Here is a 59,969-nt window from a genome sequence, read left to right on the forward strand (position 1 = left end):
AGAACATATGTTTGGAATATAGGTCCATATCTGGACACACTGGGTGGGCTGGTGGGAGGTGTCCTGCCCATGGCAGGGGGGTTAGAACCAGGTGGTCTTTGAGGTTCTTTCCAACCCAAGCCATTCTATGCTTCTCCATGGATCTATTTATTCTATGATAAAATCACTCAGTTGTGAAGATTTATGTCCAAATATGCTTTTCTGGCTGCCTGGCCACCTTACTACTGTGAGGTGATCTCACATGAATGGAGGCAACTACTGATGTCGGGTTGCTTTCCTGCTTTGCTGATGGCTCAACTCTGTGCTTCACTGCAGGTACAGTCAGCCTTTCTGCAGTAGAGTCCTTGGCTTGGCCCTGTTGTGACTTCAGGCTGCATGACAAACTTCACACCACAGGGCATGGGAGCTGAGACTGCACCCAGCTCAGTCAGATTCAGAGTCCACATCCAGAAGTCAAGGTCCCTAACAGCCCCACCAAGACCCTCTACCTCCTCGCTGCTCATTTCTGGTACTTAATTTCACTCTGCAGTGCCCTTGAACACATTTTGCCACAGTGTTTGCTTCCTACAGCCTTTTTTTTTTTTTTTTTCCTTTATAGTTTCAAATATTTCAAATGTAGGCAGCGAGCCTGGTTTCATCTGTCCTTGACTTGGTGTTTATTGGTTACTGCTCTGCAGATCAACCACCAAGTTTGTATGGATGCAAGGATCCAGCCAGCATTGAAAATATTTAGGTAGCAATTCCCCATCTTCTGAGAAGAGCCTATGACTACGACTCCTCAAAGAGACCTGAAGCTAGCTTTCTGTGAGCCATCCATGTGACTTGGCTTTTTATCATATGGCAAATGTTACCCCCCAGGGAGGAAAATATGCCCCACAGCAGCTTCTCTTCACACTCAGCTGTGCTCTTCAGTAGCATGAAGACCACAATGCCAGCAGTATAAGCAGGAGCAGGAGACGAAGATGTTGAAATCATAATATATTTATTACATAGATGAGATATAAAAACAAATTACCAAAATAGTATCATTTTTTTTTGTGAGTCCACAGGACCTTGAAAGAAAAATACATACGTAAAGCAGATTGGTAGGCTTGTAACTTTTATGATGTTTTAAGTCTGCCTTTTCTTTCCTCTCATACTCCTGAACAAAATACACTCTATGCAAGGTGGTTTAAAGATGCTTTACAGAAAAGATATACTTTAGTGCTGAAAACTGCAGTAAACTGTGCTATATTCCATACTGGTGTTAATGAGGAAGTATAATGGCCGTATATATTGCAAACAATAACACAGAAGAAAACAACTCAAACATTCAGTTTTAAATACTAACATAAAAATAAAATAAACTCCAGGCCCATCGTGAATCACTGGGTAGGGATATGTGAACGGGAGTCCTTTCCATTCTCCGGATCCACTCCTTCTCCTGCAGGCAGAGTTTCCTCCTCTGGCAATTGCATTTTTATTCCAAAGTCTCTTCTTTTCGTACTGCTTGCCAAGTCTTGCTGGAGTCCTGCCCATGGAGTCCGAGCGCTGGTCTGAAGCTGGGACTTCAGTGCAAATGCTTACTATCTTTCAGACTGCACCCTGGGATGCTGTGAGCGGCCCGTGCCAGGCTGGCTGTTCCCTTTATGCCGTCAACACTGTCCAGCTGGGGCGTCTTCAGGAGTGCTTCTGTTTCAAGAAGGTTTTCTCAAGTGCCACCTTCAGCCTCTTCGTTCCCCAACACAATCCGGCCTTCCACACCGTGAAGTGGCAGGTAGTAAAGTGCTTTATACAATGAAATATTTACAAGGGGCTGGGTTCATATTTTAACACTTCAAGGACAAGTGCTCAGAGACGCCGTGCCCTGCGGAGCCGGCTCTTCTCCGCAGCGAAGGCAGAGAGCCAGCACCCGCCCTGCTTCACACGTGCACGAGGGCAGAGGAATTCACGCCACCTGGCACGTCTGCCTGCACGAGCACGAGCAGGGGGTTGAGCCCCTGCAGCCTCCAGTGGGATGGCGAGGTGAGGAGCAGGCAGCACCCAGCCCTCTGCCACGGGCGCCTGCTGCCAGCCCTGCCCGCCCTGCAGCTGCCTCTGGGAGTGACTCCAGATCCATGCTAGTGGTACTGGCAGCACTTCCCAGCTGCAGATCATGGGCAGGCTTTCCCCCTGGCAGGTGGAAAAATAGGTCGGGGTGATGGGTGGCTTTGTGGGTGTTGCTCTGGCGCTGCCCTGGAGCCAGACCAGAGGCCCCCCTCCCTTCTGTTTCCCTCAAAGAGCCAGGCTCAGGGAGCGCCTGGCAAGAAAGCTACAGGCGAGTAAATGGGCATTGACCAGGAAGGGTTAAATTAGACAGCGCCTACAAATCATAACGCCTCGCTACGCGTTTTGGCACTATTTTCTTACGTTCCAGTTTTCATCCTAGAGATCTTCCCTCTGTGAAGGCTTTTGCATTTTGTGCATGAAGAAATGCCCTAGTGGTCGCGCACATCTAGTTGCAGTCTCTCTTTAAAATCTCCAGGACCTTTCTTCCAAGAGCTGACTTCCACTGGTGGACAAAGCTTTTCATGTTGACGATGAGCCTGCCCGTCCGCACATCCTCGTGTCCTGCCACCAGGTACTCCAAGCCTGCAAACCAGCAAAGTGGTCAGGGACTGCACAGCGCTGTGCTCATGAGGGCTCTAATTGTGGCAAACAGCCCGAACTATCTAGTCCTGAGTAAAAAAGCACTTACACAGAGAAATATTGGCATTTATGACTTTCAACTATGTCTGCATATCTACACCTCCATCTGTATCTATGCAAAAATGATCCCAGAAGTGCAGCTGTCACAGAGATGCTATAAGCAAGCTTTGATTTTGCTTATTTAGAATATAAATTGAATTTGAGGTCTTGGGGTTGGCAGGACAAGTTTCTGTACCTTGTTTACAAACTGATGCTGCACTCATTTGGCAGCCACCTGCCTCAGGCCTCCCTTAATACCTGGAAATTGGTCAGCTGAGCTCATTCCAGCAGTGACCGTGCAGGATGGCCCCGTGCTTGTGTACTGCTCAAAATCCTCCTGATGCTGTGGGGTAAATGAAACATAGAGGGGAGAAAAACTTTCCTTTGAACCTCCTTGTAAAAGTGCATTGCATTTTCTCAGAAATGACATTCCCGGTGATTTCCACAGTGGTTGTTTGGAGCATTCATGTGCCTGTGTATATATGAGTGGCATGCGAGCATCCTCCCTGTACCCTGGCACTGCCAGGATGTCATGCACCAGCCCAGTTTTCCAGCTGGATGCTGGTGGGAGGGTGGAGAGGTGCTCCTGGCTCTGGGGCATGGCTCACAGGGCACTTGGAGCCACGCAGAGGTTGCCTGGGGGGAGGACGGGGTGAGGCTGCCCCAGGGCAGGTGGGGGCCCAGGGCCCTTCCAGTCACCCAGCTTCAGCCTGGCGCAGCAGGCAGTCAGCTCGTGTTTCCTTGGGTTTTTGTTTTGCTGCTCATAAGGGAACGCTGTGGCAGGGGGACAGTGTCCTCTCTTTAAAGGTCAAGCATGTTTTCTTTAATTCAATACAATTTGTTATCTACTCCATCTGAGCTTCTGGGCACACACATCCTCTCTTCTGCCAAGTAAACACAGGATATGTGCCTGGCAGGAATAGCCTTTGTGAGACCTTCAGTTTGGCCATGTCAATCCTGCTGCTGTAAACATCACTTTTCAAGGGCTCCTAAATCTACTCCCTTGAGAGAAAAATGTGGCACACGCTCTCCGAGAGAAAGCTAATATTGCTTTGGCTGCTGATTCTCTTTCTGTAGGAAGATTCAGCCTCCTAGATCGTCAATTTGACTTTACAGAAGTGTAAAACCAAAACAAAATGAACTACCGAGGTGCCACAAGCCAGCACTAGAGGCTGTGAGCTTTGCCTGTGTTGCTAGCAGGGAGTGCTCTGCTTGTGCATGTGTGTGTGGCAGAGCTGAGATTCGGACGGGCTCCTGCTCCACGCAGACAGCCAAGATGTTGGCATCTTTCTCTGTCCTCCCAAAAACCCAGCCTGCCCCAGTGAGCCTGTGTGCGAGGGAAGGTGTGCCAGTGTGGGGAACACCCTCTCTCAGGAACCTCAGCACATTTATCATCTGGAAACAGCCTGTGGAGATCTGATAAATGCAGGGAGGTTTTATTTCGTGTCAGAACATTTAAGAGCCTACCCTCCATTTGGTATCACATCAGCACTGTGAAACACAACAAAAATTTGTTTTTCTTTCTTCTGCTTTTATATAGTTTTTAAAATCTCCTCTATGTTTTTAGGAGATGTGATCTTCATTACAGCTAGATGTCAGGAAATTGCTTTATGTCAGCTTGGATTTTTATCCTGCTGGTGGTGGTGGTTTACTCATCTGGAGGTCACAAGCTCTACTCCGAGAGAGGGTTAAGTCTGCTAATATGGTATTGCCAACCACCCAGAAATGAATGTGGTAGCTGAAGGAAATAATGAGACAGTAAAAAATATTTGGGATCCCCCTTTTTTTCTTCATTTTGAAGTGTTTGATTGATTGGTTCTTTAAGGTGCACTCAGCTGATGTTTTCAAGTTTCCCACCAGGACCAAGAGATATTCCGAACTCCAGCAGCTGCATTTCAAGAAAACATCAAGCTTTGTGAGGTAAGTCATAAGAGCTGGCAACACTGCAGACACAGGAATGGGCTCCCTGTATGGGATGGGACCCAAGCGCACGCACCACTGCCCTGAACCAGCTGCTGCGACTCCTTCTGCAGCTGGCTGGGAGAAACAGGCTCCTCTGCAGCACCACGGGGAGAAGCTGGGCTGCTAAGATGTAATGGCCTGCAGTGGAGAGAGCTCAGTAGACACTTTGCAGAAGCCTAAAATATCATGGAGGTGATGGTCGTGTGGTGTGGCAGTGATGTTGTGAGTGGCCAAGAAGGGGATAACTCCCAATGTGTCAGACACCTAAAGACAGTCGCAGCCCCACTCCTCCGCTGATGTCTAAGCAGCAGCAATCTTAATGGACTATGTTCGCTGCTCTCTTCTCTGCTGGGGGAAATCAGGGAAGCTCCCTGAAGCTTACAGACTCACAAAGCTGGGTGTCAGGTGTGGGGCTGCCCCGTGCAGTCAGTGTCTGAAAGCTTATGTTGCTTTCCTCCAGGTTTGTATTAAGGCAGAGTATGCACCTGGGCTTTCTGGCTTGTGTTTGCATTGCATACAGAAAATTAAAACATCTGTATCTATTTCATTACAGATTTATGGTGTTTTACCACTACCCAAAGTCTTGCTGTGCTTAAACAGTGAAGTCCTGCCTCATGCTGCTGATCCATCTGACCCTTGCACCTGACCAACTGCAGCCATGCTATCAGGGCAGGCTGCCTTCAAAGCCAAATACTCCGGTGGACATGAAAGAAGACTGCAAATGCCTCATCAATGAGTAACCTTTCTGTATGATACAGCCTTGCAGACAGCACCGTCCCCTTAAGGAAGCTCCTAATGCTGCACATGTAGAAGAAATCTCAGTACTGAAGTCAACACTTTGATCAGTGATTGCCAGGCAGTGTATGCACTTTAGAGAAAGAAAAGTCCTTTATCTGAGTTAGTAACTCTTGGTTTATCTTGGAGTTGTAAAGAAAGCTGTGTCAACCGTATCTTGGTTTTGCTCTGTTGAAGAAAACCCTGACTATGCATTTCCCCTCCTAAGGGGACTACATGCACAGTTTAACCAGAACTGATTATACTTCATTTCAGTGAAAGATGAGAAAAAACTATGAAGCCAAAGCTTCCCTTGCACTGCATAAGAGAGGCTCTTATGAGAGCCATAAGAGAGGCTCTGAACCTTGCAGATGCTAATTAATGTTAGTTTGAAAGAGACATCTTCTCTTGAGATTAGACTCTATCTTCAGTACAATATAATGACACAGATTAGATTTAAATGTGCTTTTATGGATTCCAATTAGCATTAGTTTTGGAAAGATCTGACATATAGTCATGGTGCAACATCCATCTACCTCCCTGTGGGAACACACTGAGACTGGTACAGCTGTAATGCTGTTACTACGCTCCAGGAAGAGCAATTGTACTTGCAAAAGTCTGCAGAATGAACCAAGGTTTTCTCTACAAAATTCAAATTTGACAGAGATTGCTGTTGGAACCCAAATGATTTAGAAGCCAATACTTTAATGAGCACTGGGTTGCAGTTTTAAACTCATTGGCATGAGGGGACTGAGGACTGAGGATGAAATCTGTGTGAATACGGTGGGGATGTATTTCCTGGGGATTCAAACCTACCAGGATTGAGGATTGGACAAGTGCAGCCTCTGTTAGTCCAGGACTCAGGGTAGAGCGTCCTCTTGCCCCGCAGGATCTTCAGCTTTGTAGATTTCAAGACTTTCTTGATCTTCACATTGACTTCAGCATGGGAGCCCTTGTCATGCGCTGACAAGATCTTTGTCTTTATCACTGAGAAGATAGGAATTAAATACAGCAATATATAAATAATTTACAGTGGTCTTTTTTGTGTCTAGTGCAGGTCTGGGTGAAACGGTGAGATAAATGACTGTGCTACACTGGTGTTAGCCAGATGCTCCTTGCTGGGGAGCACAGCTGCAGGGGGAATGCCCTTGTCCCCACACCTGTGGGCAGGGACACCACCAGATGGTCTGGCCACAGCCCCTGAACTTGCCACGCAGGCAGTGGGAGAGGCCCTATGACCTCATTTTCAAAACTTGTGAGGGCCAAGATTTTCCCCAGAGAGAGCCTTGGTTTTAGGGATGGGCCTTGAGGCTTGCAGGGCTCTGGCCAGGCAGACGAGGCAGCAGGCAGGGATGTGAAGGGCTGTCCCCATCCTGCCTGGGACCTGCTTTGAAGAACCGCCGCATCCAAACGCAGAGACTGAGACGTTGGTGGGGACTGAGGCAAATCATGGAGCGTTTTTGCTCACAGGCACACCCCAATCACCTGGTATCCCCTGTGGGATGGGGTTAGAAGGAGGATACCCCATGACTGCCAGCAGAACCCATGTGGTGGAGGCTCAGGGCCCAGGTTCCACACACCAGCCAGCCCTGGACCACACTGATGCCTCCAGCGGTGCTTTATTCAGCACTGCATGTTATGAACCACGGGGAAACCTTTCCTCTGATGGTATGGCCTCCTGAAACTCATGATGAGCCCCATAACTCATCTGTCTCTCCAGCTGAGCTGACACCTTTGCATGTTGAGTGATGAAAGGGTGGGAAGCCTGAGTGCACTTTAGATAAGATTTATGAACTTGGGTTTTTCGTGCCTTTTTTTTCATTTCTTATCTTTTGCAAGATTAAACACAGTCACTATCGCAGCCAGGAAGCAAAGCAAAGCAAAATCAGATTTTTTCTAATATCACTAAGCCAGAGCTATATTTCAACAACTCGCGGCCCCTTGAACTTCTCTTTGTGGACTGCTCCACAGCCTGCAGAGGTGTGGATTATCTCCCTGCACATTTTCAACTTTAGCGCAAGACGAAACAGGTGCAAGAAACCTCTGGAAGGCTTTGACGGGAGGGAGTGCTGCACAAAGCATTCCTTGCTCTGCAGCAGTATGAGGGAGGTGGTTCACTGGCACAGACCAGAGAGGTCTTGGGGAATAAAGTGCCTCCTCTCGTTCATTCAGATCCAATGTGCAATGCCCACATCACCCCACTGCATCAGCTGAGCTCTGCCGACAGGGTGAAGTGGCTGCCAGAGCTGTCTTCTCTGTGTGTTGTCTTCTGTGGTGATCCCTGTCTCTCCTTCCACTCAGTGTAAGTCAGATTTAGTGATTCTAGACCACATGTGGGGCACCTGGTCTATAGAGAGATTTTCAGTGACTCATTTTTTGTAACAGTTCTCAGGGCCCTTCCAGCTCTTGCCTTCCCATGATTTCGGCACAAGGGTAATTTGGTAGCAAGAGGGGCACCTAACAGCAAGATGCTTCACCCAGCTTGACTAGGCACCATGGGATCTATATTCCTTGGGAAGTGCAAAGATCTGTCCTGAGACCAAGTAGCCCATGGGTCTGCAGGGCTGACACACTGCATTACTGAGTGCATGCAGAGGTGTTAGGGGACACAGGGGCTTGGGACACTGCCTCCCTTATCCCCTGCACAGTGATTGAATGTCAGGCTGTGTCTGTGTGCTGGAGTTTGCTCTCAGGGGATGCTGCTCCCCTCTTCAGAGAGAGGTTTGGTCCAATACCATATTTCTGTAGGACCTCCTTGTAGGCCCCCACCACCTCACCGCAACTCACCGTAGGTGTACTTCATCCCACAGAAGACCTTGGGATTGCCCAAAACTTGCTCTTTACACTCACATTTACCTGTGGGAAGAAAGCAAAGTGAATGTGAATCATTCCTCCCAGCAGGGAGCTTTGCAGGGGTCAATGGCGAGTTACGTGGGCCTGGCTGGGGAGAAAAGGAGGTGTTGGAGGTGGTCGCTGTGATGGGCAGGATCATGGTCCCAGCCCTTGTGCTACAGAAGGGGCTTGGCCACATCACCAGGACCTACAGTCCACAAGCCCCTGCAAAAAGTCCTGTTTTCAGATCCAGGCTGAACACACAGCCTTAGTCCAAGGGCAATCATTCCTTGTTTACAATTTGAAGAGAAGGGAAACAAAGGCCTTATTATGTGGCCTCAGGATGCAAATAACATGCATGTCTTTCCCTTTGGTATTTTCCACACTGTAATGTACCAGACACGATTCTAGAAGGAAACGTCGCAGAGGTTAAGGCAGATTAATGACTTCCGTGCTCTTAGAACAAAGAATAACACGATATACTAATTTATGCTCCAAATTAAGTTGCCCGGACAAATGATGGAGCTCTCTCCTCAATTAACTCAATTATCATATCTGTAAGATTTTATCGTGCCGCTCTGTGCAAACGCAGGCAATTACACCTGCCTGCCTGGTTGTTTCGCGGGAGGCCGAGGCCGTCAGCAGCCACCAGGCCATGGCACCGCCTCGTCCAGCCCGGCGGGGCAGGGGGCAGGAGCCTCCCCAGCTGGATCTGCAGCCGAATACCAGGCCAGGGCGACTCGCCCCCTCAGCACAACCCGTGCCAGAGCAGGGCCTAGCGGGGCGCTGGGCACAGCTGGCTGCTGGCTGTGGGATGTGGCGGGGGCACATGGGGCCCTGGTCCTACCGGAGTGCCGCAGCGCCGAGAAGCCCTGCTCGTCCTCCCAGCCCCAGGCGGGCTCGCTCTCGTTGAACGCCGGTGGGAAGGGAAGAGCTTCCTGCTGCCAGCTGGGGTCTGCGCTGCTGGGGGAAAGCAGAGGGTCAGCCAGACATCCTCCTGCCGCTGGCAGAAAGCAGCGTAACTAACAGCCCGTGCCGCTCTGCCACACGCCTTGGTGGTGATAAATGCACACAAGTGAAAGAGGTGACCGAGGGTTTTCAGCCTGGGCCATTAACCCAGTTTTGGTTTAAAATCTGCTACAGGAACTTCTGTGCTATAAATGTCACTGGTATGGTAGAAAAGCATGCTATGAGATCCAGACAGTGGGCTATTATCCAAACATGCTGCCTTCTAGAAATCAGAGCTCAACCACCCAGCACAGTCGATGCAAACTGAGCTGCAACAGCAACTATATCGAGCCTTTGGTCTCCGCATGCTCAGGTCTCCCCGAAGCTCATGGAGAGGAAAAAACTGTGAAGGGTATGGAGATCGCCCACTACATTCACACCAGCACCAAGCGCCAGCAACACCACCGCAGCAGTGCCCACCACCCAGAAGAACCACGGCATCAATGCCCCTTCCACCCAAAACCCCAGACAGCTCCAGATGTGGTTATTTCGCAGTTATTTCACACATGAGAGCCAGGCAGGAGCCTGCCCTATGCCGGGGGGCAGCCGGGACCCCCACTCACCTGCTGCTGTGGCAGTCGCCGGTGTGCGGGTGGCAGCTGCGGGCGCAGTCGCAGGGCCGGCAGCCGTCGGCACCGAAGCCCCAGTACCCGGGCAGGCAGCGGTCGCAGCGGGGCCCCGCCACGCCGGGCTTGCAGGGGCAGTCACCGGTGCTGGGGTCGCAGAAGGTGCGGGGACCCAGGGGCAGCGTGGCCGATCCCAGTGGGTGGCAGGAGCAGGCTGCGGGGACACCGCGGGGGGAGTCAGTCGTGGAGTACTGGCAGCTCTCTGGCTGCCAGGAGGTTAGGAAACCCATGCCCAACTGTCATTTTAATTAAAGTCTGATTTTCTATAAAAGCCATCATTTCAAAATATTAAAGAAAGAAGGATGAGGACACTGGCAGCCCAGAGAGGCACTTTTCTGCATGCTCTGAGGCATGGGGCATGGGTCCACAGAGCCCATGTGAGTAGTGACTCCTCCAGAACAGTGCCCAGTGCTCTCCTGTCCTCCCCGGCACCCTGAACACAGGGAGATGAACTGGGAGTGCACTGGGATGTGCTGGAAGAAATGACCACACTCACCAGTCAGAAATAATACCCTAAGATAGGTGGTTTGAAATTTTCCTTGCCTGATTCTCTCTCTCTTTTTTTTTAATTTTTTTTTTTTTTTAGCAGAAGCATAATTCATACCCATTGCAAAACTAGGACTGTTTTCCCTTCTAGGATATTAATCTTTTTAAAAATCAGAAATATGGTTATCAAAAGTTCAAGCCCAACACGGGGAGGCTCATGGCATTACCCTGCACCCGGGCTGGGTCTCTGACCACAGCACCCCGTGTCACCCCGGTCAGCCCCGTGTGTGATGGCAAAGAGCCCAGCTGGAAAAACCCCTCTCTGAGCAGGGGAGCAGCCGCTCAGAGCATGGCCATGAAACCTATGGCATTGCTTTGTGTTCATAAATCATTCAACTTTAGCAACCCAAAAGATGAAATAAAAATAAAGATCCCCTGTGGAATACTAGAATATTTTTGTCTAAATCTCTGTTTATATATAAAAAAATGGATTTCCTGAGGAAATTTCATTTGGAGGGAAAATTTTCACCAAATTCTAAAAATATTTTTATTTTGCAACTGTGAAGGCAATAAAACAGAAAGGCCACTGAGTGTGACACAACCCCTCTTTCTTTTAAAATCCTTACTGCTGTGCACATTTATCTAGTTTTGATCTGATGACAGGTCTGTGGTTTCAGGGCTCTGACATATCTGGAGTGCAGTTTCAAAATATTAAAGGATGAGTTAATATTGTCAGTCAACTTAGAGGAGACTGCGATTCCAAAATCTTTGCCAAAGTAATCCCCAACTTTTCCCCACCCTTTCCATTCCCAAACAAATATAATTATATAAAATTAAAAGATTAGAAAGCCTCTCTACAAACTGCATAACTAGCTGCAGGCAGTGAACTCTGGTACCTTTAATAGCATAGTTTTCAACAGCACTCAGCTCGAGTCGCATACCTTTCTCCTGAAGTCTGTGAAGTTTCTTACACCTGACACATGTATCCAAATGCTCTATTTTCCTCCTAGATGCAGTGGGTATTTATGGCATTCCTCAGCCCCTCCGGGGGAAATACTGAGCCTTGACACTCTCCTGTCCCCATGCAGCCAGTGCTTGGAGAGAGGGAGCCCAGTCCCGTCTCAGCTGAGTTTCAGCGGAGTTTCACTCCCCGCCCTATTAGTGTTGGGGCTTTTTATGTTTTAGGCAATGCTTTTTCATATACTTTTTCTTCCCTAATGGAAAATTTAATGGCAATGACAACACTGTGGCGAGGAAAGAACATAAAATTTACAAAAGTCCTTATGAAAAATGCAGTCCTTATGGAAAATGCACCCGCTGTTTGTGGGCTGCTGGGAGCTACGGCTTTTTGGTCCTGAAGACACTGAGAGGATGCACGGGCAGAGAGCACGGGTGCCAGCACGAGGCTTGGGGACAGCGCCCACATGCACACTGCTGGCACCCCTCCGGGCTGGGCACCGCTGGGCTGGGACTAGGGAAAACCTGCCACAAGCTCCACCTGGTTGCCTTCCTTTCCATTCCTCAGCAGCAGCAGCATTAAGATGGCACTTTTCCCCACTGCAATACATGGTTGCATGTGGCACGAGACCTCCACGCCCATATAAACGGAAAGCTGCCCATCCCTGCTCCCCAACGGGGACTGAGAGGCGGTGAGAGGGATTCCTGAAGGGTGGATTTCACCCCCCGACTGCTGGTACTGGTGTGGTTTCTTGAGCTGACAGCTTGCCTTTGGAAATGACAAATATTTACCCTCAAAAACCTACAGTTTAAAAGCAAAAATAAACTCGGCAGCTATAAAGGCTGATTTATTGTCTGTAATCATACTGTAGCTGAGGCTTAAAAATTCATGGGGGACATAAAGAAAAGGACCGATAGGTATGGCAGGGGGAAAGAGTCATCAGATTGCTCTTTTAAACAGCAGAACGTCTTGTTCTATCTGGTACACACCTACTCCTGAGCAAATATTATATATGCTCTTCGCCTACAAGAATCTTTAAAGTATCCTTAGAGATTATGGCTTAACAACTCCTTTATTTACTTTGACCTTGGTATTTTAAAATTTTCATCACGGCTCTGTTATTGAGCAATAACAGGGGTTTGAGCCAGAAGCAAGTAAGCAACGCTGTGGCCTTCCCTGAAAGAATAACTGGGCATCTCCCTTGTCCCTTGTTATTGCAAACCACGGCACGGTCCTTGGAAATGTTCCAGCTGAGGGCTGTAATCAGTCATATAATTTAATTTAACAGTCATTAGTCATTCGCTGTTCAGCTGGAGCTACGGTACATAGCCCTAACCTGCTGTAGGGCTTGGAAAACTTTGTGGTGGGAGAAAAAAACACCACAGCCTGGCCAGGGCAGCCCAAGGAGTGAGAGGGCTCGCGGGCAGCACCTGGCATGCACCAGGGTGGCTGCAGCAGGACCCTCCTGGCAGCCCTAAATCAGCCAGTGGGAGCCCAGGAGGGAAACTGCAAAGGGTCTTAGGGAGGAGAACATCTGTGAGGGGTTCAGGAGCCCAGGGAGAAATGATCTGTGTGTTTGTAGCAATATGATCTTTGAAGGGACAGCATGCAGATATTCCCTGCATTTTCATGGAAGCAGTTTGTGCTGGGGAAAGTTGTCTCCCTGAAATGCTTGAGTACTTTATGCTCTGTAATTTGTCAAAAAAAAAAAAAAAGGTAGATGTACTTGACAAAATCCCTCAAGCTTTGAGTGTAAGTGTAAGATTTAAATGTGTTTTTTACTAATGAGATTCCAAAATAGAAATACTTTGATTAAGTTCTGACAATAATTGCTGAGGGAAAGTTGCTGATGTTTCAGATAAGGAGACGTGGGACTTCAGTGTACACAAGTAGGTAAAGAGACTTGAAAAAGTGATGACCTTCACTGTCTAAAACCCGAATTTGTGTACATAATACAGCAGTAAAATAATTATTTACACAGGTAATGAAGATGTGATTCCTTCTGCAACGCCCCTTTGCCTGTGTTCCCATGTCCCCCCCATACCCACCTGCTGCTGCGTGGGCGATGCTACTCGCCAGCTGCACCCCGCGTCTGGGGTCACAGCACCACCAAACAAGGAGGCATGCAAACATGATGCAGCTCTTGCTCTCCAGAATTAGCAGGAGAGCCAATGAATCATCTTTCTTCCCTCCACCCCCAAGCTACAGGGATCCTCTGGAGAGATTTGTCAATAGCCTCTGCAGACTTTTGTCCTGCAAACTTCTCCGTTGCTTTTTGCGGACATCATCAAAAAGGAATTCAGATCCTGAGAGCTCCCCATCCCTCATGAAAACAAGAAGGCTGCTCCAAGCGGGAGCAGGAGGATCTCACCTTTCCTCTGACACCCTACTCAGCGGGAGCAATTCACTGCCGAGAGGTTGCTGACTTACGTTTGCAGGCGTCGGGGGCGGAGAAGGGCTTTCGCAGGTCCCGGTAGAAGCCCGGCTTGCAGCGCTGGCAGTGCTGCCCTGCCGTGTTGTGCTGACAGTTGTCGCAGACACCGCCACTGCGGTTGCCTGATGCCAGCCAGGCATCCATGTCAAAGTGGCAGGTATCGGCATGCCCGTTACACTTGCACGCTGGGACAAAGTCAAAGGGAACAGCAAGGCTTGTTAAGGCAGTGAGGGGTGTTGGTTTGTGGAAGAGAGAGGCAAAAACCTGAACCAGGTTTTGGAATGGCAGCTCTGGCCTAGGAACCTGTTGGAGTCCGGGTGGGACATATTGCAACCCCCGGCACCAGATGCTGCCGGTGGAAGTAAGGGCTGCGCTGCCACTGCCCTGGGGAACCCCAGCGAGGTGGGACTGCAGCCCAGCACCAGGAGGCCATACCTCCCCAAAATGTGCCTGACACAATGCTGGCTCCCCATGGGCACCCACCCCACAAATGCATGGTGGCATGGGCTCTCCCCCTGCCCCTTCTCATCTGCTCTCTGGGAAACATGTAAGGAAGCACAGGAGGAAGCATAAGCTTCCCTCCTGCAGAAGCTCAGGGACGCTGCTCCCGGCCGGGCACTTACACTGGCACTCCCTGGGGGCTCCGGTTTTGCCGTCGGCAGCCTGCCAAGGGCGGTCGTTGTAGAGCGGGGCACAGAGCTGGCAGTGCGGCCCCGCCGTGTTGTGCTTGCACATGCACTTCCCGTGGACCTGGGGGGGAAACAGAGCGAGGTCAGATCACCCGCGACAGCGCCCGGCACGTCCTTGGGCACCGGGACAGGGCGAGCACAGAGCCTGTCCTGGTGCCCAGAGGCAGTTCTGCAGTTACACGTTCAGTTAGACTGGTACTTGTGGGTTTGCATGTCGTACTATCATGTAATCCTTTTTCCTTGTTGAGATCTAAAAGGATCACCAGCAGAGTTTCCAGCTGCAGTATGGATTTCCAGGAGAGATTAAAGGCAGCCACGGTCCAAAGCGTCCTTGGGAAATACTGTCAAACCTTTCTCTTTTTCTCCCTCCCAGACAGTGAGACATCTATGCCATGCCGCAGCAGCAGCGCTCACCATCTCAATGCCAAGTGCCAACACCAGCGAGCACAAGAAAAAAGAAATGAACCCCCCAGGAACATAGATACCTAACTTGTCCTTGACTTGCAAGGGAAAAACTGGAGACAGCACAAAGACGGTGAGGGACTATACTCAGATACCTTCACGACAGACAGGGAACTGACCAGCTAGAGAGCACAGCACAAGGGGGTAATTAGAGACGAAAAGCCAGCGTAGCAAGCCGGGTGCCAGCTGCCCGGTCAGCCGCTGGCATTCATCACGCTGCTGGCAAAGGCAAAGAAAACAGGACGCAGCCAGAGGGCAGGAGCCAGCAGCCCCCAGACGTGACGGCACTGAGCCCGGGGCAGTCAGTGCTCCCAGCCTGCCGAACCCCGACCTGCCCCCAGCAGAGGTTTGCTTCTCGGTGCAGTTTCACTCAGAGCCCCTCTGCTGCCCAGTGCCTCGCCACCCGCTGCCCCTTCCTTCACCAGATGCGGGGAAAGCTACGGCCAGGGGGATTTAGCAAAGGGCTCCGCTTCTCCTGCTGCTGCAGAACCCTAAGGGCAGAGCAGGGGACCTGCAGCACCCAGTGAACAACCCCTGCTCGCTGCGTAGGCACACACGCATGCACGCCACACGTGCTCTTGGCTAATGATGACTTTGTGGCTGCTTTATTTTCACGAACAGATTTCAGCTCCCGTTGCAGGGGGGTCAGAAATAACCAGTGCAGATAACACTCCAAAACTGGCCTTGAAAGTCCTTGAAAGACTTTTCAGCAGCAAGGCAAATAGTGAAACCTCCTGAAAACCTTTCAAGTGGTCCTTTCCTGCCTTATTAAAATATCTGGATCACTGAAGCGGGGACAAGTAAAATGCAGCACAGCGACCAGACGGTGTAAGCAACGCACAGATACAGACAGAATTTGACAGAATGCAAAAGTGTCTCAGCTAAAGTGGCAAATGCTAAGATAACACTGCTTTCTGTGCTATTTTGGCCTCACTGCAGATATCCATTGGTCTGTCTGGCTTATGCAAGTGAGGTCACCTATATGCTTAAATGTGTGATAACGTGTGAAAAGAATGAGAGGCAAATAGAGAAAGGAAACAAAACTTATTTGCCGATGGAATATTTAACTCTCAAAGCATGTCTCATGCTTTCACATTTTCATTTTTTCTACCACTTCTGAACATCCTTCTTCAAACCCTCACTGCCCTGAATTTACACCCCTCCCCCAAAAAACTTCTCGCTCTTACACCTGCTTCAGGTAAAGCCCAAACCAACATTACAAGCTACTTCACACACACTTCAAAAGCATCTAGCTGCATGGAAACAGAAATCTGCTAAAACAGTATTGCCTGTGGTTAGTGCTACCCCGACCATGGTAGCCTGAAGCACATCTGTGGCCAGACAAATCCTCACCAGCGTGCCCTGCTGCTTGGGCAGAGGCACCCACCAGAGCCGGGACATGTGTGATGAGGAGGGGAAGGCTCCTGAGGCTGCCAGAGGTAGCTGCTGTCAAACTCAGGTGGTCCCTTGGTGCTCTGGTGAGCGTGAGGCCAAAGCAAGAGAGGCATGGGAGAGAATGTGCAAATGCAAAAAATAATTAAAAAAAGACCAACAGTCTGTGGAGGGGTGCTTCATCCTGCCACTGCAAGGGCAGTTTTATGGGCTCTGAGGTGGTGCAAGCCGAGGCAGCCGGCCCTGAGAGAGCCAGCAGGGCTGAGCAGGGCGTGATGCACCTTGTAACGATGGCTTGTAATGCACGTGGGGGAGGGAAATGAGTGACATGGGTGCAAAGCTTGAAAAGTAACCGGAGAGCCACTCAGGGCGAGCTGGGGGCTCTGTGAAGGACCCCGAGAGGTGCGGAGGGGATGGGAGGGAAGCGGGCTCTCTAAGAACCTGTTTCTCACAGACACAGTTTAGTTAATACCTTTTTTCCCTATTCCTTTTTTTCCAGAAATGTAATGAAAGTCAGACCTAAGTACTTCAAAAACCTTGCCTCGGGCTGATGTATTTATTCTCTTTCAATAGCATTATAATGATTACCCCCAAAACAGCTCTGCTTTAAAACCCTCTCCATCCTAGCTTTATCCCATTGAAAAAAAATATCTCTTTTTTCTTCTACATAATTCCAGCGTGACAGAAAAGGTTTTTATGCATCGGAAACAACAAAAGAGCTGCATATTAGCAAGCCTTTTCTTGTAACCCATGGGCAGACAGGTATTTTTTTGAGTTTTCAAGCAATACTGTGATGGCTAAGGACAGAAGAAAGGAGAAGAGGCAGCAGAAGGAAAAGAGAAATGGCAGCAGGTGAAAAGTGGCCAAGAGGCTGTTTGCACCGGGTGAAAATTCATGCTGGTAAGAGGTGTGTGAGCTCCTGATGCCAGGTGAGGTGCCCTGAGCGTCCCTGAGCCAGGGCTGAGAAAGCAGCCTGGCAGAGTGGTGCTGGCCTGGGGCGCTTCTCTGGCATCTCAGCATCTCTCAGAGGGCAGGGTGTGAGCCACACGGGCTGACATGGAAAGAGCAGATTTTTCCCCCTTTTCACTCACCTCGATTTACATGTAGCTGTAGGGCGTACCCATTTGGGGTCATTACGGAGCACTGCTAAGTACACAAACACAATTCCCAGTGCGTCTCACCGCTCTAAGCATTCACACGGCTCTTGACTCATTTAAGCAGAAAATCCTTTTCATACCATTTTTCATTTTGTCATGGGGTCTTTACATCCCCGTTGGCTTTCACACTGCTTCCCTTCTTAGCCTGACAGCCCAGTCGCAGCGTCACTCATTAGAGGGCACAATGCAAACAGTGTTACAAAAGTTGACTTCTGTAAGATAAACGAGCGGCTGATTTCTATATACAAAGACAGTTGCTAGGGCATGCTTCCTTCCATAGCCTTTTGTTGCTGAATTATTACCTTCCAGCGCTTCCTTTCACACTGCAAATACACGGGCTTTTTGGTCGAATCTTATAAAACGCCTCCCCCCCTATTTATCGCCTTCCAAAATGTTGCACAGGGCGAAAGAGATGCTGTGCTGAGGATAAAACGCACCGAGTCACCTGTTATGGATGCATTCGTATCACGGGAACTCACGCCTTGCAGAGAGCCCAGCAGACACACACTAAAGACAAATTAACGTCCCAAAGGCCTGATTGTCTAAATAGGCTAAATAGCTGGGAGGGGCAACAGTTTTTAATAGACTTGCTTTCTTGGAACTGTTAAAAATGTATTGTAATTATCATTTTTTACTTTCTTGGAGAACGGGCACGATATTAGCCTAGAGGAAAACCGTGCCATTCATGCCGAGTCCCTAACAATGGCTTTTAAACCGTGTTGCACTCAAGCCACTGTGCCAGTTTTAGAAACTGCCTACTGGCTGCTGCCCGCCCGCAGGAAGGTATTGTCTGCCTGAGCACCAGACAACCAAATTTATGCATGAGAAAATTCTCATATCCCATCTCGCTCTTGTGAAAGAATACAAAGTTTGTTGTTCAGGGTGTGGGGGCTGTCTTTTTTTTTTTTTTTTAATTTTATTATTATTCCTTGTACAATAGGCTTCTGTCAGAGGCTCTGGGGAAGACCTTCAGCATCTTTTGATGTCAGTAACATGACAACAATTTACAGCAGCCACTGGGCTGGCCACGTGGGAAGGGAGAGGGATATTCCCACTGCCCAGCTATGCAGCAGGGCTCTTGCACAGCAGCCTTGGACTACTAAAGACTTGGACTACTACTAAAAATGTGTCTAAGCACATTTGCAACAGTACCAGCTTGGTATGGTAGCAGCACCACACCAAACTTCTTTGGGCACTCCTTAAGCATGTTGAAGCTTCTTCTTCCCTAGGTTGTCATTTCCCATTTCCTCTCTTCAGATCAAAGATGCATACAGTATTGTGTAAAAGCAGGTGAAAGGGGTAAAAGCAGGTGGCCCCAGCAAGGGCACAGCCCTCTGAGACCGACAGCTCAGCCCAACCATGAGAACCACCTGGGTGCTGCAGGGCTTTGCAGTCAGGGAGGGCCAGGGAGTCTCTGAGGCAGATGAAGCCCTGCCCTCACCTTGAGACTGAACTGTGAAGCCAAGGTGAGGGACTTCTGCTCTTGGTTTCCACACTACAGAATGCTACACTGCAAGATCCTGCCTGTCTCCAAGCTGATCTCTTTTGCGACACTTTCTGGAGTTGCAAACAAGCCATTGGGATGCTTTAGCTGGTAAAGGGCCAAGTAGGCACTGAAATAACTCAGTGCACAGCTCCTGAGCTGGATGGACCAGCCCCAAACCCAGTCTTTCATTGGCCGCTGAACACTGGGGGGATCTCCTGTGTCTGTGAATCCATTTCTCTACTCGCACTGCTGTTTCACCATGCAATCGTGCTCACACGCTAATCCAACTACATTGCGTGGTACGGTGTGAGGTGTGTTTGTTCATGCACTTTTTTTTCTTGGTATTCATTGGGCAGATGTTGGCAAGGTTTGGGTAGTGACCCTTTGAATAAATGATGTGGGAGGAGTGAGAAAGAAAAGGCAGAGTAGCCTTGACGTGAAATAGTTTTTTTTCTTACAGCAACTGTCTGGAGTCGGTAATGCCCACTTTTTCTCTGACCTGACTCACAGGGATCCCAGAGGAGCCTATCCCACCCCGGTGGACAGAGCTGGACCTGCTTCTGCTGGGGTGAAACGAGCTGTTCTTCATTCACAGAGCCACCCTATTCGCATCCGCCCCCGCACCCAAGGATGTCCTAGGTCAGTATTATCTCATGGCCAAGCCAGACTTTTAGCCTCCCTTCAGCCATTCAGAACATTTTTTCTTCAGAACTGTCAGATTCCCAGCACACGATGGCCCAGCCACCGAGGAAAAATTCATACGATGGGAGGAATGCCGCAGCAGCGGGCCGGGACGAGGTCTCGAGCTGAGCGGGGCACCCTGGCCCTAAACTCACCCAGGCAGCAGCCAGCAGTGTCCCCGCATTCCCGCATGGCTTTGTCAGACTCTATCACCCTCACTGCCGGGGCAGGTGGCCAAAATGCTTCAGGGTTCAGGAGACCTGGCAGCCATGCCTAGTGCTACCAGGATGCGGCAGCTTACAGCCCAGCAGAAACACAAATACACCGCGTCCGGTTCTTCTGCTGGCCAAGCAGGCTCTGAAAACAAGCCTGCAGATAGGATTTTGCCTCTAGGCTGAAAACAAGTGGGGGGTTGAGAAAACTTGTGCATACTTTTTTGGGGAAAAGTTTTTTTTTTTTGGAGAATAAGAGGAATCATAAACTCTCATGAAATGTGATGCTGTTTGTCTAATTTAGGGGATGTCTTTCAGGAGTGTTCTGAAGCACAAGCACAAGAACCGAGCCAGATTTTGTATTCACATCAGGAAACGGTAATGTGTTTCCCAGCTTTTGCTGTCCCTGGTTTTACAGTGAAGGTTCTGCTAAAACCCCACGTAGATACAGTTACATACAGAAGACATCTCATGCCTGAACGACTGACTATAATTCTTCAGAACTGTCACTTATGTGACTGGCTTTTTCAGGTGAAATGCACAAAAACTGAAATCTTCCTCTCTTTTCAGAAATTTGACTTCTTCTAGCTAAGCAGCTGCGGATCCTGCAGTCTTTCTGCTCACACACATGCGTGAACATGTCTTGCTGCCATCTTGGACACGACACAACTCCCTGCTCCCACCTCAGAGCAACGTGCTGGCCAGCCGCTGGCACAGCTGGGGCTTGGCCTCAGGCGTCCTGGTCTTATGGTATAAAAAGGGGCAACGGGAGAGGAAACACCTCAGCACTCGAGGAGACACCTCTGCACACCCCGACCCTCCAGCAGAGCCCCTGCTGCAAAGCATGGGGCTAGGTCACCCTTAGGCTGCCCCGTGCCCTGTGGGCCATGCAGAGTAAGCTCTGAGGCACCGCAGAATGAGTCAGCCTGACTGCACACACGTCACTGTTGGGACTCTTGCCACATTTATAACTGGAGTTTACTTTCCCAGTCCCCTGGGGCTGGTGCAAGGGCTTGCTGCTATTTCTTGCTTTGTTTTTCAGCGCGATTCTGGCAGCGGCTCCTTCCCACAGCACCGCCTGCTACCTGTGCACTGTGATTTCCATGGGCTGTAGCTGTACTGGAAGCGTATTTGGCTGCAGTCTCTGCTGTAACTCTCAGCGGTGCTCAGGGGCACACTCCCGTGCAATTGTATCACACTGAAATAATCCCAAGTAAACAGCTCCTTTCAAAGGCTTTCACTCAGGGAACATCTGGGAAAACCAGAGCAGCACTACTTGAAACAGGCTTATCAATCATAGCGCTGCATGCTTTCAAATTTGTATATTTTCAAGATGTTGCAAGACCAGCTCTATTAGAAGGGAAACATGATGTCTGCTTCATGTTTGAGACTATAATTTAACTCAAATGAGAGTTCCCCGAAGAGCTGGAGAGATGCCAGACCTCCTTACCTCAAGTAATTGGCTTACATTTTTATGATCTTCCCCTTTTTCACATTGTTCAGTGCAATATATTTAATGGCCCTGGCTTTCCCTGCAGCTCCTCTGCCAGCACAGCCAGTCCCTTTAGGGCTGGCCAAGAAGGGAAGAAAGGACACAACGCATTGGGGTGTCCCCGGGCTGGCAGGACGCAGGCATGCCGCTGCTCGGGGAGGCACTGGCATTGGCCTGCCACGTCTGGGCTTTGTGTCTTGGTCGGTCCCAAGGGATTTCAGCTCTGAGCTCCTGTGATGGGAGTCCCCTGGAAACCAGGTAACAAGGTTTTTACTCAGAGCTGGTATTGCAAAGTGCAATGGAAAGCCTGGGAGTGAGAGCCAGCCCTCCCGCCCCTCAGCTCAGGACCCAACCCCGTCTCTGAGGATGCTCCAGAAGCAACGGCAAGCTCTGCTCCCCCTCGGTCGTCAAAATGCCCTTCATTTATTGTATCAGATATTGTGCTATCACTAGTTAGCATCCAGGCTGACAAGGGAGACAGAAACGTTAACATTTTAAGGAGCCACTGCCGAGCGTGTGTACGTACCACTTGGAAAACGCCGGCTGCCTTGACGGGCCGGAACCCGCTGACGGGGACGCAGCGGTCGGCGTGGCCATTGCAGAAGCAGCTGCCCTTCACGATGAAGTCGTAGACAGCGTAGTGTGGGGCCGGTGGGGCCTGCGGGGCCGGCAGGAGGCAGGGGCAGCTCTGCCGCTCCAGCAGCCGCACGCGCAGGTTGGTCACCTTCAGCTGCGCCTGGGCTTCCGCACTGTAGGGGTCCTGGGCGGCGAGGGGCGGCGAGAGGGCTCGGTATATCACCTGCACAGAAAGGAGGTGTCAGCGGTGTGGGACCGTCCCCGGGACACGTGTCCCTGTCCCCCTTGTGTCTCTAGGTGCACCCAGTCTGGTCCCTGTGGTGTCACCAACTTAAATTTGGCCATTAACACACCGCGGCTGACCGGCAGCCCTGTGGGTGGTCATCGGGCGGGGGAGTCCTCACCGACATCTCTCCTTCCCTCCACGCTTATTTTTTAACAAACAAAGCTTGGATTTCCAAATATTTGGCTCCTGTCAGTCCCGGGCCACTTCCTAGTGGAGAAGTGACTCGGTGTGGCAATTAGTGACAGCGAGCTGATAGTCGAGGAAACCGAGATAAGAAAGAATGAAAAGTTGGGAGTTCCAGAGGCTTAAACAAATACTTATCAGTCAGTCTTTAGTTTAACTTCAGTCTGATTGAATAGGTAAATATTGTCTCAAACTGAAAATCAAGAGCACTAGATAAAAATAACTAATTTTCGTTAAGAGGTTTATTTTAAACTTGTTGGGCCGGCTGCCTGCAGTGTGACACAGAACCAGCGTGGGACCCGCACAGCTGCCGTTCACACGAAATGACACATTTATGACACATGTATTAGTCACCAGAACTTCTAATTTATGGCTTGCACTTTTTAAATGGTTAAATACCCCTCCGCTAACTAGCTCCTGAAGGCGTGATGAATCACAATATTTGCCAGCACCAGTTAAATGAGGCTCTTGGCAATGGTTTGAGTGTGACACAGCCTCGTGGGCTGAGGCTCTGCTTCCAGCAGCGGCTTGAATCCACCTGAAAGGCTGGGTAGCGGTGCCCCTTGTGCGGCAGCAGTGAGTCTGATGAGGGGCATTACCGAATAGCAACACATTTCAAAAGCTGTCTTCTTTCCTCTCTTTCAGGAGCATAGGCATTTTTCCTGCTTTCCTAAAATATATATGGAGCCAGTATGAACAGAAACCCAGATGAACCAAGTGATCAGGCTCTGTGCCTCTCCCCAGGGCAAGTTATTTACCCAAACTACATCAGTGTCTTTCTGATTGCACTTACTCACTAGTGGCTTTGTGAACACAAGATGTTTTCAGGCATGGAAAGAAAATTCCCTGGAAAACATCCACACTGGAGACATTGATGCCTTTTTAGTGGAGATGATGGAAAATGCCTGGCTGAGAATTTTCTGTAAAATCTAGCATTTTGGGTTCCTAGCATAAAATGCATCTCAGAGAAGTCTTTGTTTGTCCTGACTCAGATGGGAGTGGTGAAGGAAATACAAAAACGGGAACAATTTATGCTATATGCAGCTACAGACTTTCTTCTGATTATTTTCAGTTTGACTTGTTTATCAGTCCCATTTTAATGCATGTGACTGATGCTTGTAACCCCAGTAAAGGCAATGCGGATAGAAATCAATAATCCTGAGTGCCTTCGCACTGAGGAAGTTAAATCATGCTGGTGAGGAATTCAGGGGGAGTCACACCACTGATCTCCATGAAGCCAGTATTTCAGCTCAGGCCCTAAATTGTTACAAACATGTCTTTTTATGGCTGCTTGAAAACAGTGATGCTAAACATGAGCCCTATCTGCAGTCCCCAGGGGCTGCAAAGAGCGGTCTCCCAGCTGCTGCCCTGCACCGCTCCAGCCGGGCTCCAGCGAGCAGCACAGAGCAAAAGGGGAGCCTGGCCTCAGCCCTGCCACCGCAGTAAACACCCCCACTTCCCCCACCCAATGCCAGTGGGTCTGTTTTAATAAGATACAGAACGGTCATTCTAACATGTAAGTCGCCACACAAATCACGATTCTCTGCTCTGTCCCAGCCGATTGAGTTGCAGCCCCTAGAGGCTGCACAATAAGGTCAAGGACGTGTTTCCCAGCAGGATTTCCCTGGTCAGCTGTTAACCCTGCGGATTCACCCCAGCCCGTCTCTGGAGCAATCCCAGCACATCACTGGGGTGACACCGTCCTCATGCAGCTGCGGAGGGTCTGCACCCCTGCGCTGCCCAGCACCCCAACCCCACGTACACCTGCACACGGGGCTGGCTGCTGCCTGGCCGGGGTGTCTCTGCCTTCAAAGCCACCATGCCTGCTACTCTTTGTAACACAAAAACACTGTAAAAAGTCATGCCCAAGGCTCCTGCCAAAGAGAGCTTTGTCGTGATTACACAAAGATGCATAGCTCAGCAAGGTGCAGAACATCCTTTTTGATAAATGAAGCCATTTCTGCTCTCACAGTGCAAGGCCCCTGCCTTGGAGGGATGGAGAGTGCTCCACCGTGCACAGGGAAATGCACCTGCTCAGCAAAGGAAGTGATGGCACCAAAATCTAGCTTTCTGCACACAATGAGCCTCACCAGGAAGCACCCCACAGTGAGCAGAGCTCTGGCTTGCTGGCCTCCATGTAAGTGCTTTACTGACAATATGCCAAAAATTAGTGTTATGATGTTAGGTAGATGGTGTGATTCCTCCCACATGACAGTCAGCACCGCACATGATAGTGAAAGGTGGGAGGACTGGATCTCTACATCAGCAGCTGTTTGGTGTGTGCGTTACGACAAATTTCTATTTTGTAGAACAAGTAGGAAGTGATAAATTGAAAACTCACAGCACTTCTATGCTGCACATGCCATTATACATCCTATCAGAAAGGCATTTTCATCCCCATTGCTGTGAGCTCACTGTAAATCTTTTGACGTTTGGGATTCTTCTTAAGCACATTCCCAGGAATCAAATCTTTGTCTCAGCTTCCATTTAAAAATAAGTATCTAGCAATAGGTTGTATCTGAGAAGCAAATGTCACTAGCTAGGAGGGAAACAAAATGAATATCTGTCTTCGAAACAAAATACCAAGTGATTTTCAGGGTAATGTTCCTTGGAAGCCACGTGGAATTGTGCTGCTGTCTCCCATGTCCATAAATGTGATGTTTGCAAGAAGCAATGTCAACAGAGGTGTGATTTAAGACTTGCACAAGGATATCTGTGTGGGGGGAGAAGTGTCTCTGCACAGCCAGATAGGGTGCTGAGGAATCCTCATCCCCAGGAAAAATGTCCAAGGAAAAGGCAATGCTTTCAATAAAAAATGGAAACGCAGACTGAAATCCCTGCATTAGACCATGACCCTGTGATGTGTCCCGATGCCAGCCACCACAGCGTGGTGCCTGGAGCCTGCTGCCAGCCCTGGCCAGGCGCTGCCCCTCTCCCCACGTCCTGGGGGTCGCACCCCAGCCAGCCCCACAGCGATGCCCAGCTCCCAGTGGGATGGCCAGGGCTGTATGGGATGGCTGGGAGCACCCCATGCATGCTGTGGGATGGAAATGTGCTGCTCTTCAGCCAGGCTGCCTGCGGTTTGGGCACACAGAAACACTGACTCCCCCTAATTAATTTTCACAGCATTTCAATTTCCTCACGGGGAAGCTCTGTCATGAGCAGCTCTTGATCTGCTGATTATTTCACGTTTTTTTGCTCGAGTGGCGCAAGAAGGCTTAGCTACTTTCCATTCTCCAGATGCAAAAATGTAGCCCTGAATATAAATAAAACGGTGGCTGCGAGCATGCTGCACTCAAGTAACCGCTTGCACCACAATGACCTTGATTTATAAATACATAAAAGTCCCTTTGCAAGAAGTACCCTACTATGTTTACACTCGAAAGGCAATGAAAGGGCATCTTTATATATATATCCACAGTGGGAAGGAAAATGCTAATGAATGATGCTGAGAACAACAAAATAGGCTCTGAAGTCACAGAGACCCAAGGAAGTCAACAAAACCAGGGCAAAGCCATCCACATGAGTCACAGGCACATCCCAGGCCACCAGAGCCTCCACCCGCCACCGGCCTTTGTTGAGATGCACGTGGCTGCAGCAATAAAGGGGGCTCTTCGGGTCAGAAACACCCCTGAGGTTTAAGAGACACCTACAGGAGAAACAGGCACCTCTGGAGGCAGGGTGCAGGGACACACAGCTCTGCGTGCACGCCCCATCCCTGTGCTCTGCGCTTCCCAAAGGCCTCGACCCAAACTCATCACCCCGAGCCTGGAAGGCATCAGGAGATGGTTTGCAAACAGCAATAAACAGCAGCAGCAAATAACGCAGAACGGGTAAGTGGATGGGGGAGTCAACGAGCATGGAAACAAGCCAACAAACAAGTAAAACAGCAGAAATAAAAGTAATAAACAAACATTAAAAACATCACCACACTGTTATTTGGTTGTAAAAGCCAAAGCAGTGACACCGCCTGAAGTGGTCTGTGGTTCCTTTCCAACTTTTTCCTTCATGGCTGAAGAAATTTGCCTTAATGTCCAGTCTAAACCTCCCTTGCCACAACCTGAGACATCTGCCACGTTCCTTCCATGGCTGTTCCCAGAGGCGAGGGCTGTGTCTGCAGAGCAGTTGAAGCCTTCTCGTATCTTTTAGGTTAGCCTCCTACTGAAATAGGCTTTGTGCCATTACTCTGTGTGTGTAGCTATGCAGCTGCTGATCAGTGCCCTCTAAAAAATGTTGAAACTACCAGATAACTTCAATCATATTTGACAGATATCTTAAAAGCAGTAAGTTTTTAAAAGGTTTACAGAAACAGTCTTGGTCCTTCACAGAATCAGACCTGGTGGACTCCTCTCCCTGGGAAGGCCATTACGACCCCAATGCTGGTACCCTCAATTATTTGGTGTATTACCCCCACAACAAGCAAAAGAGCTAGTAGAAAAGAAACCCACACATATCTGTGCTGTGCTGTGCTCATTGCAATGACCTGAGGCTAAAAAAAGACTCTTTGCAGGTGCTGTAAATAATTCACATGATGTGGGAAGTTCATCAGCCTAAACCAGGCCGGTGGCACCCACCAGCTCCTCTAGCATACAGCTTTGCTTTTCTGCCTGTGGGAGCATGTGGACTGCAGGGAGAAGGAGCCTCTCTGTTCCTTGGGGAAAGGTCTGGCCACCCCCTGCACAAGCACAGCATCACCTGGGTGAGACCAAACAGTCAGAGAAACTGGGGGACCTGCCACAGCGAGAAGCACTCTGTCCACATCCCCAAGAGATGGCCGCACCACCCTGCCATGTGCCACCAACAGCAGTCCACTGAGCTCCTAGAGATGCTGGAGAAACAGCACTCCTGCAGTTATGGACATTTCATACACGTTGACAAAGAGGAACATGCAGCCTGTGCCTACAGCCCTTCTGCAATCTTTTACAGCACATAAAACGAGGCAAATAACCCCTTGTCTCACCATCCAAGAGTTACACAATCTTACAGAGACTTCTAAAAGAAAACCCAGCTATTTCAAATAACTGTCCCCTGTGAGAGCCTTGACAAGTTAATTTATACCAGTGCAATGTTTGTCTTTTGGGAAACTGAAGGCATTGCTCTGCCATTCTCAAAAGTGAGAAGCTGTGCGTGAAAAGCTCCTACTCCTATGTGGCAACCTACACGGTGAAGGGCTGAAAAATGCACAGGGAGAACCGGGCAAGAGCCCCAGTGTTCCTCCAGCATCCTTTACACCTCTGGCAATCATCAGTCAGGCAAGGGCCATCTTAGCTTCCACTCAAGATCCTGCTGCACAGTTTTATCAGATGAAAAGCAAACCCTGTGAGGTCGCGCCGGTCTTCATTCAGGTGATGATCAGAGAAGTAATATTTGGGTATGGAAGACCAAGAAAACCTGGAGCTACATCCGAGGAGGCAGAGAAAGAACTGGATGTGCTCGTCCAGCTGGCTGGCTCCCCGGGGCCGCAGGACAGCCCCTCACAGCTTCTGCTGCAAAAGCCTGCAAGGCAGCAGGTTAGCCTGGAGAAATGAATGCCTGCAACAGTGCTGGGGATCCAGAGGATTGCTTCCAGCCTAAGTGTAACTCGATTTCATGAATATTTTTCAACTCCTTTTGTCTATAAAGAAAAGGCTTTGTGTCTGCAGAGCTGGCTGCTTATTATTGCAGTGGAAGCCATTCAGCGCCCAGGAGCTATAGTTAATTTGGGGAAGAAGAACATCTGTCTGAATTGTATGCAAATATGCACAGTCAGAAAGGCCGTGAGAAACAGCATCCCCCTTTCAACCTACACTACAGATTTTGACAATGGCAACGGGACATGGGGGATGCAGCGCAGAGACCAGTTATAGAGAGGAGAGCCATGGCTTGCGTCTCTGGTAAGTTTGCTTTGGATGTAAACTTATTTTCTTCCTGGAAATGTTGCCCAGGCAGAATTTGAGGTCTTTGACACTTGTGTGGGATGTTGAATGCCAGTAAATGCTGGAAGCCTCATGCCAGTACCTGTTGTGCACGTCGATTCATCTCAGATTAAGCTTTTTGATCATCAGCTTTTGATCCAAGACTTGTGGGATGTGGCGATTCACTGCTTCAGGTTACACATCTTTCATGTGGCCATTTGTGTCCAGGAAGCCCAAAGAGAAATATGGCAGCCGCACTTTACAGCCAGCTAGCTGGGAGCTGAACAAGTGATCCAGTCTTCCCTTCATGCCAGCAAGGAGCAGTGAAGCGAAGCAGTGGGCTGCAGTGCTGGAAGAGAGGCTCCAGCTTCATGGCTAAAATCCTGCGGCCCTTTTCTCAAGGGAAGCAATAACCCTGCTAACAAGGCCAGATGCCAATTTAGAGAATTAAATTCTCCCTACCCAAATTCCTCTGGTTTCACGTGGGTATGGTGCTCTTTACTTCCTACATGAGAACCTAAGTTTGGAAAGGGTCTCCTGGAGCCCTGGAGCCCACTCCTCCTCTTGCTGGCAGCTGACAATATATAATATATATCCCTTTTCACAGACTGGTCAAGCTCCCTCCTAGGAATATGTTTTTGCCATAACTGCAGGCTGATCTTGAAGCCCGGATCTGCAGTAGTTAGAAACTTGCTGTTTTAAACAGGGGACTGCCGGCACGCACTATTAAACACTGGCTATGCTCCATCCCAGAGGTGGCTGCATTTCAATAGCTGGCCAAGCCGAGGGCCAAACTCCAAGTGCCAAAAACCCTGGGACAGCCAGGGAGAAAAGGAGACAATGAGGCCTTCCTGCGGGTGGGCTGCAAAGGGGGAATCGAGTGGAGGATCACTGGGCAGGTAGGACAAGCTTCTTGCCCTGGTCCCTGGTCCACCAGCAGTGCTGAGCTCTCCAGGAGGCCCAGCAAGGGGACACATCTCTGCTTCGGGACAGCTGCAGTCCACAATAGTCCCAGCCTGGCCCAGAGACCCGGCAGGATCATCCCTGGTCCTCCACATGTGGAAAACTTTACAGGTAGGTGTCGGTGCCCAGAAAACTGTTCTGTCACTCACTCCTGGTGGTGCCCAAACCCTGGAGGGCAGGTGCCTTTCATGGTAAAATTCAAAGGGTAACAAAGGTTCATCTCTGCATGTGCTTGGAGCTGTCCTTGTACTGTGTTCTCTCGGGCACAAGTGAAAACGAAGCTCAGGTTTCCCATTTTTACCTGAATCCGCCCTGCACTGAACTATCAGCCACCAAAGCCTGGGATTTTTAGGTTCCCACATCATATCATTGACTCTGCCCTGACTTCATTTACTTTGTGTCATTTATATTTTCCCTAGAAATCCTCATTTTTGTACTTATGAAATAAGGACCCCCGTATTTCACAAAATTCATGGACACAATGCAAAGAGCTGTGCTGCATCTGGCCATCACCCCCATCACTCCTCGGGTAAACAGGCGCTCCTTCACATGCAGCACTTCTGTACAAAGCCCAGTAAGGAGCATTTTCCAAAGGACAAAATGATCAGGAAGATGCTGTTAAAAAGGTTTTTTATTCTTCTTTTTTTTTTTTTTTCTTTTTCTTCAAAATGTACTTCTACAACTTGTAGAGATGGGACAAGGTATGAAAATGTAATTCTGCAACTATGCCCTCACCTGTCCCATGCACTACTGAACAGGACCAGCCAGGACCAGAGCAATGTATATTTACCTTCAGTTAATAATGCCAATCATAAGTTTGAAAACAAGCTTATTTAGGCCTAAAAGGCAAAAAATGGGCAAAAGCTCCTGGGCTGCAGCAGATTGTTCCTACAACCCCAAAATCAGGGTACCAAAATACAAGCCACCGAGTACCTTTAACTCCTGTTTGTGTCACCAAGTGTTAACACTGCTCGCTGTCTGTCAGGGCCAAACTAGTGAGGAGCGGGACAAAACTTAAGTTTTGCTGTGCAGAGTTAATTTCAGGTAGAACCAGTAGGGCTGGTGTGCAAATCGTTAGGGAAGGGAGGCAGGCTGCATGCAGTAACAGTGCAAGGCGAGGCACTGCAAGGTTTCTCTGCTACAGAAAGCACATGAGATCAATAAAATGCTCAGTAAGACACACACATGCATGCCCCACAGTAAAAGAGTGGTATGAGACGTTTCAAATGTCAGCAGCGTGTTAGAGTTTGTTGCTGGAAAACAGTCAAACTGCAAATACGCCTCTCCTATTAATAGCAAATAGCAACAATGGCTGAAGTCTCAAAGTGATTTATTAGCAGTATTCTGAATAGATGAACACTCAAATAAGTTACTAATTTACTAAAATCTTGTCAAGGAGACTCTGCTTCAGTAGGTCCTTTTATCCCGGAGCTTGTCTAAATGGGGACACTCAGGCGAGCTAATCTGAATTGACCACAGATGGGAATTTAAAGTGAATGAGATAATTGCATTGCAGAGTGGACAGTCACCCTCATGCACAGTTACAGAACCAACATCTGCTAAGAGCCCCTTCTAGATGAGCCTTTAACATGGATCCCTAGTCCAGGAGAGTTTTAAGATTAGCCTGTACAGGAAGAAACATTAATATGAGCCAAAATACGGGAGGGAAGATGGCCTTTTATACGTGCTAATAAAAACGGCATTCCTGTCTGAGCACAACACTGAAAGAGTTTATTTCTGCATCTTGTTTACTTAGATCAGATTATATTTGGCTGGTGAATCAGTTTTGATTTCCCTTGCAGTAATGTGGCTGAAGAGTTACACCCTGGAAAACCACAAAAATACCCTGGGTTTGTGGCACATTTGTAAGATCCAGGCTAAAACTTGGTCTTAGCCTTTCTCTTAAAACACTGATAATGTAAGGCTGGCACTCAGAGGTTCCTGCCTAGGTTAAACGAACCCCTGCTGTGAAACAATTCACTAAATTGAGCATGGGGAGAGTCTTCAGTGACCTCTTTGCATGCAGCTGATCCAAAATTATTCCCTGACAGGGAAGGGGTTTGTTTTCCCTTTCACAGTTGTGCAAGCCTGGCCCCTCTGCCTGGCAGGTGCCTGAGGCTTGCTGGAAAGCCGGGCTGGCTGTGGTGGAGTTTCCTCCTCCTTCCTGCCCACGCGGGAAGGGGACAGCCTGGCCGTACGTGCGGAACCACAGGAGCTCTGAGTACACGCTTACCTGGAAGCACGTGCTTAATTCCACTGACAAAACCTTTAAGACCCAAAACCAGGGCATTGGGTTCCTGAAAGGAACTGCCAAGTCCTTGGAGGGCAGAAGAAATGCAAAAGGTCTGAGTTTTCTTTTCTTAAAGAAGCACACAGTAAAAAATGAAGCAGACACGTTTGCTCCAAATTAACACATAGGACTTGATAAAAAGAGGCCACGACCCACTGAGTACAACAAGCTTCTGCCTCTGCTGCCCTGAAATGGGGCTTGCAGGCACCAGAAATGTGGATCATAGAACCATAAAGGTTGGAAGAGACCTCCAAGATCATCTGGTCACCCTACCACCAGTGTCACCCACCAAACCATGTCCCTAAGCACCATGTCCAACCTTTCCTTGGACTCCCCCAGGTTCAGTGACACCACCACCTCCCTGGGCTGCCTGCACCTTGCAGACAGTGAAAAGCAGGGACCACCAGCCCAGGTCTGCTGAACTCTGATGATCTTTAGGGGTGAGCAGCCACCTCCTGAGACCACCCTGAGCTTTGCAAATTACTCATCCCAAGGAATGGGCAGCAGTTCCTGAGCTGCCAGCAGCAAGCAGAAACCCCTCCGTCCCGCAAAACGCTGCCAGATCCTGCAGGCCCTGACTCCGTGCCTGGAAATGCACATGTGGTGTTGATATGTTTGAAGTGGGAGAAAGTGGTATATAGATGGTGTGATACGCAGTCTGGATCATGGGTTGTAGCTGTTACATGGCACTAAAAAGCTATCGAAAGTTTAAAAAGAAATCCAGTAGCACTTATGGAATTTATGTTTGTGCTTTAAAGAAAACTGTGGAAACTGAGCTGCAATTAAATAATACCCTTGGACATTTCAGATGACTGCATCTTTAAAACCACTGTTTCAAGTGAAATTACTGTTTCCATATGTCTGGAATTAGGTACAGCCAGAAGTGGGAGTAAAGCACTGCATAACTCCGAACAGAACACAAAACTCCGATGTTTCTTTAGGTGAGATACATGTTGCTATTGGCAGTTAGGAGTAATTGCTGGAATGTAGCACACTGTAATAAATTAAATGCGATATTTGCTAAGCATGCACGCTTGCCATCTGGTCACCAGAAAGTTGCTGTTATTACTTTGCAGGTAAACAGAAGTGGTTTTTAAGTGCAGGGAACTGAAGTGTGCCATGTAAATAAAATCTTATAAGCTCCAGCCTCTTGGACTCAACTTTTGTTTAAGCCCTGGAATAATTAAATGATCTTGACTTTTACAGCTTCTCTGCAATAACACAAACTAAGGCAATGCCAGAAGAAGGGATCCTGCAGAAGCAAGCTCGGTACACAGCCTGTTTTGCAGCAGGCTACCGCAGACGCATCAAACAATACCAGATTTCTGTCTTTCCTGAAATAGGCACTGGTTTCGACATACAAGAGCCCCAATCCTGCTGTACCCTCACACTGCACCGACCTGCAGAGGGATTTGCAAGGCCAGGATTTGCACAGGTTGTTGCCAGACACAGCCCTCATTCTGGGTGCTGACACATTACTTCTATGGGAAGATGGAGGGAGAAGAGAAGAGATCACTTTCTCTTGTGGATCCCTTCCAACTCAGCATATTCTATGATTTTATGTTTCTCTTGCACACCAAATGAGTGTGTGCTACTGCCCTTTGCTAGTCGAATGGAACAACAGTGGGCCAGTCTGGCATGTCCAGAGATCTTTTTTTCTGAGCTGACAAGGGCATTACTGAGCTTCTCCTAGAGCAGGATGTCGGCTGCATCCTGAGATGCAGCTGAGATGCAACCTGGTGAGCAGCTCCCTGTGTTTCTGCAGAGAGGGGCTCCGAGCATGGCGAAGGTGACCCTAAAAGATGGGGGTAGGGTGGGAAGCCATGAATGGGGGATTCTTCTGAGATGTGGATGCTGGTCTGCAAGGACAGGACCTTCGCCTCAAAACATGTTATCAGTGGAAAAATGCAATGACAGCATTTATCAGTGGAAAACCGGCACCCTGATTCATGAATTAGGTTTGCTCCTCTCTGCATGCATCAGAGTGAGGCTTTCCTTCGCCGTTCAGCCCAGCCCGTGGGATGAGGCCACTAGAGGGAGCAGCCTGGCGGCCAGCGATGGTCCCAGGGGACCCCTGCCCAGGTGGGGACCCCATGGAGCAGTGGCCAGGCTGGGTGTCCAGTGTGACATTGCCAGTAATTCCTGGCAGGATGGGGAAGGGTTCTGCTTGTAGCACCTCCAGATGCACCATTTACTACCTGTAGTCTCTGCTACTGAAAATATCTTGTTTTTCATGTGTATTTTTTCTCTTATATTTTTTTCCCACATTATTTCCACTTGGGAGTAAGCGTGAAGCTGGTAAATTCCCACATCTTTGGACCTTCTCAGTCCCCAAGCTCCCACCGTGTCCATGCTCATTCACCAGGTGAGGGATGAGCAGCTTTGGGGGAAAAACAGTGGGACTAGGAGCCCAGAGAGGCAAGGGGCAGGAGGATGCCTACATTACCTGGAACACACCTTGTGAAATAAATGGGGTTAAAGGGGAGCCCAGTGCAGCAAAACGAGCAACACAAGCCCCAAGCAGAGCAGAGGGCTGTCCCGGCAGACTCACCTCTCCTCCGGTGCAGGGGAAGGGGCTGGAGTATCTGGAGGTGCACAGGGCTCCCTTCCTCGCCACGTCGTCCTCCAGCCCAAAGGCTGCGGAGCAGTTGGCAGCAAAATACTTGTAGGGCTTCCAGGTCTTGCCGAAGTCCTGCGAGCGCTCCAGCACCATGGCCGCTGGCCGGGGCGACTTGAAGACCAGGATCAGGTGCGTGAAGTAGAAGGCGGCCTCCAGGTCCAGCCGGATGGTCTCCTGCGGGGCGTCCCCGGCCGCCTGCCACCACGTGCGGGGCCGGCGGAAGGGGGAGTCGGCCATGGCGGCGGGGGGATGCGCCAGCCCCGCGTGGGCCCCGCTGCAGCGGCCGCAGGCAGGGGGCTGGCAGCGGCGCGCGGCGTCCTCGGCGTAGGCGCAGAAGGACTCGGCGGCGTGGCGCCCGCAGGCCGTCTCCGTCCGCAGCGCCCGCCCGTGCGCCAGGTTGCCCATCCGGGGGTTGCAGGCCTTCTCGCATGGGCTGCCCGCCCCGGCTGCACTGCCCAGGCCTGGAAGGAAAATGAAGTGACTGCGGGATGTGTTTTGGGGCTCTGCCACACACCCTGAGGCTGTGCCGCACTCAACCACGCACCACCCTAGCACAGCTACATCCCTGGTGCCCATCAACCCGTCAAGGAGGTGCACCGCCACATGGCACTCTCCTTGCAGCTTAGCACATCTAAAACAGCAAAACAAAGCAAAACAACAAAAAAAAATGCAACCCCACCCTCAGGGCTTCCCTGTGCTTGGGAAAATCCCGAGCAAGAATTGTAAAGGGATGAGAAGGGAGAGAGGGCGGGAGGAGGGACGCCTGCACCTCGCCCTCCTGTCTCAGGCAGCTGGGCAGGGCAGGGAGGAGGCACCCAGGGACTGTGGCCACCCGTCCCCGAGGCCCTGGAGGGGACCCAGGCAGTGCTGGGGATGGGAGCAAGGCAGAAGAAAGGTGACGTGCTTCTGCCCCCATCTCGCCATGGCACATCGGGTGTGGGGGCACGGGAGCTGCTGCGAGCATCTCCTTCAAACAGTGACCCCAAACCCTCACCCCCATTTCCCTCCCCTCCTTTCCAACCCCAGATCTCCCCACAGTCCCAATCTGCTGCACAGGTTGAATCGACACGCTGCTGAAGTTTGGGAAGCCTGTCACCAATGTGTGTAAAGCAGGGCTGGGGGGGGGGGGAGGAATAAATCCTTGGCTGAAATGACGCTGGCAAGCTGCCTCGCAGCTGAGTCTCTGCGGGCTGTGTTCAGGTTTCTCTTGTCGGTTTAAAGATCACAGTCAGAGTGTTGAAGGAAAACAAAATCACTGTGGGGTTCGGAGTGAAACCCTCCGCACAGCAACCCTCCTGGTTCGGGAACACGTGATGAGGGGCTCTCTCCTCTTCATTAATAAATGTAGCAGGAGGCCAAGGCTGTATTTTATGAACCACAACTGTTTAATATCATAATAAAAAAGAAGAAGCTCTGATGACTTGGATGCAGGCAGGCCAAAACATCCGAAGTGCATAATGTCTTCTTTATCACTGGGCCAATCGTACATAATCAGCTTTGTGCACCAATTACTATGGCTTCTTCTTGGCATTTTTGTTATGTCCAAAGGTCATTTCAGTTTAGCATCCAATAAATCCTTTATTTGGGCTTTATTCAGCCTTTGTCTACAGTGTCATAGTTGCAATTAAGCTATATTATCCACTAGCAGAGACTAAGCCTTCAGAGCCTGACAAATTTCCCCACTCCTGCTCTTTAAGGAGAAACGCCCTGGAAACAACACATTTTTACCACCATCAATCTATACAGGTTTTCTGTGCTGGTTATTCAGAACAGATGTGGACCGCTGCTTGTTATACACCCATCACAAAGCACTTCTCATTCCAGTCTCTGGACTTCAGCAGGTAAAAAGTTTTGGGAAGTTTTTAGTGAGCTGAACAGGCTCAGTGAAGTTAGCTTCCTACAGAGACAGAAGCACTACGTGTAGAAGTGTATCCGAGATGATCTATATTAACTGTGCAGCACACATCTGCTCCAGAAAAGTACACAAACCTAACTGTAAAATTCACACAATGTCCCTTACATCTCCTGAAGACACTTTTCAAAGCCTCGTGTAAACACTAACTAACCTACACGGCTCTCCGGAGGGAGAGGCAAGTGTGTGCTATTATCATGTTATCAGGCTTGCCGCAAGTTGGCCTAATTTATGTGTTTGGCTGCTTTCCTAGATTCTTTGGCTACACGTAGCACAGCGCAGCTAGCCGCTAAACAACTAGGTGAGCTTTTGCTGCAGTTCCCTGAGCAGTGGGACCGTAAGGTGGGCTCGGGAAGAGGCAAACACAGCAGGGCTCAGCCAGCACCCTGAGCCGGGACCAGGTTATTTTTTGTGTTTCAAACCTTTTGGTTTCTTTGCACAGCAACAATTGCTGTCCCAGGGAGGCAGTAGAAAGGACCTGGCTGGTGGGAGGGTCCCTGGGGTCCCCAGTGGTGCCAGGGCTCGGGGTGGCTGTCCCAGGGGTGGCTGTCCCTGGGGCGGCTGTCCCTGGGGCAGGGGCAATGCTGTGCCAGGGGGGCTGGCTACTGAATTCCCATGCAAGACACTGGGAGCTGAAGGTACTCGACTGCCCCCAGCAGCATTCAGCTCCTCGTACCCTCCGGCCCCTGTCACTGACCGCAGCCGCCACGGAGGGATGGTCCCTTCCTAACCTGCGGCCAGACTTGGGGCCAGGGACCTCGGCTTCAGCAGGATTTGGGGAAAGCTGCCAGCATGCAGACCCTGCTGCTCATCACCGGGGCAGGAAGGGGGGAAAGGAAACCCCCTCTAAAGGGTGTTTGTTTTCACTTGAGTTAGAGTCGCGTGACGGACGCACAGCCCCGCATGCTATGCAAAGTGACAGCTTTCCAGTTTAGTGCCGCATGCAAGAGGAATTCGGCAGAAAGACAGATGAGAGCGTAAAGGTTTCCACGTCGTGAGCCACGAGCTCATGACTGCTCTGCCACAGCCCCGGAGCGGTGCTTTTCCTTACTTGCACTAAAAGCATCTGCCCAGCTAAATACCCCGTTCTCCGTCCCGCGCGTGCTGCTGCACTGGGACCTTCCGTAATGAGCAAGAGCACGCAGCGAATACCATGACTCACCTGTAAAACATCCATGGAAAATCATATGCTTCCTCCTAAAGCATTTTAGCAACCCTTGCCTTGTGATGTTCCACTTGCGCCCCGTGCCCGACCAAGCGCCCGCTTCCCAGCCGGGTTTCTCCTTCTGGCTACGGAGTCCTGGCGCTCGGCTCGCCGACACCCCGGGGATCGCAGCACAAACCTGCGCCCGATCACCCCCCCGAGCAGCGGGGGATCCTGCCAGGCGGAGACCCCTTTCCCCCGGGGTCCCTCTCCCCTCTCCCCACTCCCCCCTTTTCCCACGGGGCTTTCCCGGGGGGTCGCGACCCACCTGCAGCAGCGGCGCCCGGCACCAGCAGCGCCAGCAGGACCAGCACCGGCACCGGCAGCACGGCCAGCAGCAGCAGCAGCCGCCGCGTCCCGAGCCCCATGTCCGAGCCCCCGGCCGCGGCGCCGCCCGCCCCGCCGCCCCGCGGCGCTCCGGGCCCTGCGCGGCATCAGCGGGGGCCCCGCGCGGCCCCGCCGCCGCCCGCCGCGCTCCGCCGCCCGCCGCCGCCCCGCGCCCCGCCGCCGCCGCCCCGCTCCGCCCCGCGCCGCTCCGCCCCACCCCACCCCACCACATCCCACCCCACTCCATCCCACCCCATCCCACTCCATCCCATCCCATTCCATCCCACTCCACCCCACTCCATCCCATCCCACCCCACCCCACTCCATCCCATCCCATCCCATCCCATCCCATCCCATCCCATCCCATCCCATCCCATCCCATCCCACTCCACCCCACTCCATCCCATCCCACCCCACCCCACTCCATCCCATCCCACCCCACCCCACTCCATCCCATCCCATCCCATCCCATCCCATCCCATCCCATCCCATCCCATCCCATCCCATCCCATCCCATCCCATCCCATCCCATCCCATCCCATCCCATGCATGTTGGCTGATCTCAGTCACCTTTCTGATGTTTCAGCGCTTCCTTGCACACCACAAAGGCATTTCGCTGGCATCTGCCCCGTGCGCATGCAGACAGCGACCTCCAGCCCCCGGCACATGCTGGGACTCCACAGCCTCCTGGCGGTGCTCGGAGCCCGAGCGGTCGCTGCTGCACCCACACGTTCGGCACCAGCAGCAGCTGGGGGCTGCCAGCATGGGGGAGCAGCTGTCTGGGCAGGGCGAGTGGGAGATGCTGGGGGGGAGAAAATGCTGGCTGAGTTTGTGCTTCCCCTTGGCAGCTCTGGTCCTCCTGGCCCTTTGTCGCAGGAGCAGGGCAGGTCCCATGGCAGCTGGACAAACACAGCCCTGGTGGTGGCTCTGTAAATGCCCACCAAGGAGCTGTGCAAGACATCGAGCTGCTGGCACCTCCCCAGGGCAGGTGTGGGTGACTGCGGCTTCACAGATCTGGTTGGGGGTTCAGCAGAGGGTAGGAAACCCACACGGATGTTTCAGCATGGTTTTGTTTTCTCTATCCATCAGCATTGTCTCTTCAGGTACTAGAAGAGGAAATCACAAAATCATGAGGACCAGAGCATTCACCTCTCTCCAAAACTTCTTCAGGATCAGAGGTGTATAGGTTTTCCATCCTGTTCTGCTGGGTCAGTAAAAATGAGATTTTTCCAGCTCTCATTCGTCTGCAAGGTGGTTGTAGGTAGACAGGCAGATGAAACAAAAACAAAACAAAACAAACAAAAAAAAACAACAACAAAAAAACCACAAGCAAATATGAAGATCAGTTGTCTTTGGTGTTTGTGTCTCCTGACTGCACTAACCAACTGCTTGAACTGCTTGAAACATTCAAGGTTGGTGCTTGAATGATTTCCCTGAATGTACATGTCCCAGGAAGAAGGGGTGATGGCTCAAAACTGACGGGGGTTCCCTCAGAGGTCCTTCAGTGTCCCAGCCCTAAAGGAAGCCCTTCAGCCTTTTCCATCAAGGCGAAATCCTGGGCCCTGAATCAGGTGATGTGAAAGAAGCCACCAAAAAATTTCTTCCCCCAAGCCCCCTGCCCAGGGTAGGGATGAGCTGGGACTGGCATTTTAAAATGAAGATGCAAAGCTAATTTTAGAAGCAAAACATGGATGGAATACCTCACCCCCTGCCTGGCCAGACCAGGCTGGCCTATGCTTTTGTCATAAAAACGTCAAAATTTCAAAAGATCAGATTTACTTTTAACTAGAGGCTTGTTCAAAGATCACCATTTTGTATACTGGCACCTGTGTAAGTACGCAGGACTCCTGTTACAGTTTAACAGGAGGCCCTCGGGGCCGATGCAGCCCTTCGGGTATGTCTGGCTATTTTAAGTGGTGTCACATGTGCCAGATGTGTCTGCCCGCACGCACGGCTCCCCCGAGGGCCGGGCATGGCCCCTTCACCGTGTGCCAGGAGCAGAGGGGTTACCCCAAAGAGCATCACCCTGCAGCGAGGAAGATGAGGGACTGGGTCCAAGAAATGTGGTCGGAGAGCTCTGGATCCCCACACACACTGGTGTGAAGTGTGTTGTGCTGTGCTGTGCACAGAGCCACCACAGACCTGTACAGGGTCCTTCCCCATGGCAGCTGCAGCTTGCTCCATATGCTTTTTGCTGATCTGTTTTGTCTTTTACCAGTGTTCATGGTGTTCAACATAAGGTACCAGGGTGGCAGAGGTGATATGGTTCTGTCCCTTTGCTCCACCACGTGAGATGGTGATGGTCTGTCTCGATGAATGGCCCGCTGGATCAGCACAAAGTGTCCTTTTGGCTCCAGAGAGAATGTGGCTCATCCAGGCCTGGTGGCTGCTGTTTGCAGGACATGATCCGCTCCTCCCTTCCAGAAGAGGTGTACCTGTACCACATACATGATTTAAACATGTCAAAAGAGTTTGGTGAAAGGAAGCAAAATTGATTTGTTTAAAGAAAAAATTTGGTCTTCGTTCAAAGTCGACTGAAGTCAATGGAAGCTGACTTCTGATCAGGAGATTTTGGATGGGGGCTGAAGCCACCTTCCTCTCATCTGTTTTGGTACTACATCATTAATCTGTTCTATTAAAATCCACTAATAAGTCTTGCACTTTTTTTTTTCTTTAATGAGTAAGGAAAACATTTTACTGACCCTTCATATTTTGAAGCAGTCTGATTCCTAAATTTTCTGCATGAAAATAAACCAAAGGATAATCTGGAGTAATAAATACTGATTAAAGCTTCACATTCCCTTGCTTAAGTTACTGTTAAATCTGAGTTCTGCTACAGTGCAGCACTTTACAGGAGAATGAAGGAACCAAAGTGCCATTACTTTTCACTGTACCCAGGGATCGACTTCTTTGAGCCAAGTGTTTTGCATGCTGCACCAGTGTGCATGCAGGAATGAGAGCACTTGCACAGGATTTAGTGTAATTGGAAGTCAAGTCACAGAAGCATCATGGCAGTGATAGCACCATTCTTCAGAAGCCTGTAATAAGGATAGAAATCACCCCATTTCTTCCCTACCACAGGGAAGAATTCAAAGGATCAGTAGGGAACCTGGAAAAGGGAGGAAGAAGAAATCTTGGAGGTACTCACTGCAGCCCAGTCTACACGGGAGCAAAGCTGAGACATCCACAGTCACTTGAGTAGACTTCTACATGTTGCTTGTCACAGTAAATCCCTTGATCAAACACACGCAAATCCACTTACCGTGTGGTCTGCTGAAGATTTGAACCCTTTTCCTTCTGATTATAGCATAAATCCTTAGTGAGGAGAAGGGTCCCCCTGTGCAAGTCAAAGTGATCCCGTGCTCCAGCAAGGGTTCCTCACCTTGTCACAAAATAGGGCATCGCTTCCCTGTGCTGTGCTCTCTTCAGGTTCATGGGATGGAAGAGAGGGCCTGGGCTTGTCCTGGTGTCCTGAAGGTCCAGTAGCTGCTACACCTCTGACTAACAGCACCAAAACGCCTCTGATAGGGCTTTGCTTTAGGAAGGTGTCTTTTAGGCTCTGTCATCTTTCTGGAAGCAAGGGCTGAGTTGGCATTTTATTCTCCAAACTGCAGTAGTTTGAAAACCACATCAATTATTTCTCACGTGCAGCTGTTTTTTATCCACAAGCTATGGCTCCAGGCATTTTGAGTTTTTTTCTCCCCTCTCTCTCCCTCTCTTCTTACTGTACATTTTGAACAAGCAGGAATGAAGGGGAACCAGCTAATCTGCACATGTTCCTTTTACAGGGGATTCAGGAGAAAAAAAAAAAAAAAAAGCAAAAAAAAAAAAAAAAGCAAAAAAAAAAAGCAAAAAAGCAAAGCACAGGAGAGAAAGAGGTGGGAAGGACTGGCTGAAGAAAGAAAACTGTTGGTAGGCAGTCAGCGTAATTTCTGCAATGGAACCTGCACTTGCTGGATTATTGCCACCGCTGTTTACTTAGCTCCCATGTAACCTTTGCCCCTCCTTGTTCCCTACTTTTCTTGGTAATTGATATGCAGATAGCAAGACAACGATGAAATTGAAATGCCATAGAAACCCACAGCACCGATGCTTTCTGCGTCAGCTCTCTGCTCCGTCCCGCGCTACAAGCGGTGATGGGGATTAACCTGCTGGCTGCTTCCCGTGTGCTGCCAGCCTCAGTATCTCCCGGGCAGAAAGCTGCTGGCAGCCGGGCGAGCAGGCTCAGTCTCAGGCTCTTGTTTCAGCCCTGGCACCTGGCTCAAGCCCTGGGTGCAGCCGAGCTCCGGCAGTGGCGGATAAAACAGACTTGTTCCCAGGCTCATGGTGCAGCCTTCAAAGAGGGCCAGAGCTCCCCAAGCCCTGAAGATACCAGCTCTATCTCTTTCAGGCCATCTATTGCAAGGATTGTGCCTATGCTGGCACAAAAGTCTGGCTTCTAAGTAGCCCTAAGCACCGTGACTTCACGCCCTGCCCACCATTTTGCAGTGGCTGATTCATGGTGGGACACTCTGGGGATGCACCTGGCAGATACATGGACCTGTGGAGCATGGGCTGTGTTTAAAATACTGAGCTCCAGCACGTTAGAGAGGTCTGTCCATCTTCACAGCCCTCGCCATAGTATCAAAATCTCAGCTCAGATGCTGCTTTTACTTTGGGGTCTTGTCAGCCCTTCCATGCTGATTTAGGCATGGTTTTGCTTTCTGCTGGATGTACACGCAGGGTGACATCATGCCTATTTCTGGTCTCTGACAACAATCTCCTCTCTTTTGCTAAGCAGAAGACAAAGCCAGTTCATATTTAAGATTCCTCGACCCATATGAGGCTGATGTACAGGAGAACGTGTACAGTAAGAGTCATCACATTGTGATGCAGTACAAGGACTCAGTGCCAGAAAGAGCTCGTGCTGGACTAAGTGCACTAATTACAGTCAGGCTTCATGGTACAGGTTACCGAGTATGACTGTCACTGAGGGCAGGCATAATTTATAGCAGAAAATACTCTTTTAAAGAGGAATTTCTTCTTCTACGTGTCTAACATGCATCTACAGCGTGTCACATAGTCAAATGAATTACCTTCTTGTAAGTGGAAATGGAAGACCACTTAGCTCTTTAAACTAGAAGGGCTTCATAATGTGGAATGTGCTGTCTGTGCTGTTGTGGCAGTGTAATGTAGCAGAGCTATGGACTCAAGTGGCTTGTGCCTACGAGTCTGCATTTAGTCAAGTCACCATTTGGCTGCTTTCAAGCTTGGATCACTAGGGAGCTTTTAAATATCATTTTTTTTCTAGGTGGTTAAATATGACAACTCTGGTTCTTAGATGTGTCCGTGGATGTAGGACACGTATGGACTGGGAAGACAGCCAGGGAACCATCCTATTCCCAGCTGCCTTATTTTTACAGATATTAAAGATGCCAGGGGCCTCACGATTTCTGCTCTGGTTGAAAATTGAGGAATTAAGCTAAATTAGCCTGTATTACATGTAAGCTCCTACTTACAGCTAGTTTTGGTATCTCAAAATCATGCTGCAGGCAGCAGTGAAGACATGACATACCAGCACAGGCAGCAAAAAGCATGAACTCCTTTGAAGGACTCCTCCAGGAGGGATCTCTATCCTCCTCAAAGCAACTCTGACTTTCAGGCCCTAGTGTGTTTGCCTCTGATTCACAACATCCAGCAGGAACGTAGGGATCTGGAGACGATTTGCAGCAGATACCAGTAAGATGACAGATTGTTGCCAGAGGTCCCACTGGCCTTTACCCAAGAGGGTTTAGGATTTGGTTCCTAGAAGCTCTCAGAGGAGAAAAATAGTTTGACCCAGCTTCTGGGCACCTCCTTACTTGATGTGACTGTGCTTGAAAGGGGATGAAAGAGCACTCAAAAAGGGGCAGATAGCAGCCAGATGCTAATTTGTTTGAAGGCGACCATTTTATAAACAGCCCTGCAACTCTTGCTCATAAGGGTATGTGAATTCAGCAGGTAACTGGGATGTTTTTACAATATTTTTGAAGGAATTCAGGTTGCTGTATGCTTAGCCTGGGACAAGCCAAGAATGGTGGTTGTGGGGGGGGATTAGTCTTTTTTTTGCCTTTTTTTTTGGACCTGTTTCCCTGCCAGGTTTTCTGTTTAGCCTTAGGTAGGGTCTATGCTTGTGGTCCTTTAAGGTTTGATTGCTTTTTATGTTTATGGTGGAAAGATTCAGCTTGTTCATCTACTGAGACTGCTGCATGTCCATGGAAGATATTACAGACTTGCTCCTCGTGGATTTCCATGCAGTCCCAGCAGTGGGTCCCTGAAATCGCTAAGGATCAGGGTGCTTCTGTGGCACTTCCTGGCCATGGGACCATCATTTTCAAGAAAGTCAAAATCACATACCTAAGAGTGAGTCAGTAGCTGCTTTTTTATTATTATTATTATTTTATTTTCATTTTTCTTCCGTTCATCATATGTTCAGAAATGTGTTTGTTTTCTTCTTGGACAATTTCACATTAAACAACAGGGACAACACTAATTGTACCAACTTCTTATTCTTGAAATGAAAGTCTGCCCGGCTCTTTTAATTATTATTATTTTTGGAGCAACTTGGAGCATATTAGATGTTGTCACTGACTAGGGTCCCTGAGAGTTTTGCTGTTTGCCATTTTCAGTATACTGAAATGCCAAATTCACAAAGGAACTGAAGGGTGTGAAAGATGCCCTCACCTGTAACGGCAAGGTATTGTTCTGAGAATCAAGCAGAATTAAACTTCATTCTTAGAAAAGGATGCTAACCAACCAGCTACTGTAAGCTGAATAGTTCTCTGTGTTCTTCCCTTGCTCTTTCAGATTTATTTAGCAAATTCCATTGCCTGCTGTAGCAGAGAGATTGCACATAAGAAAATAGTAATATCACCTGGTGCCTTGGGTAGAACTAGGTAGGACGTCCCATCTGTACAATAATGTATGTTCAAATGCAAAGCAAATGTATGCGCCAAGTGGCACTGTGTCAGCAGAAACAAGCACAAGTGGTACACCCCAAAACACCCACCAAATCCCAAAGCAGTGTGGTAGGAGATAGGGGTACAAATGCCTGCAGGCAGAGAAAGGGCTTGAACTAAGGTCTTCCACATCCTGGATGTGCTGCTATTTCCACTGGGATGGCACCAGTAGCAGTCAGTGCCAATACTGTTGCTGCTTCCGTTTGGTCTTCTGCCTTAATCACAAATGAGTCATAAAAAGCTGCTGTGGATGTTATGAGATTTATTTCAGCATTTCTGAGTCATTATTTCTTGTTGCAGTGAAATCTATGTGCTTAATCTACAAATGCATTCAGCTACTCCAAACTGCATCTTTCAGTGAATGAAAGCTTTGACAAGGATTTTATTGCCCTGCCCTGAACTGATCAGCTGAAGCAAATATGGTCAACATTAAGGAGAATACATTTTGTCTCTTTGGGCTGGAAAATAAAAATAAAGGATTGCTCATTTCTATTGTGTCTTTTCTTGATCTCTTCTTCTTGTTTTCTTTCTCAGTAACAGTTCTTGAGTCTCAAACTTTCTCTGCTTTCCCATGTTGTGGCCTAAATCTACCCTTTGCCTTCGCTTTTTGTCACCATGGTCTTTAATTCCCTCCCGTTCACAAAACTGTCCCTACTCCTGTAGCCTACACCTGATTTCTAACTGTGTTCTCAGCCCCTGACCTTTCATATACATCCATCCTATGCATCCCCACATCTTTCTCTTTCCTCATTACCTTTCTTCTGGTATTCTTTAAACCAAGTTGTTATAATATTTTGTGTAAGAAACTACCCCTGAAGAATATCAGACAATCAATCAAATAATACAGGAAATGTTAAAGCGTGAGAGACTATACTTTTCTGGGTCATTGTAACATTCTTTACTCTGTGCTCTGAAGCATGAGTCCAGAAGCCAAATGATTCGTGGAACTCAAAACTGTGAGACAATCAGCCTTTGTGCTTTCTGTCTTTACAAATTGAGTCTAGACTTCTTGGAAAACATCCTATTGATAGCCTTGAAACCTCTCCTTCACAGCACAAGAATATTATTGCAGTGACAGAGTAATTTTCCAAATGCCCAAGCTAGGTCCCAGCTCTTCAATCTGTACCCACATCCTTACCTGATCAACAGGGTAGTCCCACAGAAGCTGGTGGAGTCTCGTGCCTAACATTTTGCACGGAGTTTGAAGGAGTGTTGCAGAGATCACTGTCTCTGTCTTTCTGTCCAGATTTGTGCTTAGCATCTAAAAATAATGAAGTACAGCAGAACAGTGGCAAGTTTCCACAATTACGCCCATAAAATCTCTGAAAGACAAACTTGGGAGCAATCCTGGCACTGCAGGAGTGGTAGGGCAGTTTTTAAACAAGATCATTGATCACTTCCACTTACTGCTAACTGATCTGATTCGCAGAGCAGTTCTGGTACATGAGAACTGGACTCCCCCTGAAGACCACTAAGCCCGAGGCTCTGCTCCAGGAGAGCAGCATCCAGCACCCAGGGGCACACGTGGGTTCGTGCGAGTGACCAGTCATTTGGGCAGCTTTCAGCAGTGTGCATGATAGGGTTGTCAGAGTACAAAGGAAAACCCTTGGACATGCTTAAGGTAGATGCTGCTCTGGTCTAATGATCAGCCTACCACGATGAATTACCTGCTCATGTCCTGACCCACCAGTGTCCTGTCCCCTATGGTCCCATTCCCAGATACCTAGTGATCTCCAACACTGTCGCAGGCAGCAAGGACAACTCAGGTCGATGTGGACCAGAAGATGGCATGATGCCTGAAAAGCAGATGTCAGGACACTCTGATTTGCAACACTTCTGTCTATTTGTGGCCCCAGTCCCAGTGGAAATTACATTCCTACTCATTGAAGCACCAACTGAGCCTTCCAACCCTGGTCCTTTAGTTTGAGTTGTATGATGCCAAGGGGATTGGGCTTATTGCCCACTGAAAACACAGGCAATGAATTAATGTTCCTTATGCACTAGATCTTTTCTATAAAGAAAAAACTCCCTAGACAGTTCCTAGAGGGCTGTTCATAGCCTTGGGAACCTGTTGTTGGAAAGGGAATGCTGAAGAGAACCCATGCAGGAATGGGAAGAATGAAAGGGGGAAGACAGACCTCTGCCAGATGGACAGAGAACTAAATCTGACCTGGAAAAAGAGCAACTGAAGAGAAACCCTCCACATAACTGATGGTACATACATACATGGTATGGTTGTTCGAGACAGTGTAGTGCACAATGCAGCTGAGCAAAAGAAAATCAGGACTGGATGCTGAAAAAAAATCTAAATAAATGAATTTAAAAATGTAAGAAGAAATAAAAGAAATGAAAGCAAAAACAAGGAAGTTTAGGTGATTTCTAACTCCATTAAAATATTTTAAAGGATAGTGTAGGGATCTCACAACAGTGAGAGACAGATGACTGTTTTTCCATTTCCAGTTTCTATGTCTTTGCAGACCATAATGTACAGCATGTACCGACCTACAAAGCTAATATTTTTGAGAAGCAAATAAACACATACATAGTTGCATATGAATGAACAGTTCATAGCTGTAGACAGGGTAAAAAACTTTTTAAAGACACAGACCAGACACTAAACTCTGGGGAATATCTCTAACTATGGTCAAATAATTTCATCCTTTTCCATTCCAGGCTCGCTTGGCTCTTCCCCAGGTCTCAGCCATTCTCAGAGATGGGATGCTGAATTAGGACTGAATTAGGACTGAGATAATGTTCTTCCTCAGTTTAAAAACAGAAAGCGCCGGAAAAGCATGAAGGGAGATAAGCAATGCTTAAGAGGAAAATTCAGAATGATCCGGAGTTAGTAAGGCTGGGAATACTTTTTATAGCTTTATAATTTTGGCACAGGGCAAAATTCTAAATACATTCCTGAGAGATGAGATCCCCAAACATCTGCAGAGATATGAGCTGATAAGACACCACTTATTCGCATTTCACAAAAGACAAATTTAGAAATTTCTAACAGCTGGAGTGACTGTGAGACTTGGACAGAGCCCTGGATGTAAGCTGTCAGAAGCTCAGCACGGAAAGGCTCTTGCAGCCAGATGGGAGAGCAGGGCTCTACCATGAGAGCCCCGCCGGGCTGCCCGTACGGGGAGGTTTTCCCAAGTATGAGGTGGTGAAAGGGGGTAATGAGGCTCTCCCTGTGTCACTGCAGATCTGGGTGGTGGGAACTAGCTGCTGTAGCTCCTGTAGGCCAGTAGTATCCTAACATGGAACAGATTTAATAAACCCTATTTCTCTGTTTCTCCTAGTTCAGTGTTTGAAAACATGAGCCAAGGGTACCAGACACAGGAGTCCATGGACTGCAACAACAGCCATGAAACCCGACTCCTCATATTCTCCCCCAAAAAACATTGCTTTGGGGTTTCTAGCAACCCTGTCAGGGACACGGTGTGCTACCAGGTCCCCTTTTTGTGCTGGGTCCCAGTCATGGGCTCCAGCAGCCCCGTGTAACCACAGCACTGGCAGCCCTGCACAGCCAGGAGACAGCCAGGACAAGCCTCGGACACAAACTAGGAGGTATTTTGGCTCCTTATTGCCCTTGACTAAATATGTCTGAGCTTCTGGAAGCCAGGCAGGAGTGGGAACAGAACAGGACAAGTGGTTTGGATTTTTAATGGGTTTAAAATAGGTTTGAAATCAAAGCAGATGAGATCCAGTGATCCAACAATGTCAATTGACGCTTCTGAGAATCAGCCAAGAAAAACATGCTGCCGTTCAGAAACCCGCCAAAGAACAAAGAGGAGAAGAAGGAGATGAAAGGGAGAATGGAAAAAAAGCATGAAGCCATCAGCCCAGTGCATGTATCTAGTAGAGGACTGCCACATCAGCACTACTCTCTAATGAGGTCAGATGTAACGTGATTTTTTGGTTGATACAAACATTTTGATGTGTTTGAAAGTTATTCTGATTTTAATAAGAAAATAATTCCTAATGAAAATATGTGTCTCAATGCATTCAAGCCATGAATTGCCTCTCTAGGTTGGATGGAAGCAGAAAAATTTGGGGGTTTGACACAGTTTTAAGGGACTAGAAGAGGTCATTTTTCTTTCTACTCCCACCGTCCAATTTATAGAGCAGTATTGCCTTCACATTTGGTGATCTAACCTGAGGTATCTCCATTGCCATGTAGTCTATATTCCTTCCATCTACTGTAAAAAGTTCAGAGGAAAGGAAGAAGCAAAAAGGAAAGTCATTTTTTTCTGTAAGGGCTGAAATTAAAAATAAAACAATAATGATAATTAAAAAAAGGTTTATAGTTGTCAAAAACCTTATTTTTCACTTTGAGCCATTTTACTAAAAAGCTTTTCTGAAGTGTTTCAACAGAAAATAATACTCATTTTGACCTACTGTTTTAATAAACATAGCAAGTTCTCAGTTGCTGCAGCTGTATGTCACTACATCTGAGCAAGCTCCACTGTTCTTTGAAAGGCAAGGAGATGTGGAACACATCATTTCTCTGTTTCATGAATAGGAATGCAGAGACAAAGAAAGTAATCAAACTATCCCAGCCTACACAAGAAGGCAGAGGCAGAACGAAGCACGCAGGTTCAAAACAGAGGCGTGAGGAAAGCTAACAGCAGCTCGTCAGATTGCCTTTGTGAAGGGTTGGTCCTAGTCTTCATCTTCAGTGTGGTGACTCACATTTTCTTGGGACAATGTTTATTTATTTATTTATTTATTTTTTCTCAGTGAATAATTTTTGGCATTATGTGGCCTTGATTGAAGCCTCCTACGCACAGCAGCACTGCATTTTGTGAAGTGATGTCCATTGGGAATGACGCTGAACTGTCTGATAGCAGATGTCAACGTTCAGTGAGCAGCAATAAATGCTTGTATTTTTGAAAGTAAGGATTTATACCAAACACTATTTGGGTTTCTTTTTTCCTAGCTAGTTTTCAAGATTATTCAAAAACCAAACAAAAACAAAACCAAACCACTACCACAAAAAAAAAAAAAAAAAAAAAAAAAATGCCAGAAAGAACTATCCCCAAAACTCATAATCATCAGTCTTGCATATGTCCATTTTACAACCACAACGTCCATGATGTTGCAGGGATATGCAGTATCTCTACAATATCATGGGCTCTTGGTGTAAGAATTTTAATTAATCTTAAGTTAAAGGTATAAAGCTTGTGCTAGCTTGTTCCAAAGAGCTTTTGTAATATTAACTGAATTATGTCAAGCATTTTCTGTCAGCTCTCAGATTTATCATAAATCACAAGAAATCTTGTAATAATGTAGTTCTGAGCATTATGTCTCCCCCAAACCCCTTTCATAATGGGAAATACTGTCTTATGTTTTTAATGTCTTTCTCTCCTCCCTTCCCTTGGGCTGTGCTTTTTTCTTTCATTTGTCCTTTCTAGAGAAATTAAAGCCTTCTTTTTGAATGACTGGAGAATACCAACCGTTTAGTTAAAATCTGTTTGTATCTTCTTTATCTCCCCGTAACAGTGGCAATTTCTTTTCATCTGAATGAACATATAATACACTGGACTCCACACTTACGCTTTAGCTTCTCAGTAGTTTCCCACTTGAGTTCTTTTAGCAAAGATGGGCATGAGTAAGCTTATGGAAAAGACTGATAGACCCTGGGGACATTCAGGCCAAAGCCAAAGCCAGCTCTTGTGAATGACCAACATCACAATCATCCAAAACAAAATACCAGAACTGGGTAATGTTATGTGTTGGGGCAGATTCTCCTAACATAAAGAGATTTCCTAGAAGTTGCCCTCCTTCTTGGGAAGCCCAGGGCAGTGGGTGTCATCCCACCAGCACAAGGATGGATGGAGCAAAGATGAAGAAGCTGAACTGGGCCACATGCCCATTTGCAGAATTTCATTCCCCTGGGCAGTGAGTGCCTGGGAGTGCTCAGCAGTAAGCTAGAGCTGTGCATTTCAGCCCCTAGCACTGACAGACTATGTGAAACAGAAAAAAAAAAAGGAGATGCTGGCATTAACTAAAGCCAGTGGACAGCTGTCTTTGAGGAGGAACCCACCCAGGACCAGCTGATGGGAGAGGCCGTGTCAAGCTGACGTTACCACTCTGCGGTGACTCAAAGCAGGCAGCAATTTTGGCTAAGCTGCATGCAGCAGAGTCATTGGGATATGGCCATTTACTTGTTTTGCATCAAAGCATGAAAGGAACAGCTGCTGCAGCCTCTTCAGTTTGAAGAAAAGTCTTGCCAGAGTGTACAAGTCTTTTCAGAATATGACTGTGCAACGCTTGCATGTTGAGTCCTATACTGGGGGCTTTGATGTACTTCTGCAGCAGATCGAACCCTCTGGTTTGATCAAGTTGCTTCACCTTTTCTTCGTACTCCTTCAAAGAGCTGCTGGCCCTGTCACTGTATAACAGCAAGCTTTGAGGCTGTTCAGATGATCAAATGAGAGTCCTCGATGTGAAGCAGCTTGCTCCTGCTCAGAGCCACCTCAGTGTATGAACCTCACCTTCCAAGAGGGACAAGCAAGCCCAGTTCACCACATGTCGTGTCACCACATGAGACGGAGACACATGAAGCAATGAAATGAAACAGGAGCTGATGCCAGGGCTCTGCTGCAGAGCCTTGTTGAATGTGGTGTTTAGGGCCTGAAGTACCCCTGAAATGTCATGTTGCCACTTAAAAAGGCCTTGAGCAGCAATTAAGAGCCTAGTGCCAGCGCTTTACAGATCCCCTAGTCAGAGCCACTCAAGACAGTCATGCAGTACAGAGTGTGTTATTTTGGGAAACAAGTCTGAAGCAGTTTTTTTTGCTGTTGCTCTTTGTTTAAACATTACCTGACTGTGTGGGCAAATAATTTTCCAGCTACAGATGTCCTTCAAAATGTTAGCTACCATGTTCCACTGGTAGATCTTGGGGAGTGGGGTGCCTGGCAGGTGAGCCCGTGTGATTTCTGTTCCAAGCACTCACTGACGTTTCCTAGCATGAGCAAGTTGACTGGTGAGCAGTGACTAATGAACAGCTGGTATGAATTCTTGACACTCCTGGAATCCAGAAATATGTTGATGAATTCTGGCAGAAAACCAAGTATTTGCAAAGTAATGACTAAGGTGGTAATGAAGTACAGCTGACTGGCTTGTTTGTGCTTGGAGGCTCAGCAGTTTATTCCAGTGTATATCCAGCATCTCTGGCCCCGTTCTGGGTCACCTCTTCATGTCTGGATGATGGTGGGTGCCTGGGAATGCTATAAGCACCACTGTAAGACAAAGTCCCCCCAGGAGGGCTGGTGTTCTACTGCATCGTGAGCATGCTCCGTCTGAAGGCTCTCGGGATCTGGGGATGTGTAAGGGCTTCACGCCCTTTCCTAGCTGCTGGGAAGAGGATTATACTCTGGAAATACAACCCCTAGATAAACACCAGAGAAGGAAGGGAAAAATGTATGTTAAAGAGCATAGCTTCTACATTGCAAATGTACATATCCAGCAGCTGACAGGCACCAATAAATCTCTTCTACTAGGTCACCTTTGAAAACAGGACCTCGGGTCACTTAAGCATTTCTGAACGCACTGCCTCCTGGTGCCAGAATCATCTCCATGCCTTGATTTCTGTGGGGTTTCTCTTGATGTGCACAAAGACAAACACATATGGCCAGGACATCCTGCAATAGATGGGTACATATTTGGCTTGTCTTCCTGGCCTCCTGTGGAAGAATATACATTTAATATCTGTGGAGACAGGTATGTTTCCCAGGATGGGCCAGGAATGCAGCTCATAATTTTTTGAGAGTCAGTTCATGCAGCCATCTCAAATTCACCTAAACTCAGTACATCAAATGGCCTCATTTTCCCTTTTCCATTTCCAGAAGGGATCTATTCTAATGATAAATGAATTTAACTGGTAGGACAAACCACAGATGGGCGAACATGAAAGATTGATGTAGGCAGATGGAGTCATGTTTGTTTTAATCCGCCATCAGCAGGCACAGCAGCGACAGCCTTTTAATGCTGCTTTACAGGAACCAAGCACCCTGAAACTTGATTGAAATTATGTCATGAGAAATAAATAACCCCAAGGGAGCCAGTAATAGCAGCAAGTGCAAGGCGATGGTGGTGTAACACTTTTGCAGGGGGCAAAAACACATCGAGGAGTGGTTGAGTGTGACTAACCCAAGGGCTGGGAGGGAAAAGCTGAAATCAGGGAGCCTTTTAGGGGCTGCTGGTCCCCACCAGCCAGAAGTGAAGGTCTTTGCAGGACTCAGGAGCAACGAGGAGGTCTCTGAGCATGGCTGAATGTGCACTTGCATGCGCAGCATGACCAGCGAGGGGTCTTCCCTCACACTAACAGAGCAGTGTGAGGCATCTGTGATGAGAACAGGAAAAAAGAAGGGATTTCAGGAAATCCACCCAGAAACAAAGGCCAGAGGGGGAAAGCCCAGGCTGTTGTGAGGAAATTTCAGCCATGTCAGCCGCTGCTCCCAGGGTGGCCATGGTGGGACATGTTATAAGTTGCCCCCTTAATTAATTTTCAGAGAGCATTGCATTAATAATAGAAAGGAATTTATTGAGTAAGCAACAGCAAGCAAAACAGCGCTGGGCGGCCGGGGAGTCTCGGCTCCACCAATGGCGCGCACCTCACCCCCGCCAGGGTCCCTTTTTATATCTTGGTAATTCCGGGATTACGCAGCACATCCTGGTATATTCTGCGACTGCGCGCACTGTTGCTAGGGGGTCGTCTCTGTCCCTCTGGTGGTCGTGAAGATGAAGGCTGTAGTCTTCCTCCGCATTGTGGTTCAACTTCTTTTTTTTATTTGGTCATGTTGGCCCAGCGTGAGACAGGAATGCAGGATGTTGATACACTAGTTTAGCAACTTATCAGGAGATGGTTACATGAACTTTGCAGCAGTGTCTTTGAACAAAAGAGGCAACTGAGATGCAGAAGGAGAGAAGGGGAGGGGGTTCTCTTTTTTGTTACATTAAGCAAAAGAATTTTCATAGTGTCTAGCCAAGTATTATACATCTTACTTCAGCAGGGAGCTTTTGCAACTCCTGCTCCTCAAACGGAACTCCTTGTTTTATAATACAAAAGACAATGAACAAACATTTATTGTGTATTACAATCCCTCCTTTTTCTTTTAGTTACTCATTTTGTTCATTGAAGCTCTGCAATGCCTGGCTATTAAGAACTAATGTTTCCTCGATTCCTTCGTTGGTACTTATTGGCTCGTATTTGGCATGTATGAGCATTAGATGTGCCGCTTCTAAACATCCCTTTACAATCGCAATCAATTTATTAAAAATACATGGTCCAAAAGTTAGTGCTATTATTAATAACAACAAAGGTCCTGCTATTGTTGATAATAAAGTAGTAAGCCAAGGTGAATAATTAAACCAAGATTCGTACCAGCTCTATTGGGCTTCATTCTCCCGTTTCCTTTTTTCCAACCCTTCCCTGGGTCTTGCCATTGTATCTCTTACCACTCCAGTGTGATCAGCATACACAGCATTCCTCTTTCAGGGCTGCAAACAGCCCGTCCTGTTGAAAAATACCAAATCTAATCCCCTACGATTTTGTAACACTACCTCTGAAGTGACCTGATAGATTTTCCAGGGCCGAGATGGATTGTTCAGTTTGGGTCAGGTCCTCGTCCACAGCAACGCGTAAGGAAGTAAATTCTTGATTTTGTTTAACCAATGAGGCTACCCTGGTCCCCACTCTAGCTCCTCCCAGGATTATTAGGGTGGCCAAAGTTAGAGCCGTGAATGGTTCCCGTCTTTCCAGATGATAACTTGCCACTGTGTGCTGGGTATACATACAATCCTCAGGGTGGTATAGAATCCTTGGTATAATTATCACCTGTATACAAAAATCACGAGACGCATTAAAGAGTTTTAGTGATAGACAAAGAGTTACGCCCACTCATGAACAAACCCACCTAGCGTTGTTGGCTGGGATTAGCCACTCGGTTGATTGTTTTCCATTCTCCATGGTATTACATAGGTGACACTTCCCACTAGGAACCGTGCCCACACACCTACCACCTCCAGTGACTTGTGTTAGTGTTACCCTTATGTCTTTTCCCCAACTGCAATGTAGAGGGCTGTTCTTGTTTGTGCGGGTGGGCTCCCCAGGATCCCCAATAGCATCATAATATGAAGGCCTTATACTAAAGCATAATCAACAGTGTTTTGTTACATTTGTTTTGTTTAATAATTGGTAGCTGGCATTCATGACCCCCCCCCCCATATGTTATTCTCAACTATGTTATCATTCTCAGCTTTACCTGAGCTTGTAGGGCTGCCGAGGGTTGGCACTGTAGTATCTTCCACAGGCTGGATTCCCTGGACATTTTCTGACAATACCTCATTTGTTCCTACTGCCTGGGGCCTATCAGCATCCTCCTTTTTATTAGTATGAGTCCTCCCCTATCTGTTCTGTGTTCGTAAAATCTGACATTTTCCTAGTACCCAGCTAGTATCTTGCAAATTTCTTTATTTCCATGGAAGGTTCCTGTATACCCTATACCATGCCCTTTCCACCTGTAACGGGGATCCACTTGTCAGTTACAACCTTGCGGCCCATATCCCACTTGTAAGAATGTATTCCGACCAGCCCCGAGTGTCCAGTCTGTAGCAATGGTTTCACACCCCCCAGTATGCACAATAATATGCGTTTGGATAATTACAGTACCCCTTTCCTGGGTTAGAACTTGGGCAGAAATAAAATCCTGATAGGTTAAAGCATGGCTGCACTGACGCCAGGTCACATAATGTGATGCGGAAACTGGGAGCACTCGCTGTCGTTGTTTGCTGGATGATGAATTGATCCTCCCATCTGATTAAGCTCCATTTAAAAAGGCTGGTGGGGATGCGCAGACCCATAGCTGACCAAAACGATGATACTGACTCCCATGTATCGTAGGAGGTGGTCGGAGCCCATCTAAATTGTCGGCCCCTCAGTCCCCCACCGTTTTCACTTCTCTGCCTCGCTTGTCAGTTCAGTTGCAGCAAACTACAAGGTATCGGTTCTTCTTGGCAGCAGCAGTGTTCTTCAGGGGAACCTACTAGGGAGCCTTCGAAACAGGGCCTCCTCCCCTTCCCACGATACACAGATAATACACAATACTTATCGAGTCCGTCTTAGCGTCAGCTTCAAGTCGTCAGGGCCTGGAGCTGCCTCCCATTTACGTTCCCGGACTGGTCCTTTCACTCGGCCGGCATGCGTCCATCCTTTCTCCGCAGTTCGAATAGCCGTTTCTGTGGTAAGCAAAACAACATAGGGGCCTTCCCCATCGTGGTGTTAAAGAAGTCTCTTTCCAAGTCTTAATTAGAATTGAGGGTGATCAAGTGGCAATTCCGAGTCATAGGGCATACCATATAGCATTTCAAAAGGAGAAATTCCTATATCAGTTCTGGGCTGTGTCCATATGTTTAACAGTGCAAGAGGTAAGCATTTTACCCAAGAAGCCTTAGTTTCCAGCATAAGTTTTGTTAGTTGTTTCTTAATTTCACCATTCATTCGCTCTACCTTTCCAGAAGAGGAGGGGTGCCAGGGGCTGTGAAAATCCCACTCAATCTCTAAGGCCTGCTTTAATCCTTGCAGTAAAGCTTTACACCCATTCAGTCACGTGGTCGATTAGGACAAACAAGTAACTCAGTAAAGTCTACCTGTATACTTTGGAAAGGTCAAACCCCTGGCTCCCGTCCCCCTCTAGATAGGTTACAGAAGACCTTTTTATTTACCCTTTGACATATAGTAGTACATCCTCTGCATGTGTGCTTCCCTAAAGTATATATTTCTACACAGACATGCTTTCTTAGAACAACATCACACATTGCTTGCACCTCCCAATGATTCTTCTGATGTAAAACAGTTAATATTTGCCTCATTATCACTTTATTCAGCATTTCTCTCCCATCAGGGAGTATCGATTTTCCTTAAAATGATCCACATATTTATAACATTAATACCTCCTTGGGAGGTTGTAATTACTCCAAAATCTTTTTTAGAATTTACCCAGATAGGTGGCCCTGTAAATCCCTGAGGTAAAATTGTCCACCTATATTGTTGCTTCCGCCCCCATTTCAGGGTCTTTCCAGTCAGAGGTGAATATACATGTATGTTTGCTCTCAGGGCCAGAGAGCACTCCATTAATAACACTGTTATTCCAGTCTAACAATTTACTATTTGAATGCCCAATTTAATCATCAAATCCCTTCCCAACAAGTTAGTCTCTGCCTTGGATACATACAATAATTGCTCCGCGATCATTTTATCCCCTAGTCTCAGCTTGGTATCCCCCAAAAGTGGCACTGTTATCCCAGTCCCTTCTACCCCCATCACATTTAGGGTTTCATTAGTTAATTTAATCCCTGATACTTTACAAGTCAGTAATGACTTAGCTGCCCCAGTGTATTGGGTTTGATGGCAAGGTTCGGGGGGGTGTGAGGGGTGTGGGGGTGCGAAACTGCAGTGGCAGCCCCCGTGAAAAAACAAAACAAAGCAAAACAAAACAAAAACAGAAACCTCCCCGTGGTAGATAAGGGACAATTTCATCTGGCCCTAAAGGGGCCCACTGCTGCCCAGAGCCAAGCCATAGCAACACAGTCCGTGCCTCTGTGAGAGCACGTCCACGAAAACAAACAAACAAAGAAACAAACAAAAACCTGCTGCTCAACAGCAGTTGGGAGAGCGAGAAACCCCCCCGCAGACACCAAAGTCAGTGCAGAAGGAGGGGGAGGAGGCGCTCCAGGCGCTGGAGCCGAAGCCCCTCTGCGGCCGCTGGAGAGGCCCCTGGTGGAGCAGGCTGTTCCCCCCTCCCTGATGCTTGGGAAACTGAACAAACACCACAGCAAATATGCAAATATACCAAAACTTCTAGACTGTTACTTAGATAATACCTACATCACCTTTCCCTGCTCATTCAACTTCGAATACCTTTAACACTTTCCACAAACCTTTTAACACTTCCTTTATCTTTCTCTAGCCTTTACTTTTCTAATGCCGACATCAAAGGCTCAGTCAGGGGCCAACTTAATTCCATACCTTTTCCCTCCAAGATGCTGAAACAACATCAATATACAACATTTCATCCTGTTTTCCTTCTCTCCACAAAAACATTGACTGTAATATGGTGTTATAATTAGTAGTTCCATTTAGGGGCCACTCCGCTCCATCCTCTAGTTTATAAAGTGGCCACCACTGATTACAATATTTGATAAGAGTTCTTTTACTTTCTGTACCCTCTCACCCCACTATATCCCTCCAATGTGTTAGTATACATCCTAGGAGGCTTTTCCTCGGGATTTCTTTGCTTTGAACTTTTCCTATTGTAATCTACAGTAGTTAATATTTCACCGTTTTCCTAGAAGCTCTTTACTAGTCAATCCCAATCCCTCCAAAATCCACAATATACAGATACACAAGTAAAATCAAACCACTGTAAATTAACTGCCTGTAGACAATTACACTGGGGACATTTAAACCTGATGAGCCGATAATATGCCTGGGCAAATTTTGTTCCCTTAGACATACACCTCAATGGCAGTTCTTATATTTACATATTAACATATTAACATATGTATAAAAGAACACTTTAACAAAAATGCCCGGGCTTTTATATATACAATATACAATGTACAGTTATTATTCCAGTTAGAATTATTCCTCAGCAGCTGCAAACATTATGCCAGTTGCCATTAAAGATCACTTACCCTCCTCCTGTCTCTTTCTTAAAATCTCAGACGTCCCCGGAGTTAATGGGGACTGCCACATATTCCTAGTCACTGGTCCCTGAGTGCTAGAATCAGAGTTGCTATCAGAGTCTCCCCGGGGTTGCAGATTAGGAAGCCCGGGAGTTGGAGGGGCTGCAGGTGGGGGTGGTGGAATATAGGGAGGCAGTGGGGCTGGAATCTCTAATTCTCGGTTTATCTTGTGCCTCCCATCCCCTCCTTTTTCTTTTAGAGGATATAAATTGGCTCGAGTTTCCGAGCTGATCCACAAATGTGCATATTCACTTTCTTCCAAACTAAAAAGTTCTTTTGAGTTTACATAAATATTTAGGGCCTGGCAAATCCAATCTTCAAAGGACCCAAATACAGGCCAGTAAAGGTGGTCTCCTCAAATCTGTTTACCACCCCAAACTTCAACACAATAATGTATCATTTTTACTTTATTCCTTCCCCGCCTAAAAGGGGAATCCTCCCAATTTTTAATCATTAATCCCGGGGTAACCTAACATCAGACGTTACCCCGCCCATGGGACCAGAAGGCTTACTCTTCTTCTGTCCCATCTTCTGGAGCGCCTTCACACACACACACACAAATCGCTTCCCCCTTTTCGTGGCCCAGTCCCTCGCGGGATGTGGGAACCGCACTACTGAGGGGTCCGCACTCGCTTCGTCCGCAATTGGACGTCTCACAGCGACACGCTCCAGGATACCCAACCCCAACCGAACGGATCACCGGCCTATACTTACTCACTCCTGAGTCTTCGTTCGGTCTTCGTGCACAAAGATTACTAGGGGTTGCTGGCTTTATTTGCTTGCTGCCGAATTTAGGGTTCGTCGGTGAAGGATTTGAATGAAAGCTGTCCTAGCGAAGGCCGCTGAAATCAGCGGGGCGCCCCCTCCGAAGGTCTTTCAATCAGATTGCCTTCATCCGAGTCATGGCACCAAATTTGTTATAAGTTGCCCCCTTAATTAATTTTCAGAGAGCATTGCATTAATAATAGAAAGGAATTTATTGAGTAAGCAACAGCAAGCAAAACAGCGCTGGGCGGCCGGGGAGTCTCGGCTCCACCAATGGCGCGCACCTCACCCCCGCCAGGGTCCCTTTTTATATCTTGGTAATTCCGGGATTACGCAGCACATCCTGGTATATTCTGCGACTGCGCGCACTGTTGCTAGGGGGTCGTCTCTGTCCCTCTGGTGGTCGTGAAGATGAAGGCTGTAGTCTTCCTCCGCATTGTGGTTCAACTTCTTTTTTTTATTTGGTCATGTTGGCCCAGCGTGAGACAGGAATGCAGGATGTTGATACACTAGTTTAGCAACTTATCAGGAGATGGTTACATGAACTTTGCAGCAGTGTCTTTGAACAAAAGAGGCAACTGAGATGCAGAAGGAGAGAAGGGGAGGGGGTTCTCTTTTTTGTTACATTAAGCAAAAGAATTTTCATAGTGTCTAGCCAAGTATTATACATCTTACTTCAGCAGGGAGCTTTTGCAACTCCTGCTCCTCAAACGGAACTCCTTGTTTTATAATACAAAAGACAATGAACAAACATTTATTGTGTATTACAGGACACACAGGCCTGGCCTGCTGCTGGCTGCAACTGGTGGTATGCATGGCCCAGTATCAGCCCCTCCTTGCCGGCCACTCAGGGCTGTGGAGCTGGAGGG

The 59,969-nt window shown here is 48.3% G+C and overlaps 1 protein-coding gene across 2 annotated transcripts; it reads right to left on the reverse strand.

The window, feature by feature from the left end:
* Positions 1 to 965: 965 nt before the first annotated feature.
* Positions 966 to 37,763, reverse strand: NTN4 (netrin 4). 2 transcript variants are annotated; one of them, XM_082751828.1, is made up of 10 exons: positions 37,554 to 37,763; positions 34,101 to 34,630; positions 21,884 to 22,156; positions 14,410 to 14,536; positions 13,783 to 13,971; positions 9,846 to 10,062; positions 9,122 to 9,234; positions 8,230 to 8,298; positions 6,259 to 6,429; positions 966 to 2,610 (listed from the first exon to the last, which is right to left on the reverse strand). In XM_082751828.1, exons 1-10 carry the CDS (start codon positions 37,651 to 37,653, stop codon positions 2,474 to 2,476), a joined length of 1,926 nt encoding a protein of 641 aa, XP_082607954.1. In that variant the 5' UTR covers positions 37,654 to 37,763; the 3' UTR covers positions 966 to 2,473. The 2 variants fall into 2 exon arrangements, with proteins under 2 accessions (XP_082607954.1, XP_082607953.1); XM_082751827.1 differs by having other exon boundaries at positions 9,122 to 9,237.
* Between the last annotated feature and the right edge of the window lie 22,206 nt (positions 37,764 to 59,969).

The sequence above is a fragment of the Aythya marila genome (genome assembly GCF_965140915.1).
Source record: "Aythya marila genome assembly, chromosome: 1".
NCBI lineage: Eukaryota > Metazoa > Chordata > Aves > Anseriformes > Anatidae > Aythya > Aythya marila.

Bases quoted from the DNA above. Each gene is read 5' to 3' on its own strand.
- NTN4 (XM_082751827.1), bottom strand. From the start codon at position 37,653: ATGGGGCTCGGGACGCGGCGGCTGCTGCTGCTGCTGGCCGTGCTGCCG. The intron at 14,537-21,883 runs GTACGTACACAC...TTTCCCCCCCAG, and splicing joins CAGCCGGCGTTTTCCAAGTG to GTCCACGGGAAGTGCATGTG. The intron at 2,611-6,258 runs GTAGGTTTGAAT...GCTGGTTTGCAG, and splicing joins TTGTCCAATCCTCAATCCTG to GCTTGGAGTACCTGGTGGCA.